Source organism: Gymnodraco acuticeps, unplaced genomic scaffold, assembly GCF_902827175.1.
Source record: "Gymnodraco acuticeps unplaced genomic scaffold, fGymAcu1.1, whole genome shotgun sequence".
NCBI lineage: Eukaryota > Metazoa > Chordata > Actinopteri > Perciformes > Bathydraconidae > Gymnodraco > Gymnodraco acuticeps.
In genome coordinates, this window is record NW_022991286.1 from 1,732,454 (window position 1) to 1,804,542 (window position 72,089).

The 72,089-nt window shown below is 41.6% G+C and overlaps 1 protein-coding gene across 4 annotated transcripts; it reads left to right on the top strand.

The window, feature by feature from the left end:
• Window positions 1-21,110: 21,110 nt before the first annotated feature.
• LOC117562166 (POU domain class 2-associating factor 1) lies at window positions 21,111-50,762 on the top strand. 4 transcript variants are annotated; one of them, XM_034239995.1, is made up of 6 exons: window positions 21,111-21,222; window positions 21,761-21,992; window positions 30,720-30,853; window positions 38,480-38,519; window positions 38,600-38,889; window positions 48,821-50,762. In XM_034239995.1, the coding sequence occupies exons 2-6, from the start codon at window positions 21,917-21,919 to the stop codon at window positions 49,247-49,249; spliced, it is 969 nt and encodes a 322-aa protein (XP_034095886.1). In that variant the 5' UTR covers window positions 21,111-21,222; window positions 21,761-21,916; the 3' UTR covers window positions 49,250-50,762. The 4 variants fall into 4 exon arrangements, with proteins under 4 accessions (XP_034095886.1, XP_034095887.1, XP_034095888.1 ...); XM_034239996.1 differs by having other exon boundaries at window positions 30,720-30,847; XM_034239997.1 differs by lacking the exon at window positions 21,761-21,992 and having other exon boundaries at window positions 21,144-21,222.
• The last annotated feature ends 21,327 nt before the right edge of the window (window positions 50,763-72,089 follow it).

The following is a 72,089-nucleotide window of genomic DNA, read 5'->3' on the forward strand; positions in this document are numbered from 1 at the left end:
ACTGTCCCGGGGTTTGCCGCTTGGCTCTGATAGGCCAGAAGTCGGTTTGATTGCATTAGGGCTCGATTGCTTATCCTGTCTGAGTAGCCCGGATGAGGCTGCATCGCAATTTTTGAAGTCGAATTTTACACACTGAATTTTTTGACATCGAATTTTAAACACCAAAATATTTGACGTCGAATTTTTTTCACTTGAATTTTTGGGATCTGAATTTGAACATTCGAATTTTTTTAACTTGAATTTTTACATTTTTATTTCACATAGATAAATTCGGAGCAAAAAAAATTCAGATTCATGATTTTCAAAGTAATTATTTTCAATGCTATAAATTCGGTGTCTAATACAATTCGAATACTTCTGTCTCTTGTTTGCTTCCATACCGCTGCACCTTTTGCAAAATAAATTAGTGTTTGTTTTGCTAATGTAGCGTTAGCTAGTGCAGCAGCAGCTAATGCAGCAGCTCCCGCAACAACACCGGGGGACCTCCGGGCGAAGTTTGGGTCTACGTCAACCCTAAAAGCGGAGGTGCTGTAGACGCTAAATACCGTAGCTAAACACCAATCATACAACAGCAACGATGAAATAGTGTAGCCAAGGCAGCAGAGCTCTGAATATAGCTCTTGTCACTCTCTCTCAGACACTCACACACACACACACACACACACACACACACACACACACACACACACACACACACACACACACACACACACACACACACACACACACACACACACACACCACACACACACACACACACACACACACACACACACACACACACACACACACACACACACACACACACACTAGGGCTGCTCGATTATGGCAATAATCAAGATTATGTTGGTCAATAATTAATATCACGATTATTAAATATGATTATTCATTGACTTTGAAAACATCCATTTATTGAACTTTAAAACAAATAATAATTTGAACAGTATCTTTTTAACTGTTGATTACCCTGAACGTATAATTCAACTGAAAAACCAATACAAAAATTAATTAAATAAATGATACATTACTAAAAAATTCATTAGATCAAATATGTTGTGGTGCACTGTCACAACAAAGCAAAATAATCGTTTTTTCCGATTATGTTGTTTTCGTAATTGTGGCAGGTCAAAATCGTAATTGCGATTAAAATATGATTAATTGCACAGCCCTAACACACACACACACACACACACACACACACACACACACACACACACACACACACACACACACACACACACACACACACACACACACACACACACTCAAGCACACACAGACGCACACACATACACACTTGTTGTCTAACACGCTAACACAGTTCTGTACTGTTATGCTGTTGTGTTCAGTCATTGTTCTTATGTTGAACATGAATACATTTACTTTGTAAGTGATTATGGGACGTATTTCTTCTTTTTATACATTTTCCTTCATACTTTATTGCCGTGAAATAGGTCTTAAATTCTATTCAAAGTGGTCTTAAAAAGGTGTTAAAAAGTCTTAAATTTGAGTTGGCGAAACCTGCAGGAATCCTGTACAATAAAAAGTCCTGCATTCAAAATGTTACGGGTAAAAGTACAAAAGTATTCAAAATATACTTAAAGTACCACCTGCAGAGGGATCTAGATGCAGGTGTTCTTTATAGAGACCACCTCGCTGCACATTATCCCTTGCATAAAGATATATTGTGGGTCCCTTATAACATGTTGTACACAGTGGAAATAAACATTCTGGTTACCTCAACATCAGGGATCTTATACATTAAACTCCTTCTGAATCAAACCGTCACGGTAGACTTACCTTACTGATCCCTCTTAAATTAGAAAAACACACGTTACTTTACCAGCAGAGAGAAAATGGATTATTAAATTATTAATGTGACTAATAAAGAGCAATTTGATTATTAAGTATTATTCTGTTGATCGATGTCATTACATTTGGTGAAAAACACATAATGACTCGTTTTGTCAAAGTTTAGGACTTGACTTGAACTTGCCCATCCTGACTTGAGACTTGACTTGGACTTGCAAAACAATGACTTGAGACTTGACTCGGACTTGAGCGCAAAGACTTGAGACTTGACTCGGACTTGCAAAACAATGACTTGGTCCCACCTCTGGTAAATAGTAAGGGAGAGTGGGGTAAGTTGAGCCATGTTTTATGGAAGCGCCAGCCAATCAAATCATATGCCAGTACAAGCACTAGCCAATCAAACCGCCTGCTTGTGTGTCCGGGGCGGGAGATTAATGTGATTGGTTGTTGGTCACGCCAGACAGGAACCGTGTGTACGATACGTAAGGGACCAAAATATACTTGATAAGGCCACGCCCCCAATCTGCAGCGCCATCGCCGATCTTGGCTCCATCAAATTAATGGAAAGACGGAAAATAACTCTGGATTCGGCTGTGACTTTTAGACCCTTATGATTTAAATAAGTACTGTAAAAGTGGTCCTACTCGTTAGTTTATGTAGCTCCGAAGAAATTCTTCTCTCTTTCCATATGTAAGTCACTGGGGAAAAGTATTTTTGGGCAGAAGTTTTAGTACTGCCGTTTGGCGTTAATGTGACTCAGTGATGTATCATCACAGGACTTGTAGTCTACTTGTTGGACCATGCCAAGGTGACGGTTGCTCAATTATTTAATTTTGACGAGGGCTTTTTTATTTGAGATATCTTTAACGTCATCTGCTTATAGCAAAATCTACATTTTACTTAATCATTTATTGCGTAAATGGCGCTGTTATTATACAACGCTCTTTGTCGGCATTGTAAATCAAAACAGAAAAAAGTCTATGAATGATTGCAGAGGTAATTGAGTAACGAGATTTTAATATATTACTTAAGAAAAATCATTCCACTGCACCTGAGGTAAATATTAATCTAAATCAACTCAGAGAACTATTGATCTTAATCAACTCAGAGAACTTCCCAGAAGTGTTTCCTATGTTTTAAAGAACATAAAGCCTCAACACTGCACTGCTACAAACATTGATGGTTTTCTGTCTTTACTAAGTAATGTGAACTTGCACAAGGGTGTGACGACAGAATATTATCTGCTGGATAATCCTTTGTCCTTTCTCACTGTTTGACCATTTATTCAATGGGAGCAGCTGTGCAAGCACTATTTCCTCTCTAAATGTTTGTTTCAGGCGCTCTGAGCTCAAGACTGGATTCTCTGCACAGGTGAAGGGCAAGCCAGCACTGTGAACCCACTCTCTATGTGTGTGTGTGTGTGTGTGTTTGTGTGTGTGTGTGGGTTTGTGGGTGTGGGTGTATATGCCAGGCTGATTGGTCTTGATCTGTGTGAACTTGCCAAGCCTTAAAGGGCCTGAAACACGCCCAGACCTGCAGAGCAAATAAATCTGCTCCAGGGGCTGTGGCTTCACTTTCACCTTTCACTCACTGATTTGCAATCTCTCTTTCTCACACACACACACACACACACACACACACACACACACACACACACACACACACACACACACACACACACACACACACACACACACACACACACCACACACACACACACACACACACACACACACACACACACACACACACACACACACACACACACACACACACACACACACACACACACACACCATATATACATCACTTCAGGGAACATTACATTGACTTACATGCATTTACTTATCCTAACCTTAACCATAACCAACACATGCCTAACCCTAACCCTTACCCTAACCCTTAACCTAACCCTAATCCTAAACCTAACCAAGACTTCACCCTAAAATTAATGATTCCCCTCATGGGGACCTCCAATTTGTCCCCATAAGGGAGGCGAGTCCCCACACGTGACTGTGTAAACATATTTAGGTCCCCACAAGTATAGTAATGCTACTCCACACACACACACACACACACACACACTTTTTCCCCAAACCATACACACCTTGGGCATCATTTTTCATGACAACAACTTTCAACATGTCTCCATTAAGGCCCATTGTAAATTCAGCCTGATCTTTCGTCAGAGCAGCAGCTGCCCACCTTTAGTAAATCTGCCTAAAATGCCACATTATTGACCCGAAAGTACACAAACAGCAGATTCAGACGCTCGTCAGGGTCCTGACATGCTGCACGCATTGACATTTTACCAATATCAGCTACCGTTTTTAAACTATAGTTAGAAAAGTAAGAGGTTTATCTCTTTCATTGCACATCTCCATGGTAACCTTTGATCTCTGCACACAGGTGTTTGATAACGTCGTCACCATGGTAACCTTTGATTACATTACATTGCATTTAGCTGATGCTTATCCAAAGCGACTTACAATAAGTGCATTCGACCAAGAAGATACAAACTTGAAGAAGACAGAATCATATAAGTACATCAGGTTTCATAGAGCCAAAACATTTCAAGTGCTACTCAACTAGCTTTAGATAAGCCAGTCCTTTATTAGTATAGTGTATAAGTGCTTTGTTAGTCATTTTATTGCTCGAAGTGGAGTCGAAAGAGATGAGTTTTTAGTCTGCACCGGAACATGTGTAAGCTTTCTGCTGTCCTGATGTCAATGGGGAGCTCATTCCACCATTTTGGAGCCAGGATAGCAAACCGACGTGTTTTTGCTGATGAGAACTTGGGTCCCCCTCGCAGTGCGGGTGCAGCGAGCCGTTTGGAGTGCACATGCTGGGGTGTATGGTTTAACCATGGATGTAGGAAGGGCCAGATCCATTCACAGCATGGTACGCTCGTAAAGAGTGTATCTGCAGCAGTGGGTTGTTGCAGCGATGTTTGCAGTGAAGGACAGTTTGTTATCGAGGGTCACACCCAGATTCCTTGCAGTCTGAGTCGGGGAAACAATAGAGGGGCCGATGTTGATTGTTAGGTCAAGAGTGGGACACTCTTTTCCTGGAAGAAAAAGCAGTTCAGTCTTGTCAAGGATGAGCTTGAGGTGGTGAGACACACCAGGGAAACTAACGACAGGGGAAAAACACAGGAAGAAGGACCAGACAATATACAAGAAGGAAAACACCCATAACCAGACATACAAAACTACAACCGTGACATAACATGAGAATCCTGACACAGGGTGTTTTGATTTCCACCATTTCCGCTCAGCTGCCCGAAGGATGGTTCTATTAGCATGCAGTGCGTCATTTTGCCAGGGAGCAGGAGGGGACTGACGAGCCTGCCGAGATGTGATCATCTCATCTTGAAGCAGAGACTAGTCAGTATTGGCATATCCAGCCATGCAGTGGGGTGGTTTGTGAACTACCTCGCTGAAAGGTCCCAATGTGTTCAATTTGATGGACTCACTTCTGAGTGGTTAAACATTACAAATGGTGTACTTTGTTTTAGGTCCACTTTTATTCTCCGTCTATATCAACAGTTTAGGTGAAAATGTTGATGGAGCAACCTTACATCTTTATGCGGACGATACCGTGATGTATTGCGCAGGTCCCTCCATAAAGGAGGCTGTTGTTAAATTACAGGCTGTTTTTAAAATTATTCAGACTCTGCTCTTTAAATGTTGATAAAATGGGGGGTTACGTATTGTAACCATGGTTATATAAGCACAGTCGGAGCCCTCTACTGGACTCTATGGGTACTACTCTCTATCATGCTGTGCGTGCTTTCACCTACTGAGTTACGTAAATGTAGCCGGCCAATCAGGGCGAGCCTACCTGAATGCGCGAGCAGGCCCACAGTATATAAGGCGGCTAAGCCCTCCGCCTGACATCCTACACCCTCTTCAGCGAGCGGCCTAGGAAAGACAGGGCCCCCAGGTAGAGGGCTCCACCTTTGCTTATATAACCAGGGTTACAATACGTAACCCCCCGTTATATTTCACACAGGCTCCGCCCTCTACTGGACTCTGGGTACAGTGGGCGGAGCCCCGATGTATAAATGCCCTGTCGTCCAACAACATCGACCCACCACACCGTCCCTGACCGGCTTTTGGCTAACATCCACTGCATCCCCACTTCCTCCCATCCGGTTGTAACCGTGGAGAAGTCGGGGCCGCAGCTTGGATAAGGCACACTCACACACGCTTACCTCGTGTAGAGTGTGCATGGAAAAAATAGTGCGGAGACTCCGTCTGGGGCCTACCGCGCACCGTGTTCCCCAGGTCCCTCAGGAGCATGGGAAAAACACAAGTGCATCATGTCCCCCACACTCACACACGCTCCGTGTGGGCATGGCCAATAGTGAGGAAGGCCCATAGGCAGGCGGGGAGAGTCCTCCAGCCCTGTATGGGGCTGATTGCGCACCATGTCTCCCGAGTCCCTAAGGAGGACGGGAAAAAACACAGGCGCATTATGTCCAGGGGGGGGGGGGGGGTCAGATACCGACTGACCCACAGCAGAATGTTTTCAGCGGGACGTTTTATTTTGGTTCCCAGAATGTTCTTCTGAAAGGTAGGATAACGCTCTTTAAAAACATTCTGAAAATGTTTGGTGATAACCTTCTTAAGATGTTTTTGATAACATTGTTAGAACATTATGCCCTACTGTTCTTAAAACGTTTTCAGCGGGATGTTTTATTTTGGTTCCCAGAATGTTCTTCTGAAAGGTAGGATAACGTTCTCTAAAAACATCTTAACATTTTTGGTGATAACTTTCTTAAGATGTATGAGCGCATTGAGACAATGAATAGGACGTATAAAAACAAATGTATGCATGCCAATATTCACTCACATGCGCTTATAATCACACGGTATGTCATAAGGTATGTAGGCCCACAGTATTCATAATATCATGTGTAAAATATCAGAAAATAATCACACTTTTTTCTGACTATAAAGGTTGTGTCTCGTATGTAGGTTCTAACTGTTAGATAAACTATCTGCGTATAAACAGTATCCGCTGTTTATGCATATTGGATACAAATCGTTATTGTACCCTTTAGATTTGAGACCGACAGACATATAGAGGAACTGACCGACTGTCACTGCCCGTCCCTGAAACCCCTGTTAGTGTTTGTTTGTATGTGTTTGTTTCTACTGTGTGTCTCTCTCTCTCTCTCCCCCCCCCTCCTGCCTGCTGGTCTGCCCGACACGGCTGGGAGCAATCTCCAATCAACCACACCTGCAACCTGCTCATCAGCCACACTATGAAAGCCTGCAGCCTGCACTCATTCCCTGCCGGATTGTTGTCGTGAACGGTTTGTTGCGTGCCGCTCTAGCTTTTTACCAGCATGTTCTTTGACAACTTTGCCTGTTTTTGCCTCACACTCATTTGTATGTCTCTCCCAGGAGGAATCCAAGACCTTCCACACTCCCAAGACCAGCCAGGCCTCTCTACCCACCCTGGAACAACTGTTTCCCACTGCCGCCATAACCAACCTCCACTCCCAGCTTCCCTTTTCTAATAAACAAATGTTACTTTCACCAGCTGATTCCGAGTCATCCTTTTACATGTGTTAATAGTCAAATTTCAATAGTTAAGTAAACTATCAAAATCATCCTAATGACCACAGTGGTCAGTCCACTTAAACAGGAATTTTGAGTTGAACAATTACAGGAATATTATGTCTTTATGTTCTAATAATGTACAAATATTTTTGTAAATTGTTACCACAGAACATTTGCATAATGTTTTAAACATAAAGCATGTTATCCTTCTCTAAAATAATAACATTCTGGAAACATAAACAAATCTAACTTGCAGCGAAAACATTTTAAGAACAGTAGGGCATAATGTTCTAACAATGTTATCAAAAACATTTTAGGAAGGTTATCACCAAACATTTTAAGAATGTTTTTAGAGAACGTTATCCTACCTTTCAGAAGAACATTCTAGGAACCAAACAAAAACTTCCCGCTGAAAACGTTTTAAGAATAGGAGGGCATAATGTTCTAACAATGTTATCACCAAACATTTTAAGAAGGTTTTTAGAGAACGTTATCCTACCTTTCAGAAAAACGTTCTGGGAACCAAAAGAAAACTTCCCGCTGAAAACCTTCCTAGAACAATGAATGTAACATTCTCAGAATGTTTTTATAACCAACATTTTCTAGCTGGGTATTTGTTGAAAGGGAATTCATCCATCTAAGGAATACACTGGTGACACCTTTCTTTAAGTCAGGTCCTCAAAGTGTTGCGGCACTTGAAAATGAAAGGCTCAGATAGGAATCTGTCTTTGTCTGGGTCAGCAGTAAAGCTATTGCTATATACATCAGCCCAATTCAGTCAGCCCGAGTTCTCCCCTCTTTGCATCAACTACTGTATCTACATTGTGCCACACTTTGCATCACTCACTGCACACATTCAAAATCCAGCAGCAGACAAAAGCCAAGTCATATGCTGTTGTGGAGTTATGCCTGTTGGATGTGCCACGAAACCTGGTGTGGAGACTAAGTCTGGCCTTTTTTCTCAGAGAACTGAGAATGATGCTCAGGCAGCACAAGAGAGATGTGTGAGGGATATGGCTGAACGGAGTTAACCCGCATTTCATGTCAAGGTAAAAATATATTTAAGGCACCCACTAACCTTTCTAATTGAAATGTTTAGCAAATACCACCAACCTTATGAAATGCATTGTGTTATTTCTTGTCATAATTAACTTTGAATGGCAATTTCAAAATAGAAATATGGACATGTTTACAACACTAGCTCAAACTGTTTGTCACCCACAAAGGAATAATTAACTATCCTTTTGATTACTGAAAACAATAGCATCTGAATGAAAAAGAAAGGAAATCAGTCTTTCATGCAGTGACACGTGCAGAAGAGTTTCTGCTGGGTTTTTTGTACGTTGCTGGTCAGTGAACCTTGAAGTACATGCAGGTGTCCCCCCACCCCAAAGGCTAGTTTCAGTCTCAGACTTAGCCAATGATTGAATTTAGTCTCCAGATTTTTAAGTTTTTTCATTATGCTAATCTTATTTTGGCGGCAACATTTGTTTTTTATCTTGAGAAAATGTTTTATGGGAATGAGAGGTAACACTTTCTATGACGTCTATAATGCATTATAATCTGCTAAAAGCACTATATCATTATAGTTTCAATACATATCCATAATACCTTATGCAAATGTGGTGGTGGAAATATATTTATAACCTTTCGGAAAGAAGAAAATGCTACCAAGCAGCATACACTGAAAAAGCTGAAACCGTTGACTTCAATTACATATACAGGTTTCACATAACTGTATTACGTAAGTTGAAAGCAATGATATCAATTTTAAATAAAACATATTAAGTTCAACTAACTATCTTCATTTGTATCTTTGAAATTAAATAAATAAAACATTTTTTAACTGTCTAAAAAATCTTCAGGTGTCAAAAAGAGGAAGTTAACCAGAAATTAAACAACATAACCGCCTGCTGTATCAGAACCATACCCACCCGAGCACACTGTGCAAGATCAAAAAAAAAATGTAATTTGCACCTGTCTGAAACTGCTTTTAACTCAGTGTATGAAAATATGGCAAACATAATATTTTCACGTTCAGCAAGATTAGTACATTTTATAGGAAATACATTTAAAAAAAATAAAATTCATTATTATTCTCTGACACTTCTGGTGTGAATCTCATGCTTTTTATTTATGTGCTCAAACAAAACAAATAAATAATCAAATAACCTAAGATTGCGACATTAATATTTCAAACCAACCGTAATAATTATCTGCTAAATGTGAAATATTTGAATATTAATAATAATAATAATGGATTACATTTTTTAATTAGAGCGCTTTTACAGGTGCTCAAAGCGCTTTACAATGACATATTACACATATTAGACATGTATACCCACAGGAGCAAATATTATAGCGAATATTGTCGCTTTTGATACGTATAAAGAGTTAAGTGCTTTGTGTGTCATTGCTTTATGTAGATTTATGTGACCACAGTCATTTTGGAATATAAACATAATTAGTGCCAACAAATGAGACAGTTGGCAAGAAGCCTGTTAGCTTGCACCTGTGCATTGCACTCCTCACTGTGGAGTGAGCAGGGATCATTCAGGGGAAAACATTACTCCGGTTTTTTTGGACAAGGTCGCGGACCGTTTTCCAAAGATACTCAGTGTCATGTGGGGGAAGGGCAGTTTACCAAGGACTGCTTCTTAAATCAGGCACGCAAATCAGCTAATGTTTGAGAGTCACATATATTGAGTCAACAATAGTGACACAGAATATAAATATGATGCTTTTGCAGAGATTTAAAGCACTTTATTGGGAATAAGCACATTGTTAGAAGTTTAAGCAGGGCTGGATTTAGCCTTATGATGTGGTTGTAGAATAACATGTCGAGGGGGCATTTTGTTAGAGACAATATTGTTTTAGATATCGTTTTATTGGAAGTTTATTTTATCTCAATATTTACAGCCTGTATTGTAGTAGTCTGATTGAAATGAACAACTGTATATGCACTTTATTAATTATACACACACAAATTCAATTTATTGTAAACTAATTTAATCTCAGAAGATACTTCATCATCATCATCATCACATCACCTTTTTGTCAGCAGTATTGTTTTTCTGGTTTGGTCTATAGCAGGTTGGATTCAGTTTTGTTGCTTCTGTTTCTCAGTGCAACAATGGGATTTAAATAATCTATCCATTTCTTAGTAAATTCAATTTATTTTCTTAAAGAGTCCTTATTAGGCTTTTTTGGGGTGTTCCCCAAAGGCTAAAATCCCATAGTGACATCACTATGTAATACTCTGTTGGCTAGCGCTCCAACACATATTTGTGATAGGCTAAGGGGTGGGAGATATCTAAGAGGTCGACCAATTACAACAGATCCGGCCAGCTGACCAATCAGAACAGACTGGGCTCTGGTTTTAGACAGAGGGTGAAAAGAGGTGCTGCAGCAGAGGCAGTACGAGAAAAATAAAGACCTTTCGAAACTTTAGATTATGTAAACATGTTGCACAAAATACAATTATCAATCGTGAAAATGAGCGTAAAAGGGCCCCTTTAAAACTTTACAATGGCTGTCCCAAAGTTGTGTGCTTGGATAGTACTAGCCTGTTTCAAAAATATGTGTCTTTATAGTCTTGTCTCTGTAATAAAAACTCACAATGGAACTATGTCAGAGATGGAGAAAGGTTTATCTCCACTTTTACTCCTTTAGCCAAAACTTGGACTTGTTTTTATTTCTTCAAACCAACAACACTTAAAGGTGGAGTAGGTATGTTTGAGAAACCGGCTCGAGATACACTTTTTGTTATATTCCATGGAATGCTCTTGACATCCCGATAGCAATGAATATCTTAAGTCCATAAAAAAAACGTCATCTATGGAAGCCGTAGTACTGTAAAAAGCACGACCAATCATCTGAGCCGGCCCGGCTAAAATAACTGGATGGCCTACCTGCCTGTCAGCCTTCCATCTGTGCACAAACTTATCTCGTGCCCTCATTGGTCATGTGCGCGTTCGTGTGTGTTGGAGGAGGGGCTCTGTAAGGAAGTGGCAGATATTTTCCGGTTGTGTATTTTCAAATTCTAGCGCACTCGAGCTGGTTTCTCCAAAATTACCCACCCCACCTTTAAGATGCAGCCAATCGCAGGCTCAAATCACAGACTAGTGTCTTGGTTGATACTTGTTTGCCCTTACCTTAACCCCAACCAGCCATCTTTAGCTAATCCTCTAACCTGACTTAAACTGGTTCTGTCTGCTACATCTAGCCATATCCTAACCACAAACCCAAAGCGCAAAATGACATGTAACAGAATGCAGTTTTCCGAAACAGTAAATCACAGGACTATATCCATATTTTATACAGACATGTAGAAGATTTATGAACTTTAGGAAGATGTTGACTCATAACGTTTGACTCATCACACTGCTGAATTAAAGCCTGTTTAATTGTATTCCTCGATACCCATGCCTAAACAGGTCAGTGTAGGCAAAATCTCGTGTTTTAAATACCAATGTATCATATCACTCCCATATTGGCTTATCTTCTCAAGTGAATGCTAGACAAGTCCCAACTTACCTATGAAAAATAATTCCTTTTCATTTTTAGTGGGAGTATAATTTGTCTTTGTGTTGCAACACATATTTAACTGTATTGAACTAATAACTATGGTTCCGAACATTCCGTTTTGTAAACCTGTGTGTTCATTTGACTTTTAGGCCTAAAAGTGACTTGTATACAAGACTGTTGGATTACATGTGGACCTGTTGAATGCGATAATATACTGTATGTCCGTATGTATCTTGATTGACAGGTCTGTGTTGCTGCAACTAATAAAGCGTACCCTACTTTATCATCTATTTTACTAATCAGTAAAAGCTAAAATCATTTAAAAGATGTACATTGAGTTTTGTTCAAGAACAGTTGAAGACTTAAGACAAATCCTAAATCAAATAATAGGTCAAGTGACTTCTATAGAATCATACTTCTTGTTTCTTTGACAACCAGGGGGCTGCTGGCCATTTGAAAGAATCAATTTGTGCATTGACCCAAAGTTTGGTTCTTCAGCTTTAGGCAAATCTTTTCTTAAATCTTCGCAAAATATAAACATAGAGAAAATGTTACGGAATCAGGACCCAAATGCAGATTAAGTGACAAAAATAGTTCCTTTATTTCAAGGCTATATATACACGTACAGACAGAACCGGACACTCACCGAAGACCACGTCAATACACAAGACAACCCGACAAAGAGAGACAGAAAACCCAGAACTTAAATACACCCAGGACTAATCACATAAACACGAGACAGGTGAGAAGGGAGGAGAAAACACAGAGGCACCAGGTGAACACAATCGGGTAATCAGGGAGGGAAACAGACAGAAAGCAAACCGGCAGGAAACGGGGGTGAACACTTTACAAAATAAAACAGGAAACCCAAAGATAGAAAAAGACAAGGAAAACACCAACACAGACAGATCCTAACAGTACCCCCCCCTCAAGGGACGGATCCCAGACGTCCCAAAACAAAAAAAAGTCCAAAACCTCAAGCAGGGTGGATGGAGGGGGTCCGGAGGAGGGACGCATCACTAAGCCACCAGGGTGGGTGGAGGGGGTCAGGAGGACGGGACTGAACTGACCGCCCAGGGGCACGGCAGAGGACCAGGAAGGGGTCTCGGGCGGACGGCCCGGGGGCAAGGCAGAGTCCAAAAAGGGGGACTCGGGCGGACGGCCCGGGGGCAAGACAGAGTCCAAGGTGGGGACCATGGAGGGGCGAAGGCAGCGGCAGGAAGAGTCAGGGGGCCGGGCTCGAGGGCGAAGACCGCGGCTCTCAGGGGGCCGGGCTCGAGGGGCGAAGACCGCGGCTCTCAGGGGGCCGGGCTCGAGGGTGAAGACCGCGGCTCTCAGGGGGCCGGGCTCGAGGGCGAAGACAGTGGCTCTCAGGGGGGCCGGGCTTGAGGGCGAAGACCGCGGCTCTCAGGGGGGCCGGGCTCGAGGGCGAAGACCGGACAGCTCCGGAGGCCGGGCAGGAGCTGGTGTCGACCGGACAGGATCCGGAGCCGGTGGGACAGGTGTCAGCAAGATTCCCCACGGAAGAGGACCAGGAGTTGGCAGGACCCCCGGCAGGAGGGCAGTCGGCGGGACCCCCAACGGGATAGAGGACACAGGATTGGCAGGACCCCCGGCAGGAGCGCAGTCGGCGGGACCTCCAACAGGACAGGACATGGGGTTGGCAGGACCCCTGGCAGAAGCGCAGTCGGCGTGACCCCCAACGGGACAGGACATAGGGTTGGCAGGACCCCCGGCAGAAGAGTAGTCTGCGGGACCTCCAACGGCACAGGACCTGGAGCTGGCAGGACCCCCGGCAGAAGAGCAGTCCGCGGGACCTCCAACGGCACAGGACATGGGGTTGGCAGGACCCCCGGCAGAAGAGTAGTCTGCGGGACCTCCAACGGCACAGCACATGGAGTTGGCAGGACCCCCGGCAGAAGAGCAGTCTGCGGGACCTCCAACGGCACAGGACACAGGGTTGGCAGGACCCCCGGCAGGAGAGTAGTCGGCGGGGCCTCCAACGGCACAGGACATAGGATTGGCAGGACCCCCGGCAGGAGAGTAGACGGCGGGACCTCCAACGGCACAGGACATAGGATTGGCCGGACCCCCGGCAGGAGAGAAGACGGCGGGACCTCCAACGAGACAGGACAAAGGGTTGCAGGACCCCCGGCAGGAGAGTAGACGGCGGGACCTCCAACGGGACAGGACACAGGGTTGGCAGGACCCCCGGCAGGAGAGTAGTCGGCGGGGCCTCCAACGGCACAGGACACAAGGTTGGCAGGACCCCCGGCAGAAGAGTAGACGGCGGGACCTCCAACGGGACAGGACATAGGGTTGAGGACATAGGGTTGGCAGGACCCCCGGCAGGAGAGTAGTCGGTGGGGCCTCCAACGGGACAGGACACAGGGTTGGCATAACCCCCGGCAGGAGAGTAGTCGGCAGGGCCTCCAACAGCACAGGACACAAGGTTGGCAGGACCCCCGGCAGGAGAGTAGACGGCGGGACCTCCAACGGGACAGGACATAGGGTTGGCAGGACCCCCGGCAGAAGAGTAGTCGGCGGGGCCTCCAACGAGACAGGACAAAGGGTTGGCAGGACCCCCGGCAGGAGAGTAGTCGGCGGGGTCTCCAACGGGACAGGACACAGGGTTGGCAGGACCCCCGGCAGGAGAGTAGACGGCGGGACCTCCAACGAGACAGACATACGATTGGTAGGACCCCCCCGGCAGAGGAGTAGTCGACGGGGCCTCCAACGGGACAGGACATGGAGTTGGCAGGACCCCCAGCGGAACCTCCAACGGACCAGGACATTGGGTAGGGACTTGAGACGTGACTCGAGAGGAGACTCGAGAGGGGAACCAAGGGGGAACTCGAGAGGGGACTCCAGAGGGGACTAGAGGAGGGACTAGAGGAGGGACTAGAGGAGGGACTAGAGGAGGAACTGGAGAAGGGAACTCGAGAGGGGACTTGAGGAGGGACTAGAGAGGGGACTTGAGGAGGGACTAAAGGAGGGACTAGAGGAGGAACTAGAGGAGGAACTAGAGGAGGGACTAGAGGAGGGACTAGGAGAGGGGACTCGAGAGGGGACTGGAGAGGGAACTCGAGAAGTGACTAGAGGAGGGACTAGAGATGGGAGTAGGGAATTGACTAGAGGAGGGACTTGAGTAGGGACTAAAGGGGGAACTGGAGAAGGGACTTGAGAAAGGAATTGAGTAGGGACTAGAGAAGGGACTAGGAAAGTGACCTGAGGAGGGACTAGGGAAGTGACTAGAGAAGAGACTAGAGAAGGGACTAGAGAAGAGACTAGAGAAGGGGCTCGGGAAGGGACCAGAGGAGAGAGAGGTGACTAAAGGAGGGACTGGAGAAGGGATTAGAGAAGGGACTAGGAAAGTGACCTGAGGAGGGACTAGGGAAGGGACTAGAGAAGGGACTATGGCAGCTGGGGCCGGGACTGGGTTTGGAACCATGGCTGCTGGGGCTGGGACTGGGGCCGGGACCATGGCTGCTGGGGCCAGAACTGGGGCTGAAACCATGGCTGCTGGGGCCTGTACTAGGTCTGGAACCATGGCCGGAAACATGGCTGCTGGGGCCTGTACTGGGGCTGTAACCATGGCTGCTGGGGGCTGAACTGGTTCTGGAACCCTGGCCCTTTGGGCTCGTGCTGCCAACCTGGCCTTGCGACTCCTTCCTTTAGGAGCCGTTTGGAGGCTCCGTGGACCTCCAAAGGCCAGACGAGTACCAGCGAATGGCTCCTGGACTGTAGCAAACACTGGGTGAGAAGCAGGGGCTGACGCCAGACGGACCACACCGATGCGTGTGGTATCAAAACGGGAGTTGGGAGGCCTGGGGCTGTCAGGCAGGGGATAACACACCGTGAGAAAATCCAAAATCCTGCCCGATATGAATTTAACCAAGCCTGGCTTCTCCATAGTAATCCGGCGTGCCTCTGCCAGAACAGCCTCTCGCTGCTGAACCCTGGACGCTCCCAACCATCAATACGAGCAGTCATCCAAAGCACAGGAAAACTCCAATAGCTCCTGCTCAAAAGGATCTGCTCGGCCCATATTTTGGTGGGGTTGTAATGTTACGGTGTGCAGGAATCAGGACCCAAACGCAGATTAAGTGACAAAAATAGTTCCTTTATTTCAAGGCTATATATACGTACAGACAGAACAGGACACTCACCGAAGACCACGTCAATACACAAGACAACCCAACAAAGAGAGACAGAAAACCCAGAACTTAAATACACCCAGGACTAATCACATAAACACGAGACAGGTGAGGAGGGAGGAGAAAACACAGAGGCACCAGGTGAACACAATCGGGAAATCAGGGAGGGAAACAGACAGAAAGCAAACAGGCAGGAAACGGGGGTGAACACTTTACAAAATAAAACAGGAAACCCAAAGATAGAAAAAGACAAGAAAAACACCAACACAGACAGATCCTAACAGAAAATGAAAAAAAGTAAATACCAATAGCTGTATCATGTAAACAACTATTGAGTTCATTAACTTAAATTGAAAAGTACAAACATTTAGTCTCTTGTTTATAAATGTTATCAACTATTTTTCTTAAAGTACTCTGTTTTCCCAAGGATGTGGTCTTTGACTTGGCTGAGAAGATCCTGCATATTGGGGCTGAACATCCGACTGTGAAGAATGTGGTACTACACATTGGAACAAATGATGTTGTGAAATAACAGTCAGAAGTGCTGAAAGAAGACTTTAAATGTTTGTTGGAAACTGCCAGCTCTCTAAATGCAGAGGTGTTCATCAGTGGCCCTCTACCGCCAGTCAGAAGAGGAGTGGAGAGATTCAGCAGATTGTTTGCACTGAATACCTGGCTTTCAACTGTCTGTACTGACCATTCTGTTCATTTTATTGACAATTTTAACTTTTTCTGGGATTGCAGACATCTTTTCAAGGCAAATGGAGTTTGCCTGAACAAGTCAGGAGTGAAATTGTTTATCTCTAACATATTCAACTGCCTGCGTTATCAATCTGTTCCCTCTGCCAAGGACAAGCGGCAAGAGGAATCAAAACAGGAGAAAGACACAACACATTGCGCAGAAAACCCTGAAGAATTATCCCTGCACCCGTCTGAGGAATGTTCTGATTATGGGAGACACATGGAGGAGTCTCCACTGCCCCCCCCCCCCCTGTCAACGCCTTTGAGGATACTCTGTTCACCCTTTCACCCTCGCCCACCCTCCTGGGGATCGTTGAACACATGAAGGAGATATAGAGGGTTGGCACCGATTCCTTCCTGGAGTTCAAAGACCAAACTAAGGCGATACGCAGGGCTGGCACCATGTCCTTTACCCCAGCTCCTCAACGACGCCCACCAAAATCACCGCAGAGACGCGCACCATCTCCCCCGTCTTCATCACCGTGCCTACGTCAACCACCTCCGCCCCTGGCAGCATGTCCTCTACCCCCGCACCATCTCCCACGTCTCCATCACCGTGCCTGCGTCGGCCGCCTCCCCTCCCTTCGAGAGGGCATCTGCAGTCTCCGAAGCTTGATAAGGATGTGTGTGTACTAAACGCTGCAAACTGATATTTGCTGGGTCCAGGCTCAAGGGCGTATGGCACTCTCAACTCTTTCCAGGACATGCCAGGGCCCTGCCTGCCTATAGCTTTGCCGATATCTGTGTTGATAGGTAATAGATTAAGAGCGGTGAATCATTTTAGAAACAGGAAACGCTCAAACGTTTGTCTGAGTTTATCTAATTTAGCAGTGATTCTATGTCACAGCTTGTTACAAAAAACATGACTGATAGTGTGTTTAACAAACTTAAACTAGCTTTATTAAATGTCAGGTCTTTGGCAGGAAAAACATTTTTAATCAATGATTTTATCACTGAGCACAATCTCGATTTTATGTTTTTAACAGAAACTTGGATTGAACAAAATAACAGTGCAGCTGTTCTTATCGAATCAACCCCTCCCAACTTTAGTTTTATGAGTCAGGAAAGAATGCATAAGAAAGGGGGTGGAGTTGCTATTCTGTTCAATGATTCCCTTCAATGCAGGAAGACATCGTATGGAAACTTTGATTCTTTTGAATATGTGGCCCTTCAGCTGAAATGCTCCTCTCGAGCTCTGTTCCTAAATATCTATAGACCACCCAAATACTGTGCAAGCTTTTTTGATGACTTTACTGAACTGCTGTGTATAGTGTGTATTGACTTTGACCGTCTAGTCATTGTTGGTGATTTTAACATCCATGTTGACAACCCCCAGGACAGAGGGGCAAAATAACTGTTTTGTGTTCTTGATAGCTATGGACTGACTCAGCATGTGACGGAGCCCACGCACAATAAGGGGCACACTCTGGACTTAATTATCTCAAAGGGTCTGAATATCTCTACGGTTGTGGTGACTGATGTTGCACTCTCTGACCATTCCTGTGTTTTCTTTGAGAGCTCTATTTCTGTTCACAAAAATGTTCAAAAAGAGGTAACCACAAAGCGATATTTAACTGAAAATACTAGGAAAATGTTTACTCAGAATTTTTCTTCCACACTTGCCCCTGCCAACATCTCAGTAAATGAGCTAGTAGATCATTTTAATTCAAAAATTAAAAATGTTATAGATGCCATTGCTCCAACTAAGGTAAAGGAAGTGACTGGGAAGAAAATATCTCCATGGAGAAAGGCCATGAGCGTGAAAACAGAAAAAAGAGAATGTCGAAAAGCTGAACGCCGGTGGCGAAAAACAAATCTCCAGGTTCACTTTGAAATCTATAAAGAGAGACTTGGCCTTTATAATTTGGAATTGAAAAACGCACGACAATCGTTCTTCTCTGACATCATTACCAAAAACAAAAACAACGCACGTGCCTTGTTTGCTACCGTCGACAGACTAACTAACCCCCCAGTGTCAGTAGCCTCTGAATTTCTATCCACCAGGGCGTGCAATGATGTTGCCTCCTTTTTCACTGACAAAATTCAGAAAATCAGACAAGCAGTCAGTGCCTCTGCATCAGGAACAGCAAATGTGTTGTCTCTGTGTCCACCTAACATCAATTCAAACACCATGACACAATTCCATCAGATTAATGATAAAAACCTAGAGGACATTATACAACTTCTGAAATCCTCCTCCTGCTGCCTTGATATTATTCCAACAGGATGTTTTAAAGATGTTTTGCCTTGCATGGCCTCAGATCTACTTCATATAGTAAACAAATCTCTTCACTCAGGTATTTTTCCACAGGCCCTGAAAACTGCAGTCATTAAACCGCTCTTAAAAAAGAATAATCTAGATGCTTCAGTAATGAACAATTACAGGCCCATATCAAACCTCCCATTTCTAGGTAAAATCATTGAAAAAGTTGTTTTTCAACAGTTGAGTAATTTCTTGCATTTAAATAGCTGTTTGGATGTGTTCTAGTCAGGCTTTCGTCCAAACCACAGCACTGAGACTGCTCTTGTAAAGGTCTTTAATGACATCCACTTAAACACAGACAGTGGCAGAACTTCAGTGTTAGTATTATTAGATCTCAGTGCTGCGTTTGACACTGTTGACCACAGCATATTACTAGACCGACTGGAAAACTGGGTGGGACTTTCGGAAACAGTTCTAAATTGGTTTGAATCCTACTTAAAGGACAGAAACAACTTTGTTTCTATAGGTAAATACACATCTGAGTTGACAAATATGACATGTGGGGGTTCCTCAAGGCTCCATCTTGGGGCCTCTTCTCTTTAACATCTACATGCTACCACTGGCTCAGATAATGAAAAACAACAAAATAAGTTACCATAGCTATGCAGATGACACACACATTTACGTAACAATTTCACCAGGAGACTATGCTCCAATTCAAACACTGAGTAAGTGCATTGAACAAATCAATGACTGGATGTGTCAGAACTTTCTCCAATTAAACAAAGATAAAACTGAGGTAATGGTTTTTGGAGCCAAGTCAGAACGTATAAAAGTTAGCACTGAGCTTCAGTCTGCAATGTTCAAAACAACAGATAAAGCCAGAATTCTAGGTGTAGTCATGGACTCTGACCTGAGTTTCAACAGTCACATTAAAACAGTTACTAAATCAGCCTACTATCACCTAAAGAATATATCTAGGATTAAAAGACTAATGTCACAGCAGGATTTGGAAAAACTTGTCCATGCTTTTATCTTCAGTAGACTGGACTACTGCAATGGTGTCTTCACAGGTCTCACTAAAAAATCTATTAGGAAGCTGCAGCTGATTCAGAACGCCGCTGCTCGAGTCCTCACTGACACTAAGAAAGTGGATCACATCACTCCTGTTCTGAAGTCTTTACACTGGCTTCCTGTGTGTCAAAGAATATATTTCAAAAATACTGCTGCTGGTTTATAAAGCACTGAATGGTTTAGGCCCAAAATATATTTCTGACTTCCTGCTAAATTATGAACCATCCAGATCTCTCAGGTCTTCAGGGACTGGTCAGCTTTCTGTCCCCAGAGTCAGAACTAAACATGGTAAAGCAGCATTCAGTTATTATGCTCCAAATATCTGGAACAAACTCCCAGAAACCTGCAGGTCTGCTGCAATTCTGACTACTTTTAAATCCAGACTGAAGACTTTTCTTTTTGTCGCTGCTTTTAATTGAACTATTCATATCTTAGACTGCACTGTAACTTTTATCCATGTACTTTTTCTTTTAATGTTTAATTGAATTATTCATATTTTAGACAGCACTGTAACTTTTATCCATGTATTTTTTCTTTTAATGTTTCTTTTTATTAGCTTTTCTTTTTAATGACTGATTTTAAATGCCATTTTCTTAATGTCTTTCATTTTTTGTAAAGCGCTTTGAATTGCCTTGTGTTGAAAAGTGCTATATAAATAAACTTGCCTTGCCTTGCCTTGCCTTATTTGTTTTTCCAGGACAAACAGACAAATAAACATTTGGTTCATTTTGGTTTGAGAAGGAAGGCTGGAAAGGAAGTCAGTAACTCAGAAAAACATTATTTGCATGAGCAGTATTTTAATAGATATTTCTCTATATAATATAATATATATATAATTGTTTGTCATACAGTTTTTAATGTATTCATGCCATTACGTTTATTTTGGCATTACCTTTAAAAAAAAATAAAACGTTAAAAAAATAAAGTTTTGCCTCTTAGTTATGGTTCAACCTAAATAGTATCAACACTGAAACTAAATGCAAGAGGGAGATTTGTGGTTGGAGAGCTGCAACATCCCAGGGGGATTGTTAGCTGGCTTCAGTCTGGTATAAAGCACGTCAGTCATCCCGCCACTTTGATATTCTTCATTTTAACTATATGATAATCCAGAAAAGCAGAATGCACTGGGAGAAATGTAAGTACAACACTTCATTGCTGTTTTATTGCGTTAAGGAATTTCCTGCTAATTTTGTGAATTTGTCTTCATTATCTTATATAAAACTAACATATTGATTTGAATAATGCTTTTAAATGTGCTTTGATTTCCTTTGAAGGAGATAAAAGAGTTTTAAACATTTGAAACAAATACTTAATTGTTCAAATAGTGTTTTCATTTTTGTGTACATCATATATATAACATAATATTATGTTGAATATAACTAAATCTACTTCGATATTCTTGCAATACATACAACCTGTTTGCATGGATTGTAATTGTCTTCTCACTGTGTCATTATAGAATATCGTGTTCAATACTGTAGACTGGGGGTTGTGGTTGTTGTTGTTGTTGTTGTTGTTGTTGTTGTTGTAAAAAGCATTATATATGTAGTTTAACCTGTTTGACTATCCGCTACTGCATTTGTTAGCTTGTCAGATATGTAAAACGCAACCTTACTTAGATGTGCACAGTCCTTTTGGCTCAGTTCTTTACGAGGTTGTTTATTTTTTTTTAGAGAACTTCGAAAAGCAGGAAAGAATATGCCAGCTTTTCCTGTGATCAGTGTCAGGATCAGTGTTGCAGCTGTTGTGTCGGACTCTTTGGAAAGAGGAAGGTGGTCATCTGGATGTTGGCTGCGTGTTGCTATTAGGCTGTAATCTTGATATGCAAAATGGCAGCAGTCGTCCACCGCAGTAAAACATTGCACATCTGTGGAGCTTCCTCTTTTCTGTTGGTTGACACCCCATGTATGTGCCATGGTGATTTTTTTTTCTTTCTCTGAAGAGAATGACAACAAAATATTTTTTGCATTAGAGATTAAGTTAAATATTCATAATGTAACATTTAAAGTTTATTTCGTTGATTTGTTTTAAACCCTTTTTGAATAAAAGTCCAATAAAAAGTTGAACTTTTTCTATTTGAGTACTTCCAGTTGTAGTGATCACTCTTCAACCTTCTTAGTTTTGATACATTTTCTCATTTACAGGCTTTATCCAAATGTGTAACTAGGATTAACAAAATACATAGTTGCTTGTCAGCATAATCATTTAACTTAAATGACTTATTGGCTACACAAACTTCAGCCCTTTGCCATGGGTCTTCTCAAATATTTTGTAACTGTTGCCTTATGACAGCTTTATATCTCAACCACCAGCAACACCTCGGCTGTATTTTCACAATGGCCATGTCGAAGAAAGCAGGACAATAAAATTAGAAAAGGACTCAATCTGGTCAAGATAGTGAACAGTTGAACATTGAATCCAGGGCACTTTTTAAAAAGCATGGGCAAATAGAAGGCATAATTGTATTCTAAACTAAAGAATGTATGGTTTAAATTAGGGATGTCAAACGATTACAATTTGTAATCAGATTAATCACAGTTAAAAAATGTATTAATCATGATTAATCACCATTCACATTCACTCGGTCATACGCCTTCTCCAAGTCTACAACACACATGTAGACCGGATAAGCATACTCCCAGGCCCCCTCCAGGATCCTTGCGAGAGTAAAAAGCTGATCCGTCGTTCCACGACCAGGACGGAATCCGCATTGTTCCTCCTCAATCTGAGGTTCGACAATCGGCCTGACCCTCCTTTCCAGTACCTTAGAGTAAACTTTCCCGGGGAGGCTGAGTAGTGTGATGCCTCTGTAATTGGCACACACCCTGATCCCCCTTTTTGAAAAGGGGAACCACCACCCCGGTCTGCCACTCCTTCGGTACTGTTTCCGAAGTGAAATCTGTATTTTTTAAAATCTTTATTTCCTTCTAATTTGTTATTTTTTTCTAAATAACACACTGTTATTTACTCAACAATAACACACAATTATCCTTGTTTTTATTTATTTGTTTGATTCCATAATCTCGGGCTTTTTTGGCATCAGTCAGGAACTGAATTTCCAAATAAAAATAACCGGAAACAGACGTAGGCCTATATGGGACATTTCGAGCATCATTGCGATACACAGCCACTGAACTGATTACCCAAGATCCTCAGCTATGGTTTAAGCTCGGTGATTGGATGTTTTAGCCGCAATGCACGTTGGGATATGGTGATGATGCGATATGAAATCCGAAAAACATTTCGGAGTTTAGGATGGCCGAATACACTACACTACCCATAATCCCCAGCTATCGTTTGGAACTATTGTCCCCGTGATTAATCTTCAAGCTCTCGGATTGGATGTTGGAGTGGCAGTGCGCCAAGGTTACGCCGAGCGTCAAACAGCTCTTTGAAATGGAACGAAACCACGGCAGACTATCCAAAACTGGAATCGAACGGGACCAGACCCCCCCCCCCCCCCCCCCCACCCCCCCCCCACCCCCACCCGCAGAACTACACATGCTGGCTATTGTGTTTCGCAAAATGTTCTATGTGACGTCTCTACTGGGAACGTTTTCGTTTTTCCCTCAATTAGAAGTTACCAGTATTAAACACATTGGTGTTATCAAATGTAAAACATTTTTAAATGTATGAATGGGTGAAAATCGCATTAATATATACCCACATGACAGCTCATTGTTTCTTTGTCATTCTACTCCACTTCAATTCAGAGGTTAACCTGGTATTTTTACTCCACTACATTTATTTTAGTTACTTTGCAGATTTGTGATTAATGATGTGAAATATAAACAACCCTTAAAGCAGACTTTAGTTACACCTGAGTAAAATTCAGGGAAGGTGATTGTCAAGTGCCAACAATCAGGAGAGATATTTGATTGTTGGTGCTTGAGAAGACTAAACATTTATCTGCAGATCCCTATAAAGTATATTAATTACTCGTTATTCTCTACTAATAGTTCATTAAAGACTGCATATAATGGCTATTTTGCACATCCCTTTCAAGATTTCAAAATGTTTTAAGGTTTATTGACATATCATATACACAACTATGGTGAATGAATGAAAAACTTGGGTCGCAGGTTCCTCAACAGTGCATTACAAGACATCTATCAATATGTGTGTATACCTCCACCATTAAACTGTCATATTCTGCACATTTCTTATTCTATCTACATACATAAGAGTACAATTAATATGTATAATATCAGTTAAAATAAGTGCTTCAACATAGTTAACATTGCAGAAAAGCAATATATTAGACCGTAAGTACTTTGTCAGGCTTTTAAAAGAAGACCTTAATCTAAGGTATTATTTAATGTTTAAATAAAAGTTGATTAGTTTTTCTGTTTTGCACCTCCTCCTATTAATATCTTTGGACGTCCTGTACTAAACTGTTTTATTGTAGAGATCACTTATAGTATCTTCTTGATTTTTTATATTCTATATTTCTATCACACACCTTCTACTTTCCCCCTATGAAAGTATGTACTCTTAATATTTTTTTCATCAAATATAACACATAAAAACAATAATTCAATAACGTGCTTTAACCACTAGGCGGTGCACACAAGGTACACACAGCCATAATAACTTTGTATTATTAGTGTAGGACACTTATGTATAACATCTGAAGATGTGTAGTTTTATTCATGTTTTCACGTAATTGTACAGCATATTGCTATATTATTTCAGACTCAGTATTTACATTCTTATATTAAAAAAAAATCAGTAATATCTTTAAAAACGACAAGTCCTTTTATATCAGATGTGCATCGTTATGGTGTAAATATAACCTACGAATTGGATCAAATATAAAAGTCAGCCGAATTAATGTTGATACTGCAAGGAGACGTATTGCGTGAAGAGAAATTGAAGATGTTGTTTAATTGCTGATATATTTATGATCCACGTCACGTATTCAGTTTTGGCGGCATTTCTTCCAGTTTGTCTAGAAGTCTTCTAATCAGGGCTCTATAAATAAAGAACTACGGCAGATGTGTAATATTTAATGCAGCCGAACCGTGTATTACAATGCCGTTATGTGATGACTTTCAAAGAGAAAAACAAGAACACTCGGAATAAAGTATTCTTTTCTTTTTCTTTTTTTTAAAATGTTTTTTGGATTTCATATCGCATAAACACCATATCCCAACGTGCATTGCGGCTAAACAATCCAATCACCGAGCTTAAACCATAGCTGAGGATCTTGGGTAATCAGTTCAGTGGTTGTATATCTGTTTCCGGTTATTTTATTTTGAAATTCAGTTCCTGACGGACGCCAAAAAAGCCCGAGATTATGGAATTAAACAAATAAATAAAAACAAGGATAATTGTATTTTATTGATGAGTAAATAACAGTGTGTTATTTAGAAAAGAATATCAAATTAGAAGGAAAAAAAGTTTTACAAAAATACAGATTTCACTATTCTGAGGCCCTGAGTCTGAACCCCATTTATTTTCCTCATTGACGGCAAAAAAAGTCAGACATTATACGATTTAAAATTAAAAACAATAATTGTGGCTTGATATTGAGTATGAAGAAGATGTTTTTATGAACCACACAGCTTCCGGTCTTCCAAGACCCGACCGGAAAAAAAGACTCGTTGCAGGCACGAAACACACTACCAATAGAAATATACATCGTTCTGTATGACACGAAAAAAAGGGGAAAATCGTGTTGGTGAACACAAATCAATAGATTAAATGTCGTGACACGAAATACCGTGAGACTGGGTTGCCTCACAATGGTCACTCTGTAGAAGACTGCTTTTTTCTACATTTGCCAGAAATCAAGGACACATTGTTCTATTAACTGCTGAGAATATTTGAGCAATAAATGTACCACTGTTGTTGTAAAATATGTATATGCTGAGTGGGAGCAGAGAAGACTTGCAGGTGCAGTAACAGTAACCAAGTGGGGGCGGGGTTTGAGGAACTGTTAATTGTGCGTCCAGTCCTCTTGTTTCCACTTAGCCTGCCTGACCTGTACAGGCATATTAATCAACTGCAGATAGCTCGTCTCAGGACCAGTGTTGGGCAAGTTACTTTTAAAAAGTAACTTGTAATAGTTATAGTTACTGCTCTCAAAAAAGTAACTAGTTACTTTATTAGTTACTAAATTATAAAATTAACTAGTAACAAGTTACTTTACTTTACAAATATTAACAATAAAAAAGATTTTGTGTTGTTCTGTGGCACAGTAAGAGAAAAGACAACTCCCCATCATTGTAGCAATTATCATTATGAAATAGTGGAACAATAAAACACAAAAGTGCGATTTAAAAAGATCGTTTTTTGGCTATTTAGATGGTGTTGCTCCATCTGGGTCACTGCTGGTGGTTGAGACGGTGGGGTCTTTGGCGACTAGTTTTATAGCCCCATGTACATTACTTAGGTTCTTCAGGAGATTGGCATTGCTGTTTTTCAATGTGGACAATGCTTTCTGTCCTGCACACAGTTTACATTTTATTTACCGTAATGTTTTTTGCGTCCTTTATCCCCACAAATTGAAAATAGTGGTTATATTTCCAAGTTGCAAATGCGCTGCTGCTCTCGCTGATACTTGCATCTGCCATTGTGTGCGTGTGTGTGCGTGCGTGTGTGTGTGTGTGTGTGTGTGTGTGTGTGTGTGTGTGTGTGTGTGTGTGTGTGTGTGTGTGTGCGTGCTAGTGGTGAGCGTTGCCGTGGGTGTGTGTGTTAGCAAGTGTTCGTGTGTGTATTTTCCCCATAAGGCAAGACCCGCCCAACTCTGTCTCTGATTTGCTTACCCTGAAATGTTACCCCACGTTAACCAATCATCACTCCTCTCTGGTCACTTTCACTTTTCCATGGTACTGTGAGAGGACATCACTGTATTCGCCTGTAAGTTACATCCGCAGGGAGATTCGGTTCAGTTCCATCACATAATGTAACGCAGTAACGCACCCATTTAAATCACAGTAACTATAACGGCGTTACTTAATGGGAATAGGCAACTAGTAATGCTATTACTATTGTATGGGCATAGATATGTCTCATAATTATTTGTGTGAACATACAAATAATTTGTGTGTAAATATGTGATTTGTAAATGTAAAACAACATCCACAAATGCATTTAAAAGATTAGCAAACTCACAAATACATTTGCAAGTGTAAAATGGATCTGCAAATACGTTAAATATGTTCACAAATAAAAAAAAGATCTGTGAATATCTCTTTAACATTTACACCTTTCGATCAGGCATTTGTGAATCCATTTTGTATTTGTGGACCAAAAATGCGCTTGCGGATCTCAAATCTCTGTTCGCGGATCGTCTTTTTACACACACGGAATTTTGAGACATATTTTCCGCCGGTCTCGGCTAAAATCTACTCGTGTCACTCGGTTATTTTCGGAAACCACGTGATGGCCTGCTGATGACGACATTTCCGCATGATTTCAAAGTAAGAGCATGATGGTTTGTTTAATGCTCTGTTAGATGCATTCTTCATCACCATAACCCTGACCTAAATACGGTGCTTTTCTACACATTACTTTATTACTGCACTGGTAAGGTAAAATTAGGCCGATTAATAAGATGTGAAGTGCTTTGTAACTTCGACCCGCTTGACTGAATACACAACAAACAATGAAGAAAGAGTTTTATCTGGGCTGTTTCACTGCCAGCTGCTCCCCCGGGACCCGAAAGTGGCGTATAGCCTGCACTTCAACATCAACGAAAGTGCTCGATATATGCTATATTGAACCAATAACACAAACTAACTGTATCACTATAACATGATGATGATGGTGATGGTGATGAAGAATGCATCTAACGTTCCGCTGTTCATTATAATACAAAAACAGAGCATTAAACAAACCATCATGCTTACTTTGAAATCATGCGGAAATGTCGTCATCAGCTGGCCATCACGTGGTTTCCGAAAATAACCGACTGACACGAGTAGATTTTAGCCGAGACCGGCGGAAAATATGTCTCAAAATTCCGTGTGTGTAAAAAGACGATCCGCGAACAGAGATTTGAGATCCGTGAACAGAGATTTGAGATCCGCAAACGCATTTTTGGTCCACAAATACAAAATGGATTCACAAATGCCTGATCGAAAGGTGTAAATGTTAAAGAGATATTCACAGATCTTTTTTTATTTGTGAACATATTTAGCGTATTTGCAGATCCGTTTTACACTTGCAAATGTATTTGTGAGTTTGCAAATATTTTAAATGCATTTGTGGATGTTGTTTTACATTTACAAATCACATATTTACACACAAATTATTTTTATGTTCACACAAATAATTATGAGACATATCTATGCCCATACTATTGCGTTACAGTAACGCGTTACTTTTGGTAACACGTTAGTCCCAACACTGCTCAGGACACCCTCATCCAAATAACTGAGGTTAAGTAGAGAATCAGCAGCCGTCTGGTGCAAAGGTCAACATCCTCTGTCATTTGGGAGTGATGGGACAGCAGTTACAGTAGCAGGTGCAGTAACTGTCAGGAAATACTTAAGAGGAATGCTTTGGTAACAAACAGTCTTTGGGTGAAAGTGAGCAGAGCTCCTCAAGATTGAAATGATACGATAATTGTCTTTCTCATCAGTCCAACTATACTGACACAAACAGTGAAAATGTGCTAATGTACCACCAGCAACGAATATTATAAAACCTGTGTGGTTGTTAGGTACAAAGGTCCAGAACCTGATTTGTTATAAATTCCCAGATACTTTTTTAACAGCATTGTCAAATGTATTCAGAATATGTTTGCTAATGTTGGAATAGTAGGATGTGGCTAAAAAAATGATGTTCCAGAAATAATAAATTATCAAAATGTTTCAACTGATTTGATAGTAATATTAGCATGTTAGCAGCAAAGCGGTTTACTTTTCCAACTGTTTTTAATCATGTCCATACGACCACCAATATTATTCACAAATATGTTGAGGTTTAGGGAGAAAGTGAAGGTATTGTGCTAATTTAGGAACATGCTAATTTAGTCGACTCTTCGTCCACTGTGTATTTGGCTTCAACAGAACTTTACCGGGTTGTATTTTTGGACGTTCTGCCTCTGCCTCCTTGCTTGGTCGGGCCGCTCAATTGTCACCTTCTTTTATTTGACTCAGATTAAATGTTAATGTTCAAATTAATTCAATTAGAATAAGACTACATGCAGAATATGTATATATTAATGGTTTAACCATGTTTTACGTTCAGAACAGAAAGTCTGAAAGCCAACCAGTTTTGCTAGCAACTTAGTCTCTAAACCCAACCCACAAAAAAGAAAAAATTCAAAATATGGAAATATCTCAACAACTATTGGATAGATTGCCATGACATTTCTATATAAAAAAATGTATGATCCCGAGAGCATGAATACCTTGGTGATCCAGTAACGTTGTCTTTAGCACCACCAGCAGAGTGACTGATTGGCATATCTTCACAACTGTTTGGAGGAAGTTCAAGACGAGTTCAAATGTAATGACTCAAGCCCGACTTACGTCAAAGATGCTCAGAGCGTATTCAACTCATCTTTCTATCTCTCTGACATGTTGAAACAGTTTTGCTTCTGACTGCTTCATAGAGGCATGGACAAAAACATTGAAAAATTGAGTGGATTTTGTACAGATTTGAAGGGTCTGTATTATAGAAAGAGCGCGATACAACTTGTACTTCATTGAAAGAAACGTTTTCAGACAATGACATGTAGCCGTTTTGTGTATTTTGGATTAATGGGGGTTAGGGTTTGGGGCCTGTACAAAGATTGACATTGTCGCCTCTGGGCTGATAGTACTGTAGCTTTGAGTTTACTCAAGTTTACTCTGCTTCAGATCTGATTTCTCATCAAGCTTATACTTGCACAAAGTTATGGGCTGTAAACATTTGTACTGGGAGAGAATATGGCCTCAAGTCTCCGTCAGTGGCTCAGAAAACACTGAAACCTAATGTTATATTATAGAAATATTGAATCATCTATTTGATGGTGTTACTGCATAAAAAAAGACTCCGATGAGTGCACTGGTTCATTTGAAATATTGTCGGTTTTTACATGTATTTCTTATTGAAATGGCAGGTGTTAAATAAAACAAAATAAAACAAAAGGACAGTAGTATATCACAATCCGTTAGTGTTAATTTTAACGAGCAGGCAAATACAGTGGTGTAGGAATGAGTCTTTAAAACCGGAAATTAGTTCGCATTTTTAACTTCCCTTGTCTCGAAGTTAGCGTTTTTTGGAAGATGTTTTGGATTAGATGCCTGGAATAAAGTTAACGCTAGTTTAAGAGAATTTATTTACGCGTCACTAAAACGGTGGTTACTAACAAAGGACTAACTACCCTACTACACGTCAATACCCCGACAAGTGACCACCTGTTGCTTAGCGGAGGTTTTTTGTAGTTGGTTTTTAGCCTTACAATAGCTTTTTACATCTAGCAATTGAATTAACGCTTCAGAAAGCATAAATTGGTGTTAATCTGTGGAAATTATCCCGCTATTTTGCTCCCACAATCCAATGGGATGGGAATTGCTTATGTCAAGGGAACCCTTGACATAAGGCTAACTTCAGGGTCAATATACAAAAACACTCTATGCACCACTCTATATGGATGGCATTTATTAAGAAGTTGATGTGTTTTTTCTTCTCTAGCGCCACCTTCAGCACTGGCCAGGTCCAGACCGTACCAAGGGGTTCGAGTCAGAGACCCAGTCAAAGAGCTGCTGAGGAAGAAGAGGAGTCTGGATCCTCACAGCACCAAGACAGCCCCCCCAACCGCAGTGAGGGTACCACGTCATTCATTCATAAGATTGTTGTTTTTTCAGGCACTTTGGAAGAGAGATACTTTACTCCATCAATTAAAATGTGTTGGTGACTTTTGAGGATCTGAATTCCCCACCCTATTTATACACTTAATATAACAAAGCAAAGTTTCCCTTGTGCTTTTGGAACATGTGTTAAGCACTCCAAACCTGGCAAATACTGAAACCACAGAGTAGCAGCAGCAGTTACTGTATGGAGTAATGATTGCTCAGGATTATGAGTTGTCGGACTAATCCAACATTTCAAACATGTGCTTTGTGTTTTACTGGAATACTTGAAATAAACATGCAGCAAATGTACTTTTAAATGTTTCAAATACAATACATTTCTAAACTCAGGAACTTTCTTTTTGCCTAGTCTCCATGATCAATATACTTTATCACTCATGTGCGGAATCATGTCTAAATAACATGTTGCAATTGTAATTATTATGTTTTTATAGCATTTAAGATGGTTAATCACCATTAGTCTCCAGGCAGTAAAGTATCTTCAAGGTTTCTGCAGCACTGAGGCCGATTGAGGATTCAAAAGAAATTAACGAGTGGTTGTAGAAGTCGCCATTGTCAAGAGCAAGCTGCAACACATCTGGATTGGAGAGTAACTTTTACCATTAGAACATTATTAAACCAATCATAGCTGGAATATTAGAGAGGTGAAAGGGAGGGCCAAAGAGAGGCCATCAGGTTGTGAGCATTCAAGACTCAGGGCAAATCCCTGAGCAAAGTGAGGGATGTGTGTGTGTGTGTGTGTGTGTGTGTGTGTGTGTGTGTGTGTGTGTGTGTGTGTGTGTGGGGGGGGGGGGTTGTCCTTATATAATCCAGGTGTTTTTCCATGACGGTTAAAGCCTTCCCCTGAATGGCTCCAGGGCTCGGCACACAGCCCTATGCAAAATGATTTGCAGCTTTGCCACAGACCCTCCCACTTGCTATTTATTACATCTACTAGACAAGGAAAATAAAATAAATCAAGAGTAGTTGAATGTTATCTTAGTTGCGAAATGTAATGAAGCTTCTCTGCGTGAGAGTATTTCTGTAGAACATGAATGTTGATTTTGAAACTTACATTGGATAAGATCAAAGCATCCTTTAACCTAAGCGTACTCCAATTTTGCAAAAAACGTGAATTCATATTTCGTGTGTACTTTTGATTTTAAAGGGTCCCTGGGTTTTTTAATGAATCCAATGTTGTTTATCACTGCCGTAATCATATTTATCCTACCTCATTAGCGAAATTATACAAACTTTTGGGAACTATTTCACATTTTTGTCAAGAGCTACAGGACATGTATGCTACATAAAAAACATGTACAACAATGTACAAAATCAAAGTAAAGAAAAAATCGAGAGTTTTACATGTTCAAATTATTTCTTGACAGGGTGACTTCTAGACAGTTCTGCTAGCTGCCTGGCAACATCACAGTGATGACAAAATGTCTCTATATATGGTTGTTGTTATTGAACTTACCTAAAATTGGTGAAAACTTAATTACCAAGCTTTTGAACTCCCGGCAGGATTTCTTTTAACCTTCGAACAGAGCCAGGAGCTGTTTTCCTTTGTTTTTTGTCTTTATGCTATGCTAAACTAACGGTAAACTTTATATTTTGTATTTTTGGTAGGAAAACAAATAAGCATATTTAAAAAAATGCAACATTTTCATTACGTTAAATATTCATTATTAACAAAAAAACATCCAGATGAGAGTTGTGCAACTCTCACTCATGCTTTCAAAAGCTAAATTAACTCTGAAGTCTGCAAATTATCCAAAATAATGGGGGCACTCACTCTTAAAAAATATGATAATTGTGAATGTTTTAAAGTTGGCTAATGTATCATTACTGTGAACATTACAAATTAAAACTATATTCACTGCCATTGTATCAAATCGGAACCAGAAATCCCAGAAACAGATAAGGGAAAAGCAGGACAAAAATCTCCATGGCAAACCAAGGTTGAATTCGCCTTTATCGTCTGACAGTTCACAAGTTTTTATCAGGAGTCATTTTTTTTCTCCAGATTTGCTCTGATGTGAAGAGCAGCAGGCTGACATAATGTTCAAGGGATTATTGTTTAGCCACAGAGCTTTGGCTTGAGATCCTCGTATTTGCCATAGTGTCTTGTTTAAGTGCCTTCAGTTTACAGTTAAACAAATACACCCATCAGTCAGGAAAAGGGGATTTTTTTAAATGTCAGCTTGTCTCCTGATGGTTGAATGACCATTAGCACTTCAACATTAGATGAGTCAACTCTAGGATGGAAAGAGTGCTTTAAGAACATTTTTTCAAAATAATAATAATACAAGGACCTGTGGTTGCCTGTAGTGGTGTAGGAATGAGTCCTAAAACCCGGAAATGACTTAATAAGATTTAGTTTTTTCGTCTCGAAGTCAAGGTGTTTGTGGTTAGAAGCCTGAAATCTTTTGAAAACTTTGAACTCTTACCCCCCCCCCAGAAATATTCCAAATCAAGAAAAAAAACTGCTTTCAAAAATATATATAAATACATGCAGACTTAACAATGTCCATCCCCTCAAATAAATTGGAAAAAGATCTACAGATCACCCCGAACGCCGAGTTCTGGTCTCAAATTTGCAGAAACATCTTCTCCATATCAACCAACACCAACATGCACCTCATACAATATAAGATTATTCCCAGAGGGCACTACACAGGGGATAGGATGTTTAAAATGGGTTTGGTAGATTCTGACATCTGTCCTCATTGCTCACTTAACACCACAGACACCTACAATTCATGCCACACGGGAATGCACACCAGTTAAGCAATTCTGGCATAACATCACTGACAACCTCTCTTTTGCTCGACTGCCACATCCCTCTTCTTCCATCCCTTTGTTTACTAGGAGACATTTCCAATGTAAACATCAACATTACATCAAGTAGAATTCTGTCCATAGCCCTAATCATTGCAAAAAAAACTATCCTCATGAATTGGAAATCACGACACAAAAGCAATCACAATTTGGAAAAACCTGCTTATAGAATACATTTCAATGGAAGAAGTATTTGCCGAAATACAAAAACAAACCAATGATATTGATACAATCTGGAACCCATTTATTGAAAAATGTAATTAATAATCCTCAGTCCGATCTCACCCACCACCCGTTTCTACTTCTTTAAGGTCATACTATTTATATACCCTAACCCTATTATATTGTTACTCATTTCATTTTAATGATAATTTTGTCATTTATTAATCTCTTTTTGTCCAATCCCCCAGACGCACGCACGCACACACACTGTTTTTGTTTTCTGTTTTTGTCTCCATGTTGTTGTTTGTCTTACTTATACTTGTAAATGCTCCTTATTAAAAGAAAAAAAAAAGAACACATTTTCAATGACCACCCACTGTACCCCCCCCCCCCCCTACACATTTACATTACATACATGTACACTGTATGTGCTTTAAGACATTTTTTTTTCTTTTTTGTTGAAATGATCTTTACATTCCGAAAGCATTTAATAAATCAAATGCAAAGCGGATGTTGTAGTCCCAAACGATAGCTGAGGATTATGGGTAGTGTAGTGTCTTCGGCCATCCTAAACTTCCCAAAAACTATTTGTTTCTCCGAATCGAAGGTTAAAAACACAAAAGTATTTTACACAATTTAAACCAATCAATGTTGTGTAATTAACAAGGATAAACTGATGTTTTTTAGTGGATGAGTACTGCACACTGTGAAATCATTTGACAGTGAGGGGAATACTTCCGGTTTTATTATGAAAACTTCGACACCGGAAATACTGTTTTCACCCCGTGAGGGTTGACGCTAACTTTACATGGACGCTGTGGGGATAGACGTAGTATATTAACGTTCTCCTGGCGAGACCTCAAATCATCTTCGTAATATCTATCAAACTATAGATCCTACACATCCACTGGACGTGAATTCTAAAAGTACAATATACACTTCTCGCTAGAAATCAAATCAAAAAGCATTTTAATGGCCAAACTATTCCACAATTTAGGATTTTCCAGAGAGGGTTATTTGTGAATATACGACCCTCCGGAGCGTTTGAAATTAACGGGAGCATATGCCGCAAATTGTTGTTTCTTACACGACCACTAGAGGTGCTAAACTTTAAAAGGTGACTATAGGTCGTAATAAGCTGCTGAACAATCGACCTATTTGGTTGTTTTTTGGAAGAGGACAGGCTGGTTTTAATTTACGACAAAAACGAAGTCAGTAAATACTCCACTCGTGAATGTCAGAATCTAAAAACAGCGGTCTCAAAAAGCAGTTGCTTACAAGCGACTAAAAAACCCACTAAACATCATCACACCAAACATTAGCTGTTTTTGGCTTAACGGTGTTAATGTGGAGTCATGCAACCGTCATTTGGTTTCTTGTATAGCCTAAAGATAGATTTGTACTTCTGGCGATAGCATTTATACTTCAAAAATCAGAAGATTCAAGATTCAAATGCTTTACGGTACGTCCACACAGCGGCTTTGGAAAAAGCTTGCCGGCGGGCGTGTCTGAAGCTCGACCAACAACCAATCACATGAATCTCCCGCCCCTGACACACAAGCAGCGGTTTGATTGGCTAGAGTTTGTACTGGCATATGATTTGATTGGCTGACGCTTCCACCGAAAGCTTCAGAAGATTCAAAAGTTGAACATTGCTCAACTTTTGAAGCCTGAGATGCCTGGAAATCTCCGCTTTGCTTCCCACAATGCAGTTCGGCGAAAAGTGAGGCAAAGTGACGTCACCCCATTCAAAGTGAATGGGCAAAAGCGTTGGAAGATTTTTTTAACGCTGCTGTGTGGACGTACCGTTATTGTCATATGCACAGTAGCTACAGTGTAGATAAGGCAATACAAATCTTAAGTCCCAGGTTCCTCAAACAATGCAACATAAATATATCCATCCATCCATCCATCTTCTCCCGCTTATCCGTGGTCGGGTCGCGGGGGTAGCAGTTCCAGCAGAGAGCCCCAAACTTTCTTTTCCCTGGCGACATCAACCAGCTCTGACTGGGGGATCCCAAGGCGCTCCCAGGCCAGCGAAGAGATATAATCCCTCCACCTGGTCCTAGGTCTACCCCTTGGTCTCTTCCCAGCTGGACGTGCCTGGAACACCTCCCTAGGGAGGCGCCCAGGTGGCATCCTAACTAGGTGCCCGAAATAAATATATATAAGACATAAAACAAGGAAACAAATAAAAAACAATAACAAATAGTGCAATAAGGAACAGAGCAGAAAATAAATAGTGCAAGAGAATGTTGCAAGACTAATATTCAAATGATGCAGAAGAAGTTAAATATATAAGTAAAAAAAAAATGGTGAGCTAAAAATATAATATCAAATCAAATACTGTAAAGTGAAATAATATTGTAATAATATTGTAATATTGTAATAATAAATAAATATGTGAAATTCGAACAGATAAAGTTCTGATGAGATTTTCCTGCTGAATAAAACCTGTTAAGTATCACAAACCTGTTGCCTTGGCCACAAAGCTTATTTTCTTCAATATTCCAAAACCCATTGGGAATTCCCATTGCTTTTCACTTCTTGTGAACACCTGCGTCATCACTGCACCACTCTATAACTCATGGCGACTTACCCGCTACCTGTGCATTCATTTCAAGTCTTCCACAAGTTAATTGCTTTATAGCTGTGAGCACTAACAGTTACCATGTTAAATTATTTATTTCATCATGATACGACTTTTGGAGCTGGTGTTGTCAGCCACATTTTATTGGAACAGAGTTGGCAATATTCTATAAATCCAGTTTTCTCTTGCTCGCTTCTCCAATATTAAACACCCTGGCTTAAAGAATTTGATGTGAGAGACTCTCACTAACTGTCCACGTGCTGTCAAAGCTGTAACACTAAGCAGTTTCTCAGTACCTCTCTCTCAGGCATGCGACAGGACATGCCCTGCAGCCTCTGAACATGCGGCTGACAGCAGGCAGGTGGATTAAGTCTTTCACTGCTGCTCGTCTCAAGCTGCGGCCCGGAAACTGACAGTGTATCTGTTCTGACTGAAGCTGCCTCGTTTTTTAGACTTTTCTCTCACAACAAATTCTGCACTGTACTACTGCTTGTACTGCTTGTTATTCACTCACCTTGCACTGTCAATATAAATACAATAGATGCTTTGGACCAGATTTAGCTACTATTTACTACTTATTTACAACTATTTGCTACTACTGATTTCAGCCCCTGGTATCAATTTATATAGGACATATTGTGCACATTTACCGGGTTGTATTTGTATTTTGTGCCTCTACTGTGACATGTTTTTATGCTTTAATGTTCAAAAAGCTTTATTTTTCTCATACTGCCTGTGCTGCAGCACATCTTTTCACCCTTTGTCTGAAACCAGAGCTCAGTCTGCACTGATTGGTCAGCTGGCCAGCTCTGTTGTGATTGGTCAACAGCTTAGAGGTGTGTCGAAAATGTCCCTCTCCTTATCACATACAATGTGTTGGAGCGCTAGCAAATAGATGTGTGAGTCTTGCATAGTGATCTCACTATGAAACATAATTAAATAAAGGATTCCAATGGAGGTGTTTTGTGCAGGGGGGAGTGTGAGGGAGAGAAACTCCTTCTGGAGGGAACACAGGGATTTCAGCCTTTGCAGACCATTTACATGCAAAAACCTATAAGCACAAAACGCATCATAGGGCCCCTTTAAATTCAAGAATTAACTCTCACTCTCCTAATTCCTGGATTACATTAAACATAACAAACAAACCACATTCTAGTCAATATTACAACAATATGATCATGCTCAAACGTGCCTTGAGCCAGAATATTATGAAAGGCACCGTTTTGGTCTCCATAGAAAATGTTCCGTTCATGACAACTGCAACGACGGTTCATTATTCAATATGACTTAGGCGTTTAATTTATGTTTTGTCTTAAAGTGAAGCACAATGAAGGGCTTGGCTGCTGTGATTGACAGGTGGGTGCCCTCACAGATTGATAGCTGCTAACTGCTAGCTAGGCATTGCGGCATTGTATGAAGAATTGTAAAATGTAAAGCTATCCTAAGAGAGGATCGTTTTCGGAAATGTAAGATTTACTTCACATATCATTATGAGAAGTCTTCCTTCCTCCATCTGCGGTTGCAGCCTGACTCCACCCTCTCTCTTTGAACAAATTAATTTGGTGTAAGAAAACTTTTTCTGTTGTGCCTTCAGGCAATACGGTGTCCACAAACACAATCGTATAATTATTCAATTGCAGTGTGTAGGTTTCAAGTAAACGCAAAAACCTGTATAACTGTTGTTCGGATCGAATTCATGAGCTTGAAGATCACAGACATTTCTCCCGTAGGCATGTCTACTGAAGTATTGAAGTGTATGTAAGACGCTTTGGATAAAAACGTGGAAAATTGTAAAAACACGCACACATTCTCTATAACACACACAAACATACTTTAATTATGTCGCCTCAGCAGCTGCTCACACCTGGACTTAATCGGTAAAATTATAAACACTTCATATTGATATATAAACATTAGTTGTTAGATAAGCTGTAGAAACAGCAGTAAAATGTGGTTATGGTTCTCCTGCAAATTGTTGACTTACTGAACTTTTGTTCTTTTTAATTCAGGATGTGGTCACACACAACATCCAGTCATCCTACACACAAGGTATACATGCTCTTTCTAACAGTTGCATCTGACATATCTCTGTCTGACTTTGAAGACTCAATCTTTTGTTTCAAAATCAGGCCTGTTTGGTCTTGACGTTGCTGGCAGCTCCCCAGCAGAGACAGCGCCTGCAGTGGGAGATCTGCAGCAGTTTGCAGGATGGAGAGCTGCCCCAGCTGCCCACAGTGCTGGCCTGCATCCTGCTGTAGCACCCTGGGCTTCTTCTGACTTCAACCAGCAGGACCCTTCAGCCCAGACTCTGGCCTACGCACCGACCCCCACCCGCACTGCTGATGTGTATATGCAGACTCTATGTCCAAGCTATACCATGCTGACCTACACACACACACCACTGCTCACTAACTTTGGGGTAAGTAGGATGAACCTTTGAATGTGTGCTCAAAGTTTGGTATATTTATTATGTCAAAACAGACTTTCTCCAAAATATGACTCAACCCATGTAGCTTGATCCTTGTTATCAACCAACATACAGACAAAGAGGCTTTGTTAGTTGGTAAACTACATTTCCCAGCAGCTTCATTTAATTAAATAAATGTTACCTGTAACAAGCTTTATTGTCCACCCATGAAAGGTGGCAGCAAATGCTACATCATTACCTTTATTTTTTCTTGACTTAGAAAAAAAAAACACTTCAATGCATCCTGCGGTCTGTTGGTTCGCCAAAAGCTAAGAACCTGCAGCTCCCATTTGTGAGCATTGTCATTAGTAGCACCAGGGATGCAGGAATAATAGCACTTTGGTCACTAGCACTTTGGTTAGCTCATAAATGTTTCTCCTTGTCAAGGTTACTTTAATGGATTTGTGTTAGAAGCCTGAATAAAGGTATGTGGTTAACATAAACTTAAATTATTCTCATGTTTAGTTTGAGATCAAATACATAAAATACGTAAATACCCTGATTGTGAATGTCTGAAGCTTTTAAGAGACATACAAATAGCGGTTGCTAACAAGTGGCTAAATGTGACAACTCAACGTCATCATGCCGAACATGTGGAGATTATCCTGCCTAACAAAATAAAGAATGAAAGTAAACTGTATAAGTATCATACACGTGTGTTTGCCACAGAGCTTATTTTTCTGCGATATTCCAAAATCCAATGGAAAAATCCCTTTTTGTCTAGGGAGCCCTTTGTGACGCTAACTTCCAGGTCGGCCTACACAAAGATGTCATGCCAAATATGTCATATGTATGCTTAACAGTGTTGGGTGTAACGCGTTACAAAAGTAACAGAGTTACAGTAATGTATTACTTTTTGCTGTAACAACGCATTACTAATGAGTAATGACGCAGTTACAACCCATTTTAACCCGAAATTAAATGGTGTTTTGTTTTTTAAGAATTCACTAACATCACGAGACATTCCAACCCAGTCTCACAAAAAGACGTGTAATAACTACGTTGGTCCCCAACTTGGGATGTAGTATTTCTACAAAAACGCCTCTGAAATTGTAGGATCCCTTCTTTTTGTTTCATCATTCATTCCAATGGCTGGCGTCTATGTCACGTGATCTTCAAATTTCTCCCTGCAGAAAAAAAAAACATGGCCGACATTCGTTTTATTCTCTGGAAAAGGCCTATTTTAAGGTTAGTTTGGCCATTAAAATGCGTTTTGATTTCATTTGATGCGAGAAATATGAGTTGTTATTTCAGATTATGTGTGCAGTGAATGTACATGATCTTTAGTTTGTTAGTTATTATTATGAAGATTACTTCAGGAAATTGTGTCCATTCAACGTTTTCATTGTTACCAAGGTGGTTGCTAGGAATGCTGCTATCGATATTATTTCTGTTATGTTGTGTAACTGTTTAATGGTGTTATCTTTATTGCTACCCCCTTCCCGTCAACTTATAGTGTTGGTCCACAGCGCAAACGTATAGTTTAACAAAATCCGCATCTAAAATTGTGGCATAGATACGTTATTTTCCCCTGTGCAATTCTCCATTTACTCAACAATAACACATAAATATCCTTGTGTTTATTTATTTGTTTGATTAATAAACACAAGTTGGAGTCCACAAGTTGGAGCCCCCCTTGGTCGATTTTGAAGATTGACATCTCTTTTTAACTGTCAGGGCAGTGGCGAGCCGTGACCTTTATACCTAGGCCCTCTGACCCCCCCCCCCCCCCTCTCCCTAAAAAAAAAAGAGTTATTACATCACAGCGTATACTTCAGCGTATGCAAAACGCATCAATGACAGCGACCCTCTACCACACAAAACAACACAATTTATAGAAACACCTATCATGACAGGGCACCCACAGCCAAGTAACAATTACAAATGAATTAAGTCGGCACGGCGACCCACATTAAAAATGACTTAGGCCTACCTTTGATGATCAAATCACTTAAACACAAAGTCCATCCTCCTGTCCTTTTGGATGAAGCACTTGATGGCGGGTCATGCAGCTGATCCTTTGCCACTCCAATTTATCATTGTAACTCAATCTTGAAAATGACTCGGTTAATAATTTCAAAACGATGTCATCACTATCACTGAAGTGAGCCATCATGAACGCACTTATCCATCCATCCATCCATCTTCTCCCGCTTATCCGTGGTCGGGTCGCGGGGGTAGCAGTTCCAGCAGAGAGCCCCAAACTTTATTTTCCCTGGCGACATCAACCAGCTCTGACTGGGGGATCCCAAGGCGCTCTCAGGCCAGCGAAGAGATATAATCCCTCCACCTGGTCCTAGGTCTACCCCTTGGTCTCTTCCCAGCTGGACGTGCCTGGAACACCTCACTAGGGAGGCACCCAGGTGGCATCCTAACTAGGTGCCCGAACCACCTCAACTGGCTCCTTTCGACGCAAAGGAGGAGCGGCTCAACTCCGAGTCCCTCCCTGATGACCGAACTTCTCACCTTATCCCTAAGGGAGACACCAGCCACCCTGCGGAGAAAACCCATCTCGGCCGCTTGTATCCGCGATCTCGTTCTTTCGGTCATGACCCATCCTTCATGACCATAGGTGAGGGTAGGAACGAAAATGGCCCGGTAGACAGAGAGCTTTGCCTTCTGGCTCAGCTCCCTTTTCGTCACAACGGTGCGGTAAAGCGACTGCAGTACCGCTCCCGCTGCTCCGATTCTCCGGCCCATCTCACGCTCCATTGTTCCCTCACTCGAGAACAAGACCCCGAGATACTTGAACTCCTTCACTTGGGGTAAGGACTCATTCCCTACTTGAAGTGGACAGTCCATCGGTTTCCTGCTGAGAACCATGGCCTCAGATTTGGAGGTGCTGATCCTCATCCCAGCCGCTTCACACTCGGTTGCGAAATTTAAAACATATCATTAATAAATGGGTGAAAATTGCTTGTGCCCATAATGGGCAGCATTAATATATACCCACATGCCAGCTAAGGTCAGAAGAGCTTTATTTAACAGCTGGTCTTATGTCTGTGACCCCTCCTGTTGTTCATTAATAAGCCTGAAACATGCACTTGTCAAGGTTCAGAGGCACATTTTGCAAATATAGCAGTAGCCATCGATCATCTTAAGATAAGATATACTTTATTGATCCCAAGTAGGAAACATTTGAGTTACATCAGCATGTGTAACAGTTGTAAATATGCAGTGGTGTTTATTTGTAAATCATTTAGTATAATCACACAAATTCTGTATTTTATTTAATAATTCTGTGTTCTTTATTTATTGATTGTTCAATACCTGACAAGATCGGAGATGAAAAACTTGGGTCGCAGGTTCCTCAACAGTGTATTACAAGACATCTATCAATATGTGTGTACCTCCACCATTAAACTGTCATATTCTGCACATTTCTTATACTATCTACATACATCTTATAAGAGTATAATACATATGTATAATATCAGTTAAAATAAGTGCTTCAACATACACTGAACAAAAATATAAACGCACCACTTTTGTTTTTGCTCCCATTTTTCATGAGATGAACTCAAAGATCTAAAACATTTTCTATATACACAAAATAACCATTTCTCTCAAATATTGTTCACAAATCTGAAAAAATCTGTGATAGTGAGCACTTCTCCTTTGCCGAGATAATCCATCCCACCTCACAGGTGTGGCATATCAAGATGCTGATTAGACAGCATGATTATTGCACAGGTGTGCCTTAGAATGGCCACAAAAAAGGGCCCCTCTGAAACGTGCATTTTTGCTTTATTGGGGGGGGGGTGGGGGGGGGTCCGAAAACCAGGCAGTATCTGGTGTGAGGGGTAGGGGTAGGGTTAGGGTAATGTTGTGAATTAAGTGGCCTGTGTTCGTCGTCCATAACATACGCCTGCCCATACCATAACCCCACCACCACCATGGGCCACTCGATTCACAACATTACCCTAAAGGCCCTGACACACCAAGCAGTCACCAGAGGACTCGCCGACGCCGGCTGTTGCGTCGCCGTGTTCTCCTGCGTCTTGGCCATGTGTCGCACGGGAACACACCGCAAAGACTTCAGTGCGTGAGTGGCAATAACTCTCCTTACCAGCAGGTGGCGGTAGTGTGTATTCGTCATTCAAAAGAGGCAACAACCAGAAGACAGAGAAGAAGAACAGACCGTGATATAAACAAACAACAAATAGTGCATTCCATTTTCACTCTCGTCCATTGAAAACATGATTCGTGCGGCACTGGAGCTAGATTTGGGTTCTGCCCGCTCTGTATTAATGTCATGTTGACAGGTTATCATCATGTAGGCGTTGATAAAAGCTCATTCTAATGTTGTGTTATGTGTGTATGAAGGTACGAAATAAAGTTTTGCATTGCCTATCCTGCTATTTGTGTTTATTCTTTTAATCACACAGCGATAAGAAACAATAACAATGTGCCTACATAACTGTCAGTTGCAGCCCTAGCATTAGTATTGGTTATAGTAACAGCTACACAATTAAAATACTTCTAGGCAGATTGAGGAGGATAATGGGAGAATGAACAGAGGGGCAGAAACATCCATCTGAATAATAATAATAACTTTATTTGTATAGCACCTTTCATACAGGGGATTGCAGTTCAAAGTGCTTTACATCAGTAAGAAATAAGATATAAAAACAGTGTAAAATAAGCAGCAAGAGCAAAGCATAAAGTGGGATAAAATAATGCAGATATATATATATAGTAATCCCAACAGGCCACCTTGTTTATGGTTTGATTCAGTTTTACATTACATTTATTTGATAACTTCAGTTAACTTTAAAGATTCCGAACACTACAAAATATAATCAAGACATATTTTATCATGTATTATAGTAGAAAGTAGAAATAGTTTGAGTAGTTTTTAGTAGAAATATCCCTTACAATAAAGGCAGTATAGTATGCCCGTGTGTCATCTCCAATAAATGGCTTCAACCATCCTTTAAACTCAGGGTTTGATTCCCACTCCTTTCTGTACTTTTGTGAATACAGTTTAGACTGTGACACGATGACTTACGTGGATGTTTAGCTTGTCACAGAGAGGCACACACACAGTGAACGAGGTGATTAAGTGACTGAAGCTGTCTTGACGCGGGAGAGTGTGGCTGTCTCCTCTCTGCTCTGACTGCAGCTGAGCTGCTGCGGGATGCAACTGTGAGTCTGCGCGCCTGTGAGGAGGGCTGGGGGGCTCACGGCAGCTCGTTAACTGCAGAACAATACGTGAGTCTCCAAACACCAGAAAAGTCCATAATAACACCATTACAAGTCGTTAGATTAGTCGTTAGTCGTTTTTGACAAAAATAAGTAGCCGGAAGGTTTGAAAAGCCGCCGAATTTAACGACAAAGTCGCCAAGTTGGCAACACTGGTCTGTGTGTGACTTCTTAAATCGTTTGTTTACGTCCCTCACTTCCGTTTCGCTTCTGATTCGCTAGCTGAACAGCCAATCAGAGTGATTGCTTGGTCCGACTGCCTGACCCGATGCATGGCCGATTCAATGTTGAATCGGCCATGCATAGTCAGGCAGACGGTGCGGGACACACCAACCTGACTACGGCGCCGCGAATGCCCGACAGCCTCTGACGGCCTCTGACGGCCTCTGACTCCCAAAATCGGGTTGGTTTGTCAGGGCCTTAACCCTAACCCTACCCCTAACCCTACCCCTACCCCTCACACCAGATACTGCCTGGTTTTCGGACCCCCCCAATAAAGCAAAAATGCACGTTTCAGAGTGGCCTTTTATTGTGGCCATTCTAAGGCACACCTGTGCAATAATCATGCTGTCTAATCAGCATCTTGATATGCCACACCTGTGAGGTGGGATGGATTATCTCGGCAAAGGAGAAGTGCTCACTATCACAGATTTTTTCAGATTTGTGAACAATATTTGAGAGAAATGGTTATTTTGTGTATATAGAAAATGTTTTAGATCTTTGAGTTCATCTCATGAAAAATGGGAGCAAAAACAAAAGTGTTGCGTTTATATTTTTGTTCAGTGTAGTTAACATTGATGGAGGTATACACACATATTGATAGATGTCTTGTAATGCACTGTTGAGGAACCTGCGACCCAAGTTTTTAATTCAATGCATAACTACACCGTTTGTGTATATGATATGTCAATAAACCTTAGAAAATCTTGAAATCTTGAAAGGGATGTGCAAAATAGTCATTATATACAGTCTTTAATGAACTATTAGTAGAGAATAACGAGTAATGAATATACTTTATAGTGATCCTATTAATATCTAATAATACAAATAATGAAATTCAATAACATGCTTTAACCACGAGGTGTCCCTTTATATCAGCTGTGCACCGTTATGGTGTAAATACAGCATATCTACCAATTGGATCAAATATAAAAGTCAGCCGAATTAGTGTTGATACTGCAAGGAGACGTATTGTGTGAAAAGAAATGTAATGGCTGATATATTTATGATCCACGTCACGTTTTCAGTTTTGGCGACAGTTCCTCATGTTTGTCTAGAAGTCTTCTCATCAGGGCTCTATATAGAGAACTACGGCAAATATGTAATATTTAATGCAGCCGAACCGTGTATTACGATGCCGTTATGTGATGACTTTCAAAGAGAAAAGCAAGCACACTCGGAATAAAGTATTATTTTTTTTTTTTTTAAATGTTTTCGGTCTGTTTCCGGTATTTGTTTATGACGATGTGATGTGAGATGTGAGACTGGGTTGGAGAATTGCACAGGGGAAAATAACGTATCTATGCCACAATTTTAGATGCGGATTTTGTTAAACTAATACGTAAAGATAACACCATTAAACAGTTACACAACATAACAGAAATAATATCGATAGCAGCATCCCATAGCAACCACCTTGGTAACAATGAAAACGTTGAATGGAAAGTAATCTTCGTAATAACTAGCAAACTAAAGACCATGTACATCCACTGCACACATCATCTGAAATAAAAACTCATATTTCTCGCATCATATGACATCAAAACGCATTTTAATGGCCAAACTAACCTTAAAATAGGCGAGAATAAAACGAATGTCGGCGATGTCTTTTTTTTTCTGCAGGGAGAAATTTGAAGATCACGTGACATATACGCCAGCCATTGGAAATGAATGGTGAAAAAAAACGTAGGGATCCTACAATTTCAGAGGCGTTTTCGTATAAATACTATGTCCCAAGTTGTGGACCAACGTAGTTATTACACGTTTTTTTGTGAGACTGGGTTGGACATTCCGACACCAGAGAAAAATTGTGCGGGTAGATTAGTAAACCCAGGGCGGCCCCTCCCTACAGGCCAATCACGCAGGCTGCATGGGGCCCCGCCTTGTGCAGGGGGCCCCGCCCAGAGGGCCTCAGCTGCTGTGCGCAGTTCTCCGCTCAGTTCTCCGCTCAGTTCTCCGCACCCCCCCCCCCCCCCACCCCCCCCCCCCCGCGAGAGTGAGAGTGAGAGGTGACAAGGGGAGCACGTCTGTAACCCGACACCGTTGCAATGAATCAACATCTGACCAATCACGGCTTTGATACGGCCACTAGTGCAGGTGAAGAGATGTCGGCGAAAAGACAGTTTCAGTCCGGCGCATGTAAGAGGGAAAGAAAAAAAACATGAAGAAACTAGAGCATCACTCGAAGGTGGGTTATTGTATGAGTCAAATGTACAACTTGCTAATGTTGTATAAGTCAAATGTCATGTTGCCAATTGCCATATTAAAACATCAGCTGCAATTCACGACATGAAGAAGGCAGTCTCTGCATAGCATACAGGCTAATGGAGATGCAGTTATTTCCAGCATTCTTTATTTACCATTCATTCAAGTATGTGATGCCTTTTATCTGCTAATGTACAGGAGGAAGAGTGATACACTGTCTGTCTAGTTGGCTTACATAACAGTTAAAGTTTACAGCCTAAAAAACATGGAGCATTTTTTCCCCTTTTATTCATTTTTATGTCAATTTGCACATTTCATGGTGATGCTCAGCCTCTCCCCTTAACTGCTAACAGTCATCATCATGTCAACCACAACACAGAGAAATACTGACAGAAATGTGTGTGTAGTTGTTGACACATTGCTGACAGAGGGAACTAGAATACAGATTTAAGAAATATCAGTTTTTGAGCATGTCATAAGCATGTTTTGTCTTTACTATATTACAACTATATTATAATAAAAATAATATAGTATTTATATTATTGAATTGATTATGATTATTAGTAGAAGTAGTTTATTTGCATTAATTATATTTTAATCTTTTTGAGGCTAGTATTTGGCAGGAAATGCAGACGTATTCACCTGTAAACGCATACTGAACGACATACATGCACATTTACCATTCACCTCACTGTATACAAAAGTAACTGTTGATAATAATAATAAACAGGAATTATATTTGCAAAGTAGCCTACTTTGTTTCCAAAAAAAATAATTTCACTCCTGTCGGTTGTGGGGGGGGACCTCATCTCACAATGTTGCTTGTGGCCCCACGTTGGCCAGGGGCGGCCCTGTGTTTACCCTTCGGGCTCATCAAGATCCCTCCGCTTCGCATCGGGTTCCCTGATCAGCCTAAAGAAAAACATTATTAAAACATTATTGCGCAATCTATGCCTGTGAGCGTCCCGCGCGAGCCGAGATGATGTGTGTGTAAGTAGTTGAACCTTTTCATATTTAAGTGTGTGGCAAGTAGAGGGCGGCTGCTTCTGTGTGTGTGTGTTTGAGTGTGTGTGTGTGTGTGTGTGTGTGCGTGCCTGCGTGCGTGCGTGCGTGTGTGCACACGTTATTTTTAAAGACCCCCCAGAGAGCTCAGTTTATAACTCGAACCCTGACCAAGCCGTGTAATAAAAGTTGTTAGTAGCCTTAAGGGCCTACACAGTTGTTATGCTACAACATATCGCCCTTCACTGGATGTATAATGAGCTGCACTAAACTACATTTTAGCATTTAAAATACCTAGCCATTCTTTTGCAGTTATTTTGGTAAAGTAACTGAAAAGTCATATAAAAGTAGTGTAACTCATTACATTTCAGAGACAGTAATATTGTAATGTAACTTATTACTTAAAAAATACAGTAGTAAGTAATATGTACTGTATTACATTTTGGAAGTAACTTGCCCAACACTGATGCTAAACCATGATATGTTTTTATAACCCTAAGTATTTTTATTGTGCCTAATCATGAAAAGTACATTTTTTGTGCGTTTATTTTTGTCACGATCTGTCACACCAGTTTCCTGTTTTATTTTGAAAATGCAAGACTGTTATGACTCTTTGTACTTCCTGTTTCTGTTTTCCCTCCTGTTTGATTACCTGATTCTGTTCACCTGGTGCCTTTATCTTTCCTCCCCAGCTTTCTTGTCATTGTGATTAGTCTATGTATTTCAGTTCTGTTTTCTGTTGGTGGTGGTCTGATCCTCGTATTTCTTATGTGGAAGTGGGTAATGTAGAGTTCTGTTAACTTTGTTTCGCCTGGCCTTGACCTGCGCTACCTGAATAAAGGTATTTTCTGTTGAACCGTTGTCAGTCCCATTTGGGTCCACTCTGCTATAAACCGTGACAAATTAGTTTGTATTTCAATTGAGAATATTAGCCTGGTTTAAAATAGTGACCAGGGGGAAAATTATTTCACAAATGTAAAAGAAACAAAAAGAATTGTCACAAACGAAAACGTAACGAATTTCTTAGAACTGATCGATAAAGCACAAGCATTAAAGATGTGATTCATAATCAGTTATTAAAACAATTAGCAACAGCTTAAATAAGAAAAAGAAAAGCTGGATGATCGATCACACTTTTGTGCTTTTCGCATTGGTGGCTCAGTTAAAAAAGCTCTTGAATTCTCTAAAGGTTTTTGTCTCTGCTCGTTTTAGTTCCTTTGCATTCATTAAAATGTTATTTGTTGTTTTTCAGCCCATACCTTTGGCCCCAGCACAAGGCTCCCTCCCGCAGATGGAGCTCCCAGACTCGGCACTGACCTACCTCCCCTGGGCCCAGCCCATCACCACCATATCTGCCATGCCCAGCTCTGGGGTTCAGTTTGCCTCCGGCTCCTCAGCCCTGCCTGGGTCCCCTCTGGTCCACATGCCGCTGTCCATGTCTCTGACCACCATGTTCCCTCAGCTGGAGGCTCAGGGTTTACATCCTCCTCAGCCACAGATACTGGAGATGCCCCAGCGCTCAGAACACCAACTGGACCCTGAGCCACAGGATGATGAAGGTCCAGGGGCGGAGTCAGAGTCACCAAGTCTTCTGGATAAACTTCTGGAGGAACAAAAGGGTGAAGGCGAAGAAGAGGACAAAGACTCGTACAGCAGCTCGATTTTCATTCCAAATGTCTGAAAATATGAGCAATCTGTTGTCCATAGTGAGCAGCATCTTTGTCAACATTAAACAATATCTATATATATATTTGTTTTACAACTTAAGTAAGTGGGCAATTCCTCCCTGAATCCAATACAACGCAAGATATTCTGTTCATTTGTAAAACTTTTAATATGCACCACGAAAAACATATCAAATGGTAAATTATATCAACGTTTTTTAATGTTTTAAGATATTTTATAAATGCTGTGTAAGATGTAAATACTTTTCTTATTGATAATTGTTGGCAGCTGTTTCCTTTTTGATTGTTTTGTTTCCTTTTCTGTTTATGTGTAATTGAAAACAGGAAAGATATGCTATTGTCACGGTTAATAGGAGTTATGTTGCAGTTTTCTGAGAAACAGTCACAGTGTTGTTCATCTTCTCAAAGCCTTTAGGTGTTTGCTTTATTGATAAAATCTTTCAATAGCTGTTTCAGTTGGGAGCCCGGAGAACATTTTTACTAGATGATCATTTGGACCAGAGGAAGAGCAGGGCTCATTCTTGTTCGAGCAAGTTGACCACAGAGGAAAAAAGATTAAATCGAAAACACCATACAGACCATCAGTATTTGTCTGTACCATCAGAAGTATTAAACAGCACAACCTGGATTTTTTAACAGAAGGATATATAATGAGAAAAATGATTAGGAGCAGGTTAGAAAGCACCATGGATTAACAGATTTCAGCCTTCAATAGTCCATTTTGGAGTTAACAAAGACCACTGAACACATGAAAGTTAAATTGAAACGGAATAATGCTGGATCTTTATGTCAAATGTCAAATAACATATTGCAGATTTATTCTTCGATTCACCCGAAAGCAATTTGCAACAAAGGTGCCATGCAAAAAACGTAATTTCTATAAAAGAGATTCAGCACATTGTCTGGTGGGGAAGGATAATACAGGGCAAATCAAACAATTATTATAGTAAAAAGCCAACCGACTGTTAAAATATAAGGAAGTGTTTCTGATTTTTTAAAGTTGTTGTTCAAGCACAAATTTAAAAGGAAGTGTATCAGTTAATTAGTTACAACAGAGTGCATTTTACATTTGACTATAGGGTGAGAATTATCGTAGTAGGCTTAAAAGTCTCGGGTTTTTCCCGAGGGGAAACTGACATTGGGAGAGGGGATGCAATGCTCTGCGAAATTCCACACCTGGAAACACCTGAGATCGTATCACAGGGGGAAAAAAAACGTGCCGGGCCTGCTCCTGTGATGGGAACATGTGAAACATTTTTACCTTTGGCTCTGGTTTTTTCATGCAGAATTGTGAAAACAAAACACATGTCATGAGTTGGAATTAAAATGACGGACATGTCAATTGAATTGTCATGCTTAATAGGTTTGCATGAATTCCAGGTTTCTGAGTTCATGATTTTATCTAAAATGAACGTAACTAACTCAAGTTGTTTCTTTCAAACATTACTATACAGTAAAATACCATGGCAGCATGTGAAATGTCATTAAATCAAACTTGGTATCTAAAAATATGTTATGTATGTTAATTTTGATATTCCTTTCTTGTGTAAGATTTTTCAACACATCACTCATCATTTACTCAATCTCGGTAAAGTGAATGAAACACAGAGCAGTTGGCCCTCGGCTGCTTCCATGAAACTGTTTATGTTCACCTTAGGGGGTTTCAGTCATCAGGAAAGATAACCAGCTTGGCAAGATCATTCATGTAGGACACTTCATTTAGTTAATATTCTCAGTCCAGACTTTATTCTACGTATTTTTAGTGTGTTTGCTTAATAGTTTATGCAAATGAAATCAAGTCAGGCCTGCAGTTTCTTACGAAGGCCCCACGTGTTGATCACAGAGAGTCCCTTTAACCTGTTAAGTCCCATAATCCCTGCCGGCGGGGGCTATCGGAAACATTTTCGCGAAACTTTGTCTCAGGGCTTCTTAACATTTAACAACCTATTAACCTGTTAAGCCCCGAGCCTGTTTTCCAGGTCTCAGGCTCGAAAATGACATTCCCAGAACAAATGACTATAACTTCACTTGACATTTGACCTTTTTAGATGAACCCACTCACGGGGTCATTTGGGTGGATTTTCCATATCTGCGGCCCCCCTTGGTCGATTTTGAAGATTGACATCTCTTTTTAACTGTCAGGGCAGTGGCGAGCCGTGACCTTTATACCTAGGCCCTCTGACCCACCCCCCCCTCTCCCTAAAAAAAAAGAGTTATTACATCACAGCGTATACTTCAGCGTATGCAAAACGCATCAATGACAGCGACCCTCTACCACACAAAACAACACAATTTATAGAAACACCTATCATGACAGGGCACCCACAGCCAAGTAACAATTACAAATGAATTAAGTCGGCACGGCGACCCACATTAAAAATGACTTAGGCCTACCTTTGATGATCAAATCACTTAAACACAAAGTCCATCCTCCTGTCCTTTTGGATGAAGCACTTGATGGCGGGTCATGCAGCTGATCCTTTGCCACTCCAATTTATCATTGTAACTCAATCTTGAAAATGACTCGGTTAATAATTTCAAAACGATGTCATCACTATCACTGAAGTGAGCCATCATGAACGCACTTATCCATCCATCCATCCATCTTCTCCCGCTTATCCGTGGTCGGGTCGCGGGGGTAGCAGTTCCAGCAGAGAGCCCCAAACTTTATTTTCCCTGGCGACATCAACCAGCTCTGACTGGGGGATCCCAAGGCGCTCTCAGGCCAGCGAAGAGATATAATCCCTCCACCTGGTCCTAGGTCTACCCCTTGGTCTCTTCCCAGCTGGACGTGCCTGGAACACCTCACTAGGGAGGCACCCAGGTGGCATCCTAACTAGGTGCCCGAACCACCTCAACTGGCTCCTTTCGACGCAAAGGAGGAGCGGCTCAACTCCGAGTCCCTCCCTGATGACCGAACTTCTCACCTTATCCCTAAGGGAGACACCAGCCACCCTGCGGAGAAAACCCATCTCGGCCGCTTGTATCCGCGATCTCGTTCTTTCGGTCATGACCCATCCTTCATGACCATAGGTGAGGGTAGGAACGAAAATGGCCCGGTAGACAGAGAGCTTTGCCTTCTGGCTCAGCTCCCTTTTCGTCACAACGGTGCGGTAAAGCGACTGCAGTACCGCTCCCGCTGCTCCGATTCTCTGGCCCATCTCACGCTCCATTGTTCCCTCACTCGAGAACAAGACCCCGAGATACTTGAACTCCTTCACTTGGGGTAAGGACTCATTCCCTACTTGAAGTGGACAGTCCATCGGTTTCCTGCTGAGAACCATGGCCTCAGATTTGGAGGTGCTGATCCGCTTCACACTCGGTTGCGAACCGATCCAGTGAGTGCTGAAGGTTGCAGACCGATGAAGCCATTAGAACCACATCATCTGCAAAAAGCAGTGGTGCAATCCTTAGTCCACCGAACCCCATGACTACGCCTCGAAATCCGATCCATGTATATTACAAACAGGATTGGTGACAAAGCGCAGCCCTGGCGGAGGCCAACCCTCACCGGAAATGGTTCCGACTTACTGCCGAGGACCCGGACACAGCTCTCGCTTTGGGAGTACAGAGATTGGATGGCCCTGAGTAGAGACCCCCTCACCCCATACTCCCGCAGCACCTCCCGCAGCACCTCCCACAGCACCTCCCACAGTAACTCCCTGGGAACTCGGTCATACCCCGCCAGGGGTTCCACCAGCTCCTGCCCGTCCTTGTGCACGGCCCCCTGACTTTCCCGGCCGCGGTTTTCGCGGTTTTTGCCCTCAAGCCCTGTGTTTTCCTCCCTGTCGTTAGTTTTCCTGGTGTGTCTAATTGTCTGATTGTGTTCACCTGTTGCCCTTGTGTTTCTCCTTCCCTGCCCGGCTGTTTCTCGTCTCGTGATTACCCCTCCCTGTATTTAGTCTTGTCTCTTCCTGTGTTCGGTGTCGGTTCATTGTTTGTCTTTCCTGTCTCCCTCCATCTTGGTCACGGTCAGTTTTGTTTGTTAATGCTACCTGGTGCTACTTGTGTTTTTTCGTGCCATGTTTATGTTCATCAGCTTTTAAATAAAGCTCGTTTTTGTTTCTAGACCTTTTACCTTTTTTATAGTCTGCATTTTGGTCCTACCTTTTCTGCAAACCGTAACAGAATGATCCGACCAGCTTTGGACTCAGCAGATTCAGCTTTTTTTATGCTACAGGCGGAACGTTTTGGGTACTCTCTGGAGTACATTTTTTATACGTGGTATGACGCCTCATCTATACGGGGTAGAGTGGCTGCTTTGAAGGAGGCACGCCAGGAGGTTGCTCGCAAGCCCTGGCTCAGGAGTTTGTTGCCTGAGTGGCTACAACTTTTTACCAGTAGTACTGGAAACTTTTCTCAAGCCTCTAACCCTTTCCTGGGATCCGACTACTATCCTGGTAGAGGTCAACGGTGTCTCCAAAGGGCCTCTAGGAGACGCAGGGCCAGGATTCCAGGCCGTGCCCCAGCAGCCATGGTTCCGGCCCCAGTTCTGGCCCCAGCAGCCATGGTTCCAGCCTTAGTCCTGGTCCCAGCAGCCATGGTTCCGGCCCCAGCAACCATGTTTCTGGCTCCAGTTTCGGCTCCAGTACTGGCTCCCCGGCCGACGCCAGCTCCCCGTGTCCTATCGGCATACCGGCCGACTCCAGCACCTCGTCTCCTATTGGCTCTCCGGCCGACGCCAGCTCCCCGTGTTCTGTCGGCATACCGGCCGACTCCAGCACCTCGTCTCCTATTGGCTCTCCGGCCGACGCCAGCTCCCCGTGTTCTGTCGGCGTACCGACCGTCTCAAGTCTCCTCTCAAGTCTCCTCTCAATTTCCTTCTCAAGTCCCCCCTCGAGTCTCTTCTTGGGTCCCTTCTCTAGTCCCCCCTCGAGTCCCCTCTCTAGTTCCCTCTCGAGTCCCCTCTCGAGTCACCTCTCGAGTTCCCTCTCGAGTCACCTCTCGAGTTCCCTCTCGAGTCTCCTTTCGAGTCACCTCTCGAGTTCTCTCTCTAGTCCCCTCTCTAGTCCCCTCTCGAGTCCCCTCTCGAGTCACCTCTTGAGTTCCCTCTCGAGTCTCCTTTCAAGTCACATCTCGAGTTCCCTCTCTAGTCCCCTCTCGAGTCCCCTCTCAAGTCAGCTCTAGAGTTCCCTCTTGAGTCCCCTCTCGAGTCCCCTCTCAAGTCAGCTCTCGAGTTCCCTCTCGAGTCCCCTCTCAAGTTCCCTCTCGAGTCTCCTTTCAAGTCACCTCTCGAGTTCCCTCTCGAGTCCCCTCTCAAGTCACCTCTCGAGTTCCCTCTCGAGTCCCCTCTCGAGTTCCCTCTCGAGTCACCTCTCGAGTTCCCTCTCAAGTCTCCTTTCGAGTCACCTCTCGAGTTCCCTCTCAAGCCCCCTCTCAAGCCCCCTCTCGAGTCCCCTCTCGAGTCTCTTCTTGAGTTCCCTCTCGAGTTCCATCTCAAGTCCCCTCTCCAGTCCCTACTCAAGTCCCTACTCAAGTCCCTACTCAAGTGCCGTTGGAGGTTCCGCTGGGGGTCCTGCCAACTCCATGTCCTGTCCCGTTGGGGGTCCCGCCGACTACTCTTCTGCCGGGGGTCCTGCCAACCCTATGTCCTGTGCCGTTGGAGGTTCCGCTGGGGGTCCTGCCAACTCTATGTCCTGTCCCGTTGGGGGTCCCGCCGACTACTCTTCTGCCGGGGGTCCTGCCCACCCTATGTCCTGTGCCGTTGGAGGTCCCGCCGACTACTCTCCTGCCGGGGGTCCTGCCAACCCTATGTCCTGTCCCGTTAGGGGTCCCGCCGACTACTCTTCTGCCGGGGGTCCTGCCAACCCTGTGTCCTTTCCCGTTGGGGGTCCCGTCGACTGCTCTTCTGCCAGGGGTCCTGCCAACCCTGTGTCCTGTGCCGTTGGAGGCCCCGCCGACTACTCTTCTGCCGGGGGTCCTGCCAACTCCTTGTCCTGTCCTGTTGGGGTTCCCGCCGACGACTCTTCTGCCGGGGGTCCTGCCCACCCTATGTCCTGTGCCGTTGGGGGTCCCGCCGACTACTCTTCTGCCGGGGGTCCTGCCAACCCTATGTCCTGTGCCGTTGGAGGTTCCTGCCAACTCTATGTCCTGTCCCGTTGGGGGTCCCGCCGACTACTCTTCTGCCGGGGGTCCTGCCCACCCTATGTCCTGTGCCGTTGGAGGTCCCGCTGACTACTCTCCTGCCGGGGGTCCTGCCAACCCTATGCCCTGTCCCGTTAGGGGTCCCGCCGACTACTCTTCTGCCGGGGGTCCTGCCAACCCTGTGTCCTTTCCCGTTGGGGGTCCCGTCGACTGCTCTTCTGCCAGGGGTCCTGCCAACCCTGTGTCCTGTGCCGTTGGAGGCCCCACCGACTACTCTTCTGCCGGGGGTCCTGCCAACTCCTTGTCCTGTCCTGTTGGGGTTCCCGCCGACGACTCTTCTGCCGGGGGTCCTGCCAACCCTATGTCCTGTGCCGTTGGAGGTCCCGCCGACTACTCTCCTGCCGGGGGTCCTTCCAACCCTATGTCCTGTCCCGTTGGGGGTCCCGCCAACTACTCTTCTGCCGGGGGTCCTGCCAGCTCCGTGTCCTCTCCCGTTGGGGGTCCCACCGACTGCTTTTCTGCCGGGGGTCCTGCCAACACCATATCCTGTCCTGTTGGGGGTCCCGCTGACACCTGCTCTGCCGGGTTTCCTGCCAACACCGTGTCCTGTCCTGTTTCGGGTCCCATCGACACCAGCCCTTGCTCCGTCGTGGGTCCCACTGACACCAGCCCAGGTTCCGTCCAGGGTCTCGTCTACGTCTGACCCGCCAGGGGTTCCACCAGCTCCTGCCCGTCCTTGTGCACGGCCCCCTGACTTTCCCGGATGCGGTTTTCGCGGTTTTCGCCCTGAAGCCCTGTGTTTTCCTCCCTGTCGTTAGTTTCCCTGGTGTGTCTAATTGTCTGATTGTGTTCACCTGTTGCCCTTGTGTTACTCCTTCCCTGCCCGGCTGTTTCTCGTCTCGTGATTACCCCTCCCTGTATTTAGTCTTGTCTCTTCCTGTGTTCGGTGTCGGTTCATTGTTTGTCTTTCCTGTCTCCCTCCATGTTGGTCACGGTCAGTTTTGTTTGTTAATGCTACCTGGTGCTACTAATGTTTTTTCATGCCATGTTTATGTTCATCAGCTTTTAAATAAAGCTCGTTTTTGTTTCTAGACTATTTACCTTTTTTATAGTCTGCATTTGGGTCCTACCTTTTCCGCAAACCGTAACAAGACCAATTGCTGGTATGATAACAACCTGATACTAAGCACACAGGCATCTTGTTAAAGTTATCTTATCTTAGCCATCATATGTGTAATTCATGGCACAATTCAAACGGGATCGAAAGATAAGTTTTCTCTCTCCATTGACTTCAATACATTATTTTTCCGAAATAAGGCCCCATGGACCGGAAGTATATGGGCGTGACTTTTCCACTCTATAAACCGCACAGCGGGCGGAACTTGTCATAAAGTCCGTGAAAATAAAGCCCACCCATTTAGAGGGAAGATATGATTGGTCAATTGTACTGTCATTTGACAGGTTAATGTGTCACACCCACTTAACGGGAAGACACTTAGCTAACTGACGATATGAACCATTTTTACCTAAACAAAACGCAAGTCTAATGCCAAGCCTCTGAATCAGCACTAAGCGAAAGGGTGCTAACACACTTAAAGACAACACACCACTTCACTTTACGGGGCCAAAACGGCAAATACATCTTACCTTTGTTGTTTTCTGATCAAAAGTTGTGTTTAAGGGCATTAAAACGTATATAAACGCTGCTGAAGGTTAATCCAATGTCTCTGTGTCACTTTGAAATTATTACTGATAATCCATCATAACATTTATGTCAATAAACGTAGTTTCTATAGAACGTAACCCAGCTTCCAGTTTTGGGCATGCTGGCTGCGCATCACTCTCATTCACCAATGGTAATGTTTAGATAGATTTAAGTACACCCCCTCGATTCGATTGGCTCTAACGGTTCAAAAGAGGTGTCAATCACCAAAATCGACCCATGGGTTCCAGAGATATGCAATACACCCAAATGACCCCATAGGTGGTTTATTTTTTCTAAACCTCTCTAAAAAGGTCAAATTTAACTTGTTTTGCATCAATCTTAATACAGGGTACTTATTATATGTTATAGTTTGGATTCCTAAAGCTTTGTGTCTACTATCCCATCATTCAAGGGTGGTTTTCACTATAAGTTATGCTTTTTTTTTGGACAGAAACTATAATTTACATGTTTTTACTATGTTCAATCTGAATTTAATTTAAAATAAAAACATCTATATTGATTCTGACTTTTCTACATCCAACTCACAGGTATATCATTGATTTGAGAAAAACAACATTATTAATTTACCCCTTTTAGAATCCATCCATTTGTTCTGGGCATGTCATTTTTGAGCCTGAGACCTGAAAAACAGGCTTGGGGCTTAACAGGTTAATGGCTTTGCAAAAGGTTAGACTTTAATGGACCAAAAATACAGAATCACCAGTTCACCTCCAGGGCAATGCTATTGTGTCCTTGAGCAAGGCACCAAACCCCCAACTGCTTACTGGAGCCGGAATACCTGGCCCTTGGCTCTGACACCTCTCTGTGAAAACTGTACATGTGTGTATTTGTACTTTGTATTTATGTACTGACAGAGTAAAGATATTAATTTCCCAATGTGATTAGTAAAATGGCCTCTTCTTCCACTTCTAAACAGTAATCAATTAAATAATTAAGGTTCTAAAGCTAAAGGGCCTCTTTAAAATCGGTGTGTTTTACTTTTTGCAATATGATTTGTAATATATTTTGTTATACATATTCCCATCCCAAACAAATGAACAGTTAGTTAACCAGCCATTATTGTGTTAAGACTACATCTTAGTAGGTTATTAAAACTCTGAGGATACAATACGACCAGTGGTTTTTGCCCGGCTGCCAGAAATCAAATGTATGATCTTGTAAATCAGATTGTCAACACTTCCTCACTTAAATGGCAAGAGTCTGTTTCCCTTTTGAAGTGGCTGGTGGTCTTTTATTGATTCAAACCCTGTGCCATAAAAACACATCAAACACTCTGCACTTTGAGAACGACAGTATACTCATATTCATTTTACAGGATGTAACCTGAGAGAATTTAAGAATGTCATTTCAGATTTGAACACAAATTTAAAACAAACCTTTTTACGAGCTCCACCAGCAGCAACCGCCAAAGTGAAATCTATTGTTTACATTAAAAAAAACAATACAGCCACAATAGTGTGTGTGTGTGTGTGTGTGTGTGTGTGTGTGTGTGTGTGTGTGTGTGTGTGTGTGTGTGTGTGTGTGTGTGTGTGTGTGTTTTAGACACATAGGCATTTAAACCAAACCAAACCGGCTCTTACTGTAGTAGGACATTTTATTTTTACATTGTTTACATAAGTTAAAGGAATAGTCAAAAAGATTGATTTATATCACTCTCATTTCTTTTAACTATGTAGCAACAGTATGATAGCTGAAATTTGGCTAAGCTTATCATAGAGACTAGCAAGACAGGAAAACAGTTAGCCCAAGCACCTTTTAGGCCCCACAATAACATATTATTTAACTCTGTAGAAAAACTGAAGCAGAAATGGCATATACTGTAAACCCACCAAATAAATAATAATAGATGAGCTAAAGAGATCCTTGGATGTGGAGATCTCTAAGCGGTTGACCAATCACAACAGAGCTGGCCAGCTGACCAATCAGAGCAGACTCGGCTCTGGTTTCAGACAGAGGGTGAAAAGAGGTGCTGCAGCACAGGCAGTATGAGAAAAATAAATACCTTTTTGAACATTAAAGCATGGAGACATGTCACAGTAGAGACACTAAATACAAATATGAACCTGAAAATGAGCATAACATATCCTATAATTCACAGCCACACTATGCTAAACTAAGTTAACCAACTGCTGGCCAACCTGTTTCTTAAAATGCCAAAATTCTGCACATCTGGTAAGAAAACACATCAATCTTCTGCTATCATTATTGCTTTTGCTACTTGCACAAATAATTAATCTTGGTCTTCATCAGCCAGAAATAACAGACTTTCGCAGGAGTCACAACATCAATAACAGAAGAGATACTTGGCAGTAGTGCAGTCATGTTGAGGCCTGTTCTTCCTGCTCAGTGCTGGCACTTTATTTTAAGATTATCCCTTAAACAGTCCAAGACGCCACACATCAAGATTGTTCAAATAAAACAAAGAGGGGGTCCAAAGGAGCCTGTATTTTTATTATATATCTATATGGGAATGCAGGTAGAATGTTAACAACAGGATTCTGTTGCGGTTAAATTGAGAAAATATGATTTCCCCCTTGCGTTATATATATATTAGTCATATTATATTGTAAAACTGTGTGAACTCTTGGAGTCTGTCTGACCATGATTCTATGGGATTAGTTTTGTTTCATAAAGATAAAGCAACACTTTCTCAGAATCAAGCAAAACTAAGAGTTTAAGAGAAAAAAACTGAGTCAAGCAACATTTATTTAATTAAAAAAATAAAACTATAAGTTGCAAACAAATCATTTGTGTAATCGTGTAAACTGTATAAGTATGTTTCCTTTGTTTTAACATAGGTTTTTGTTTGCAGTTCTTGTTTCTTCTTTCTCAATGATCAGACTTTTGCTCTCGCTGCAGCTCTTCTCGTTTGCGCTCCCTCATTTTTTGTTTTCGATTTTGACACAAACGTCCCAGGTGGGCGGGACTTTCAGGGGTGCGTCCTCATTGGCTACTCAGTTTTTGAATGACAGCCCACTACACCACAGATCATACAGTGCAACTCATGCAGCAAACTCCGGAGTCCACTCGGTCACATTAGTGTCGGTGTCTCCTGGGGAGTTTTCATGAACATATCGGACTCATCTTATGGATTGCTGTGCATTATACTTGTGTTGTGTAGTTTATACTTTATTCCAACTTTAAATATTGTAATACCTGAACACACTGCTGCTGTTAAATCATTTCCCAATTTGGGATCGATAAAGTGTCTGTATGTCTATTTATTTTATAGATACAAAAAACACATCTATGTATTTGCAAGCTAAAGGTGATACACAATATAAACTGTATACTGTTATCTTTTTAAAGACATGTTACATTTCAAAAGCATTGATTTTCATATCAAGTTAACGTGTTAATAAAATAAGCTATCATGGCTTATACTTACTCATATCTAAACAGAATCATGAAAGCCTGTTGGTAGAGTTAGGCACACGAGTCCGTTTGAGTGTGTGCGCCGGTGTCTGAACGCTCACTCACTGCTAGCTATGTAGCTAACTGTTAGGCTACTTAGCTTGCATTGTTATGTACGGTGGCCCTGAAGTGCAAGACACCACAGCATTTCACAAAACGCCACAGCAATTCACAAAACACAACAGCATTTCACAAAACACAACAGCATTTCAGAAAACACCACAGCATTTCACAAAACACAACAGCATTTCAGAAAACACCACAGCATTTCACAAAACACAACAGCATTTCAGAAAACACCACAGCATTTCACATTGGACGGAAAGGGTATTCCTTAGGGAGAACACTTCTTGTTTGTGATTGGACAGAGCCAGCCATAGAAGCACTGCTGTGATTGGTTGTTTTGCTGCCAGTCAAGAAATGACGCTTCGTGATTGGCCCAACACATCAGCCGTTAGCTGGCTCACAGCTCCTCATATCTGTTCAGAAACTGGACAAAAGTTCAACATATACAAAACACAGACTGTCTATGTCATGGTGAATACAGTCGCTGCTTTATTTATGTCTCTATGACGTTGTTGTGAGTGTGGACGGAGCAGCTACAGGTTAGTTTAGCCTGATCGATCCGATTCCGATAGGATTTACATGGAGATACGGCCCGCCCCCTCTCCAGGAGTAAACACAGAATTAATGCTTTATTAATTCATGGTTTTTAAGGGGCTTATCTCCATGTAAATACTATGGTAGACCACCCAATATTCGCATCGCTCTAATCGCTCGAGTTTCACCGCGGCTGTCAGCTGTGTTTGCTCCTGTCATTCAAACAAGAGGCGCTGAGAGGGGGCGGGGCGTATCTCCATGTAAATTATATGGGAGATACCAACTACAACAAAATGAACATATTTGACCGTGATTTAATTGTAATACACGTTTCAAAGTGATGCCGAAGTAACAACATACTGATACCGGTTAGTAAAAAACCATGAATTAACGCTTTGACAAGTCTGCAGACAAGACGGCAGGTGAAAAGCTTTTAAAATGCGTGTTTTCTGAATGGAATCTGATCCATCAGGCTAAACTAACCTGTAGCTGCTCCGTCCACACTCACAACAACGTCATACAGACATAAATAAAGCAGCGACTGTATTCGCCATGACACAGACAGTCTGTGGTTTGTACATGTTTAACTTTTGTCTAGTTTCAGAACAGATATGAGGAGCTGTGAGCTCTGAGTGTGTGCTAACGGCTGATGTGTTGGGACATATTTCGCTGTCGGGTGTTGACCAATCACGAAGCGTCATTTCTTGACTGGCAGCAAACACAACCAATCACAGCAGTGCTTCTCTCTGGCTGGCTCTGTCCAATCACAAACATCACTAAAGGATACCCTTTCCGTCCAATGTGAAATGCTGTGGTGTTTTCTGAAATCGGTTGTGTGTTTTCTGAAATGCTGTGGCGTTTTGTGAAATGCTGTAGTGTTTTGTGAAATGCTGTGGTGTTTTGTGAAATGCTGTGGTGTTTTCTGAAATGCTGTTGTGTTTTGTGAAATGCTGTGGTGTTTTGTGAAATGCTGTGGTGTTTTCTGAAATGCTGTTGTGTTTTCTGAAATGCTGTGGCGTTTTGTGAAATGCTGTGGTGTTTTGTGAAATGCTGTGGTGTTTTCTGAAATGCTGTTGTGTTTTGTGAAATGCTGTGGTGTTTTGTGAAATGCTGTGGTGTTTTCTGAAATGCTGGTTGTGTTTTGTGAAATGCTGTGGTGTTTTGTGAAATGCTGTGGTGTTTTCTGAAATGCTGTTGTGTTTTCTGAAATGCTGTGGTGTTTTGTGAAATGCGGTGGCGTTTTGTGAAATGCTGTGGTGTTTTGTGAAATGCTGTAGTGTTTTGTGAAATGCTGTGGCGTTTTCAGAAATGCTGTGGCGTTTTGTGAAATGCTGTAGTGTTTGTGAAATGCTGTTGTGTTTCGTGAAATGCTGTGGTGTTTTCTGAAATGCTGTAGTGTCTTGCACTTCAGGGCCACCGTAGTTATGGATCTAAAGTTAGCTGAAGCTAACTTTCATAGCACAGCTTTACTTCTCACTTCACACAATAAAGAAACAGACCGTATAGTACAGCACAAACAACACAAATGATCAATACTTGCATATATTTTCACTTGTAGTATTATAGTAATTGAAATGCTGGTTCTTCTGCGGGTGTTCTATCCACGCTCAGCTACCGCACCGCAGCTGCACTGTACAATCGCTGGAGGACTGGACTGTCCACTCAAAAACTGAGTAGCCAATGGGGGACGCACCCCTGAAAGTCCCGCCCACCTGGGACGTTTGTGTCAAAATCGAAAACAAAAAAATGAGGGAGCACAAACGAGAAAGAGCTGCAGCGAGAGCAAAAAGTATTCTCATTGAGAAAGAAGCAAAGAGAACTGCAAACCAAAATATATATTAAAAACAAAGGAAAAATACTTACAGTTTACAAATGATTACACAAATGATTTGTTTGCAACTTATAGTTTTATTTTTTTAAATTACATTTATTTAGCTTTCACTCAGTTTTTTTTTCTCTTAAACTCTTATAAGTTTTTGCTTGATTCTGAGAAAGTGTTTGCTTTATCTTTATGAAAACAAAACTATCCCGGTTTGTGAACCTCCCGGTAAGTTAATAAACCATTTACTAGTTAATCACCTATTCTGAGATAAATGGAAAGCAGAGATAGTTGGCATAATATGTCCTCTTCACAAACCTGGAAATTGACAGAAATGTAGTCATGGACCTGAATTAAAAAAAAACATTAAAGATCTCCTATCATGCTATTTTTTGGCATACAGGTGCATCTCAATAAATTAGAATATCGTGGAAAGTTCATTTATTTCATTAATTCAATTCAAAAAGTGAAACTCATATTATTTCATTAAACACAAAGGGAAATATTTCAAGGCTTTATTTGTTTTAATCTTGACGATTACGGTTTACAGCTAATGAAAACCCCAAAATCAGTATCTCAGAAAATTAGAATATTGTGAAAAAGTTCAATATTGTAGACTCACGGTGTCACACTATAATCAGCTAATGAACTCAAAACACCTGCGAAGGTTTCCTGAGCCTTTAAATTTTCTCTCAATCTGGTTCAGTAGGCTTCACAATCATGGGGAAGACTGCTGACTTGACAGTTGTCCAGAAGAGAGTCATTGACACCTTCAACAGGGAGGGTAAGCCTCAAAAGGTCATTGCTAAAGAAGCTGGCTGTTCACAGAGTGCTGTATCCAAGCATATTCATGGAACGTTGAGTGGAAGGAAAAAGTGTGGTAGGAAAAGTTGCACAAGAAACCTTGAGAGGATTGTTAAGCAAAGGCCATTCAAACATTTGGGGGAGCTTCACAAGGAGTGGACTGAGGCTGAGTCAGTGCATCAAGAGCCACCACGCATGCACAGACGTATCAGGACATGGGCTACAAACTGTCGCATTCCTCGTGTCAAGCCACTCCTGAACCAGAGACAAACGTCAGAAGCGTCTTACCTGGGCTAAGGACAAAAATAAATGGTCTATTGCTCAGTGTTCCAAAGTCCTCCTTTCAGATTAAAGTAAATGTTGCATTTCATTGGAAATCAAAGGTCCCAGAGTCTGGAGGAAGAGTGGAGAGGGCACACACAATCCAAGTTGCTTGAAGTCCAGTTTGAAGTTTCCACAGTCAGTGATAATTTGGGGAGCCATGTCACCTGCTGGTGTTGGTCCACTGTGTTTTCTCAAGTCCTAAGTCAACGCAGCAGTCTAGCAGGAGATTTTTTGAGCACTTAATCTTTCCTTCTTCTGACAAACTTTATGGAGATGCTGATTTCATTTTCCAGCAGGACTTGGCACCTGGCCACACTGCCAAAAATACTAAGACCTGGTTTAGTGACCATGGAATTACTTTGCTTGATTGGCCAGCAAACTCGCCTGACCTGGATCCATAGAGAATCTATAGTGTGGGGTATTGTCAAGAGGAAGATGAGAGACACCAGACCCAACAATGAGCGAGCTGAAGGCCGCTATCAAAGCAACGTGGGCTTCCATAATACATCAGCAGTGCCACAGGCTGATCGCCTCCATGCCATGCCGCATTGATGCAGTAATTCATCAAAAAGGAGGCCCAACCAAGTACTGAGTGCATACACATGAACATGACAGGAGACCTTTAAGACAATTACAAAGTCAGCCTACTGTCACCTTAAGAATATTAGCTTTAAAATAGTATTGACCTAAAAGAGGCCCCATTTTGCTTTTTGGGGTTTTCCTTTTCCTGTAGTGTTAGGTTTTGTGCATGTAAATGGTCCGCAAAGGCTCAAATCCTTGTGTCTTCCCTTTGTAACAACTGCGTTTTATTGGCTAGCGCTCCAACCCATTTGGATGTGCTTTTTAATGAATTCAAGTGATTTTATAATGTGTTTTTGTTGCACTGTATCTTAATGCTCTAATGTTTTCCTTTATTCGTTAATCTTTGAATTGCCTTGTGTTGAGGCATAACTTAAAAAACAGAGACCAGAATCAATTAAAAAACCTAAGCAGTAATTTATTTATATAAACCACGACTAATAATGAAGACTAAGCTACTTCACAAAGAGATCTACCGCTTGTCAGGTGTGTTCACCCTGCACTACCTTCTGTTTGGTCTGTTAATGCACAGTGTGTGACCTGCCAAACCCAGAGTTTCTGTTATCAGGACTTCAGGGGCGTGTTTCTTTACAGGAAACATGAATGAACAGCTTTTGATTTACTCAATAAAGAAAAACCCTCTGATATGAATACACACAAGTGACAGGCTCACTTATCAGTTGTGAAATACAGAGTGATGTTATTTTAAACCTCTCACCATCAGCTTAGGCTTGATAACATTAGATTAAGGTCACCAGAATTTAATGTGGTCTTCCTGAAACAACAATTGGAGGATTGTCCTTAGCCGGCACTCTCGACACTTTTGAACAGAAGAGCATTGATCCTGTTCCTTATTAATATGTACAAAGGCATAACTGCATCTAGACACAAAGGGTTTCATTCAGTAAATCCGATCATAAAAATTCAAAGGAGTCTCATAAAGGTGAACACCTTGAACACTGTACCTGCCATGTACAGCAAATTCAGTTGGAAAAGGAGTATTCAAATTAGTTTGGCTCACAGTGGACAGTTCAAAATAAAACATTTCAAAATGTATACAGCTTCACAATAATGTCATATTTTTCTAAACCTTGAAGTATAATGTGCTTATTTTGTCACCGTAAGGAAATGTTCTCCTGCAGTCCCACAAAATATGAGAAATCATACATACTACACGTAAAATTACGTTTCCAAATGAACAAATCACTTATGTACATATACACATTTGCACACACACATATACACAGACACACCAACTTACTGACAACCTATTGCACAACCCTCATGGCCCACATGTACATCTAATGTGCTCAGTGGTTTCCAACACGTCCACTAGATGCCACTAATTCCTACACACTGGACCTTTAGGTCTACTATATCATTAATGTCATGTCACTAAACTCATGAAATGTAGAATAATTCCACAATATATGTTGGTATTACATCTTCAAAAGTATTATTTTATTGTCACTGACAGTACAATAATATTTAAGTGGCAAAAACGAAAACATATAAATTCCTTGTACACTACCTGTGTAGCACGAAACTAAGTGTGTATAGTTCAGGGTTGTTACGATTACCAGTTTAAAACAAAGGTAATCAGTAACCTAATCTGAGTATCAAAACATTAGAGTATTGTAACCGCATTACTTTAGGATCATATCAAATGTAATGCAAATAAATGCAAGAGAAAAGACATTTCAATAAGTGTTTTACTTTAGTGAATTAACAACATTCCTATCATTAGAGCTATGACACACACACACACACACCACACACACACACACACACACCAACACACACACACACACACACACACACACACACACACACACACACACACACACACACACACACACACACACACACACACACACACACACACACACACACACACACACACACACACACACACACACACACACACACACACACAGTGGTGTAAAGTAAGTAAGTACATTTACTCTAGTACTGTACTTGTATAAGCTTTGCCTAAGGTTCTCCATTTTCTGTATACTTTGTACTTCTACCCCACTACATTTCAGAGGTAAATATTGTATGTTTACTCCAGTACATTGATTTAATACCTTTAGTTACTTTGCAGACATGGGTTAACGATATAAAAGAGGATCAACCCTTAAATACGACTTTAGTGACACTTGGACTACATTCCCTATCCAGCAGTAAATAAATGAGTTCCACTTTGCAGCTTTGATAAAACATTAATGCACTCAATAATTATTATAATATATTATATTATACATTCTGAAATGGGCCAATCTGCCTAATCAGTACTTTTGGCACTTTAGTATGTTCTGATGCTCATACTTCTGAACTTTTACTTAAGTAAGATTTTGAATGCAGGACTTTGACTTGTAACAGAGTATTCCTACTATCTCGTACTTCTACGTTTACTTAAGTAAAATATCTGAGTACTTCTTCCACCTTTGCACACACACACACACACAGCTCCTGCGGATTGGAAGGAAAACAATGCAGTGATGTCTTGACTGAAGAGCTAAACTGAGTGGGCGTTTCTTCACATTGCTCAGGTGCTGCCAAGCCTCTGCAGGGGGATTTCCACAAGTGCTGGCTCAGCAGGAGCATGATGGGAGCTTACAAACAGGATCCTGTAATACACACTGTATACACAAAGACACACACCAGTCCTTCAGAGTTTCAATGTGACACACTGCATCCAAGTTGAGAAATGTGAGATGCGCTGTGGACGAAAAATAAACCCTCTTACAATGTACTATTTTTCCATTTGTTTGTTCAGTTCAGATTTGGCAGACTTTGCTCTAAATGTGGGCACATGAGCCCATCTGGCACCAGGGTCAAGTACGCACTTGGCACAAATAGTTTCAATTTATCATGTTTCAGATTTCATAACTTGATTCAACTTGCCATTTTAATGATGGAAAATATTTTACATTCTTGTGCTGCTTCTTTATAGATCTAATAATGATTGATGATATAAAAAACAGGCCCACCGACAAGTTTAAGAGTTGAATGTGCCAAGAGAAGAATTCGGAGGAAGTTAACTCCTAAAGGTTATCTTAGTTTATTTATATCTGTCTTATAACCTGTTATCATGAGATCTCAACATTTGGGCGATGATGTGTTATCTAAATTATCTAAAGATAATGTTAAATCCTGTTGGATTCTCAACTTGTTTTAATGCAAAACAGCAGACATTGGTTGTGTTAAACTAAATGAAACAATTTCTCATCAGGGATGTATTTTTAAAAATAATGCTGCACCTATCACGGAGAATCCTGTTTCATTTAGATCCAAAGGATTATGCTGGTAGTCTCCATTATATTCTGGATGGAAGAGGAAGCAGTGCCACCAAATGCTGCTGGAATGAAGGTATCAGCCGAGTAACAATAAGAAATCAGGTTTTAATGGTTGCACAGCACTTGCATGAATATGATTGGATGTTACTGGTCAGCTGACCCCTACTATCATCTGCTGTACTTCCTGTGGTTATACACACACTTTTATGAGAGATTTCAGGAGCTTGCTTTCCAATTACCTCCAAAGAAGGATCATCTACGGTGGATTAAGGCATGACTACAAGGAAAACCAGGCGTCTGACATGGAGATCTGGGCCCTCGGGGGCCAAAGGCTGGAGGTTCACCACGTATCAAGAGGTTTGTGGGAATTCAATGAACATTTTCAAATGATTTAAAGATAGTTGCGAAAGAGTTGTTAAAATAAATTACAGCCCCCGCCCACGTTATCATCAAAACAAATAATCACATCAAATTGGAAATAGTTTCATCATGTCTAAAAGCTGTTGTGCAGTGTTAGACAACACATATAATACAGAATTACATTTTTGTATACTTTCACTTAGAACAATTTAGAGGTCTTTGTCTTCAGGCCATCCACAAAGAGGACTAACAATGTAAACAATGGGACCCGGTCAGTCAATACAGTACGTCATCACAGCTAAATTATGCTTATAAGGTTATCATCAATCGTCATTTGTAATGTTAAAAGTCAAGGTCATAAGGTGTAGAAGCTGCATTATAATATAAAACACTGACAAGCCAATTAAATCCCAGTTTCAGTGTTAGCCACTCGTCCACTGTTAGACTGAAAGAAAATCGATACCCTGCTTTTAATTTAATAATAAATCGACGCCGCTCATCGATCTCCAATGACATTTTGGGATTGTTTTCCTGACTGACCATCATATTTGGGCTCCATTTAGATCAAATAAGTCACAGTATCTGATTGGCGAAGACCTCAGAATGTGAATTTGCAGCCTGTCGAATGTTTTCACCCGTAAAGGGTCACGGCCATGAAGTACAGGGAAGTTCACAGAGGGGTTGCTCTCATCTAAGAATAATAAGAAAACACATTAGTTAAACAAAAGCCAAACAGTGATTATGAAACTACGGATCGAAAAAATTCCTTTGTAGCATTTTTCACGTGACTTAAATTCAATCGCTTATGGAGATTAAAAAAAATAATTACTTTTGGAAAAAAGTACGTAAAAAAGGAATTGTTGTGCAGAAATGCGTTAAAAACAACAGATCATTGGAGTAATAATGAGCCTATAAACTTTCCCGTATCTATACATGCAACAAACAGGAAGGTCTTGTTATGATTACATTCCAATTTTCCAGTTGCCCCCCCGAATAGTCTGCAATGGCTCCTGACTCAAATGCGTCACACCACTCCTAATACAAAATATACAAACAAAGATAAAACTGAGGTAATGGTTTTTGGAGCCAAGTCAGAACGTATAAAAGTTAGCGCTGAGCTTCAGTCTGCAATGTTCAAAACAACAGATAAAGCCAGAATTCTAGGTGTAGTCATGGACTCTGACCTGAGTTTCAACAGTCACATTAAAACAGTTACTAAATCAGCCTACTATCACCTAAAGAATATATCTAGGATTAAAAGACTAATGTCACAGCAGGATTTGGAAAAACTTGTCCATGCTTTTATCTTCAGTAGACTCGACTACTGCAATGGTGTCTTCACAGGTCTCACTAAAAAATCTATTAGGAAGCTGCAGCTGATTCAGAACGCCGCTGCTCGAGTCCTCACTAACACTAAGAAAGTGGATCACATCACTCCTGTTCTGAAGTCTTTACACTGGCTTCCTGTGTGTCAAAGAATAGATTTCAAAATACTGCTGCTGGTTTATAAAGCACTGAATGGTTTAGGCCCAAAATACATTTCTGACCTCCTGCTAAATTATGAACCATCCAGATCTCTCAGGTCTTCAGGGACTGGTCAGCTTTCCTGTCCCCAGAGTCAGAACTAAACATGGTAAAGCAGCGTTCAGTTATTATGCTCCAAATATCTGGAACAAACTCCCAGAAACCTGCAGGTCCGCTGCAACTCTGACTACTTTTAAATCCAGGCTGAAGACTTTTAATTGAACTATTCATATCTTAGACTGCACTGTAACTTTTATCCATGTACTTTTTCTTTTAATGTTTAATTGAACTATTCATATCTTAGACTGCACTGTAACTTTTATCCATGTATTTTTTCTTTTAATGTTTCTTTTATTAGCTTTTCTTTTTAATGACTGATTTTAAATGCCTTTTTCTTAATGTCTTTCATTTTTTGTAAAGCACTTTGAATTGCCTTGTGTTGAAAAGTGCTATATAAATAAACTTGCCTTGCCTTGCCTAATACTGTATCTGCATAACAGTCGATGGAACTTCCCTTTTTCTTTTCCTGAATTTCTGGAAATGTGGTTTTGTTGTTAACTGGGAACTTGACTACTTTAACAGACAATAACAGACCTTTAGTTACCTTTCCTGTGCAGGGTCTGAAATCAGTCTTTTCTTTTCTGTACAACACTCATTAGTTAATTCTGCAGTGAGCAGTGAGTTAAGATTTCAGACACTCACAACATGAATTTAGAGTCCCTTTTATGCTTTTTGGGTTTTCATTTCCTGTAGTGTGTTCTATAGGTTTCTGTGCATGTAAATGGTCTGCAAAGGCTAAATCCCAGTGTTCCCTACAGAGGAAATGTATCTCCAACACATCCCCCCATGCCTGAAACGCCTCCAACTCCTTTGTTTACTTCAGTAACATAGTGACATTTGTCATACTCATCCCGACTCAGCCTGGTTGTTCCTGGCCCTAGAACCACGATTTTATGGGGCCAGAAAAATTGTGATTTAGGACCCGCTAGCCGGTACTAGGCCAAGTGGAAACGCAACCAAAAACGGGCCCCGCACGGCTCGGCACGCTTAAAGCAAGCTCCGCGCTGCAGTGGAAACGCGCCATAAGTGGTTGACAATCACAACAGAGCCGGCCAGCCAACCAATCAGAGCAGACTGGGCTCTGGTTTCGGACAGAGGGTGAAAAGAGGTGCTGCAACACAGGCAGTATGAGAAAAATAAAGTAATTAGCCAATCCTTTTTGTAGTAGCCCCCAGCTCCGAGAGATAACGGAGATGAAGATGTATGACGTTTTGATAAATGGATTAAAACTTCACAACAGGCGTGAGACACTAATTATCTGCTTTCTCAGAAGAGATATGAGCCTTATCTAGGGCCTGAAACATGCCCAGACCTGCAGAGCAAATAAATTTGCTCTAGGGGCTATGGCTGGACACACACACACACACACACACACACACACACACACACACACACACACACACACACACACACACACACACACACACACACACACACACACACACACACACACACACATACCTGGGTCCATACCTGTGGGGATTGCCCACAGTATTGAGTATGTAAGTCGCTTTGGATAAAAGCGTCTAACAAGTTACATGTAATGTAAAGGGGGTGGCTTGTTTAGAGTGAGGAGCTGCAGGCAGATCACAGTTTTCAGTTAAAAATAATAAATTAGAATAAAACATAATTTAGAAAACTATTTACAAGAAATCAAGAAATACAAATATTATTTGCCATTGGCCCACCATTCTGGAATATTGTGGAAAAGTCTAAGTGTGAGGGTTAGGGTTAAGGTCAAGGGTTGGATGAATAAGCATTAGGAAACCCGGCAAAGGTTAGGGATAGGGTACGTTTTAGTTAACGTCTGGTAACAAATGTCTGGTAACAAATTCTCACCCAACTCATGCAGTTAAACCCATGTTTCATTTAAGATAAGATGGTACTTTATTGATCCCAATTTGGGAAATGTTATTGGGAAACTTATTACAGTACATTTGTTGATACCTTTACTTTTCAAATGTGTTTGTACTTGTACAAATACTACTTGTACAAGTACTTGTATTTGTATTTGTACTTTATTATGTTCTGAATTTTGTATTAAAGCCTTCTGTACCCTTTTTACGGGTATGTAATGCTGTTAGAGAATGCTTTACATTGCCCTTAAGAATTTACATGGCAAACAAGACAAAACCATAAATCCAAAATACGTGGCATGAGGACAAAGACAAAAACCAACCTGGAGCGTGACAAACATGGAGGGTGACGATCCGTCATGGAGCACAGGGGAAGACAAGACTAAA

Coding starts and splice junctions, on each gene's coding strand:
- LOC117562166 (XM_034239995.1), top strand. CDS start 21,917: ATGGCAGCAGTCGTCCACCGCAGTAAAACATTGCACATCTGTGGAGCT. Junction 21,993..30,719: donor TCTGTTGGTTGACACCCCAT/GTATGTGCCATG, acceptor TTTCTTCTCTAG/CGCCACCTTCAGCACTGGCC. Junction 30,854..38,479: donor CCCCCCCAACCGCAGTGAGG/GTACCACGTCAT, acceptor TTTTTAATTCAG/GATGTGGTCACACACAACAT.